The sequence below is a fragment of the Aquarana catesbeiana genome, linkage group LG03 (genome assembly GCF_042186555.1).
Source record: "Aquarana catesbeiana isolate 2022-GZ linkage group LG03, ASM4218655v1, whole genome shotgun sequence".
NCBI lineage: Eukaryota > Metazoa > Chordata > Amphibia > Anura > Ranidae > Aquarana > Aquarana catesbeiana.
In genome coordinates this window covers 132,277,616-132,338,835 of record NC_133326.1, presented here as the reverse complement: position 1 = coordinate 132,338,835, position 61,220 = coordinate 132,277,616, and the positions used below count along the sequence as shown (strand labels likewise).

At 41.3% G+C, this 61,220-nt stretch overlaps 1 long non-coding RNA gene across 1 annotated transcript; it reads left to right on the top strand.

Moving 5' to 3' along the window:
- The first annotated feature begins 3,024 nt into the window (after nt 1–3,024).
- On the top strand, nt 3,025–46,711 carry LOC141131702 (uncharacterized). The gene is made up of 3 exons (XR_012242803.1): nt 3,025–3,133; nt 3,987–4,202; nt 46,575–46,711. It is a non-coding gene; the product is annotated as an uncharacterized lncRNA (long non-coding RNA).
- The last annotated feature ends 14,509 nt before the right edge of the window (nt 46,712–61,220 follow it).

The window sequence follows — 61,220 nt, the reverse complement described above, 5'->3', positions numbered from 1 at the left end:
ACAAAAACAGTGAGTCCTCGTAGGACAGATAAGCATGGGGGCCCCAAGGTCTCTGGCAAAACCAGTAATCCAAAGGAACTTGCATGTCCACTAATAACAGTGGTTATAACTTAAACAAATTGACATGGGTTCCGTACCACCTTATAGGATCCAAGGCCTGCAGTGTAATCAAGGAAGATATCCGCAATCATAAAGCATCTCATCCTGATGTGGAACGTATTAGATTTAGGTCACCGCCATCCTTCTCAGAGTAGGTTCCACATGATCCAACCAGTCAGCAGCAGCATTCGGGTTATCGAAAATCGTCGCAGTCGTTTCTTGACGTCTGTAAACTTAGCCCTGCGGCATTGTAACGCAGCTGAGAAATCAGGATAAAAAGAGATCCGAGTATTATCCATTTTCATTGCTTCTCCTTTAGTTCTAGCCAGGTGCAGGATAGCATCTCTGTCTTTAAAGTTCAGTAATTTAAGCAAGAAGGGTCTTGGTGGTTCACCTGGGCAGGGTGGTCTTGCTGGGACCCTATGGGCCCTCTCCACAGAAAACATCTGCGAGAAAGAATCTCTGGCAAATGTTTCTGTCAGCCAGTGCTCGATAAATGCCACAGGGTTCTTCCCTTCAGCCCGCTCTGGAATTCCCACAGCCCAGATTTTATTCCTTCTCAGTCTTTTTTCCATGTCTTCTAGTTTGGCAGCATGAGCAGAGGTCAGGGATTGCACGTGGCGCACTTCACGCTGTAATGGCGCCATATCAACTTCAATTGTGCTCACGTGACCTTCTAGGGCCGCCGTGCGGTCTCTTGACTTCTGCATGTCTTGCCTGACCAAAGTTATATCAAGTTTCACCCCCTTAATTTCAGATGTCAGGGAGTGCAAGCTGTGAGTTACTTCTGCAAAGATTTCCCAGAGTGTGGGTTCAGGGTCATTCGAGCCCTCCATATCAGGCTCCTGATTAGTAGCTAAAATGGCCTGGGGTACTCACAGTGTCCCACATAGCGGATTCCTCAGGGTCATCTGCCCAGCCCGGGTCTGGGTCCTCCGCATTAGGGATAGCCACCCCCGGTGTGGTGAGCTTGGTAAGTGGTGTAGCAGGAGTAGCAGGATGCTCTTTAAAGTTCACTTTAGCAAACAGCCTCTGTGCAGCTTCCTTAGCCGAGCAGGGCAGCCAGGCGCCATCTTGTCCAGCTTGGTCCGGCGCTGCTGTCTGACCTTTACCCCTTCTGGACATATCACCGGTGGGCGAGACAGGTACCGCAGGAAGGCTATTTGTTTACTGTACCCTTGGAGATGTGTGTGAAGAAGGTACGGCGTTGGGTATGCAGGCAGTCAGGATAGATTGCAGGAGATACAGCAGAGAGATCTGTCAGCGTGTCCTACTCCATGCGCCACAAGTCAAGCCCCTGCCTGTCATTCTTAAAGTGGATCTTCACGCGGTCTGCTTAATTTTCACCCTTGCAACCTTCCCCTGCCGAAATTGTAAAAAGATGATTTTTTGTGTTATTTACCTTTTTTTTTTCTTTTTTATTCCAGCCCACTGCCCTGTTTCTGTTTTCACCAAGGAAAGAATGACGTGCTCCTGCTTCCATTGCCTCCTGGGATATCGCTGTCACATATCCCAGGAGTTTTCAGGTGCAGTGCTTATAGTGGCTGGAGGGTGGACCTGGTGGTGTGTCATTAGGGGCTGGCTAGAAGAACCTGGAAGAGATTGTCAGCTCCCGATGACATAACAAAGGAAGAGAGACACACAGGACCCAGCATGCAGCAGCTGAGCAGTGGATAGCAGCTGAACAAAGCAACAAAGATTCACTGGACGTGTTAATTTGTTTCTTGAGAATAGCCCAACAAAAAAGGTAAGAGGAGATTAAAAAAATAAAGAAAGAAAAAGTTTCTTTAAAGGGTTTGTTACCCTAATGCCCATACACATGATCGGACTTTCTGACAACAAAACCATGGAATTTTGTTTGAAGGTTGTTGGCTCAATCTTATCTTGCATACACACGGTCACAAAAATGTTGGCCAACAATTACGAACGTGGGAACGTGGTGACGTACAAGACGTACCACGAGTCGATAAAAAGGAAGTTCAATAGTCATGTGATATCTCCATTACGAATGCTACTTTTACAAGACCAAGCTTGTACTTGATTCCAAGCATGCGTGAACTTTTGTGTGACGGACTTGTGTACGCACGATCGGAAAGTCAGACAACAAAGTTTTGTTGTCAGAAAGTTTGAGAACCTGCTAGCTAACACTTGTTGGCGGAAAGTCCAATAACAAATGTTCGATGGAGCATACACACGGTTGGACTTTCAGCCAACAAGCTCACATCCAACATTTCCCATCAGAAAGTCTGAACGTGTGTACGTGGCATAACACTTCATATTCCTGATATGTGCCTGTTGTACCATGTACTTGTATGAAAAAGTATCCTGTTCTCTTTGTATTGCTTATGTGTGAAATCCCTGATGTTCCTGCTAGTCCCCCTGCTTTCCTATTAAAAACTGACCACACTAAGCAGGAGAACACACTGTGGTCAGTTCTTTAGCTATGCTGGGAACTCAGTATGCTCTCCTCCAATGATCAGGCTTGTCCTGACATGCCTCCCCTGCACAGACTTTCACTGGGAAGATCAGTGTGCTGTTGCTTCTCCTCCCCCAGCTCTTATACAGCTGAAAACAGAAGGAATGTGATCACTTATAAAAAAGGGGAAAAAAGGTATTTATAATGTTTTTTTTTTGTTTTTTTTATAGCTATACAAAAATGTTTTGCATTTAATTTCTATTTTAAACTGAATAGGTTGTTTTAGAAGGTGATCCTTTACAGTCACTTTAAGTAGACATCTGTCTGACTATGGCCAGCTTGTGTTTAAAAAAATATCACTAATCAATATATGTATATACTTGTAATGTTGCTGAATATACACTGTATATATCCAATGAAAAAAAGAGCTAAGAATTCTGCAACTACACTAGTCCCTTATATCAGGATTACTGGAAATGGTTAAACTTCTGAGCTGAAATCCCCTCCCATTCCAGCATATATAACTCCGCCTAATATTCAGGAACGTGTACCTGTCCACTCTACTATTACACACTACAGGAGAGCCGGCAGAGGGACAAGCTTCATACTCTGACACAGGTTGGGACATCAAATCTGCAGAATTATTTCATCCTAAAAAAAAACATTTGCATGGATTAGATGGTCAGGTTAGCATTCTACATTTAAAGTTGATTTGTTGTTAGGGGACACAGGGAAGCTTTAATCAGCTATGGAGAAAGTTTTAGAATTGGAGGACCAGTAATCTAAGGGAATGAAACATAAAGATAACTTAATAAAAATGAAAAGTGATAGCTTGGTAATATTAGGGGTAGGCTTGATAATATATTTTTTGCCAAAAAATCAAAAATACTTTTTTTTTTTTAATGAATCCTATACAATTACCAGAAAACACATAGAAGGCAGCCTTGAAGAATTACAGGATAACGGAATATTCTGTCCGGTTTATGTACATGAAGGGTAAAAGTTTTGATTTTGTGGGACTGTAGTGAAAGTTCCGTTTCTTGATTCCCGGAGAACAGCTGTATTCTGAATTGTTGCTTCATTCATTCTACTGTTCATAGACTACAATGATGATTTAAGGTAGGGCAGGTTAGAATAAAAGATCAGTCCAGACAATGCTGGCATTTTTTTCTCTTTCATCAGTATTGTATAGATGAACTGCAATAGTGTAACGTCAGATAAGAGGGCATGGAAATTGTTTCTGATTTAGTCCTTAAATCCATATCTGCTTCTTCATTGGCATTTATCTCCACTGAAATATGTAGCACAGATGTTTTGGGTTGATGCTTGCTATTGTATCACATCTGAAAACCCAATAAGCTTGAAAGGACGCTAGAAGGAGGCATAGGGTGGTGCATAAACATGCGCAAAACGCTTGAAAGAATACTAAAAGACAATGATCATAGACTAATATCTTCTTTGTTTCCTTTAGGTCCAAGGCTTGCCCCTCATCTGGCACTTACAATCCCTATAAACGTCCGATAGTAGTTCATGTTCCTGGAGCAACGTCTTGGCTTCAAATAGAAGATCCTGCCATGAGGTCATGGATGGCCATGTCCCTGAGCTGTATCAGCCTCTTGTTTGTGCAGCAGCAGCCAGGAACTTACTCTATGCCCTCGCCTCATCTGCTACTACTGCCCACTCCCAGGTAAGGGCATTTGTATGATGTAATACTTCATACAGTTGCGCATGATGTAATAACAGCCATTCAAATTATTTAAAAAAATATATATTAAGCCTAATTTACACCAATATCTGGAATTTATTTTAATTTTATTTATCTTAGGTACTTATATAGCACCATCAATTTACGCAGTGCTTTACATATACTGTATATTGTACAATCACATCAGTCCTTGCCCTCAAAAAGCTTACAATCTAAGGTCCCTAACTCACATTTATACATACACATATAGGACCAATTTGGACGCTAATTAAAGTGATTATAATCGATCACCTTGTAAAACAACCCATTCGGTTTAAAATAGAAATGAAAGGCAAAACATTTTTGTATAGATAGAAAAAAAAACATTCTAAATACATTTTTCCCTTTTTGGTAAGTGATCATATTCCCTCTGTTCTCATGTATAAGAGCTGGGGGGAAGAGAAGCAGCAGCACACCGAGCTTTACATTGAATGGCTGTGCAGGGGGGACATGCCAGGACAAGTCTGATCATTGGAGGAGAGCAGGCTGAGTTTCCAGCACAGCTAGAGAACTGACCATGATATGCTCTCCTGCTTAGCGTGGTGCGTTTATAATAGGAAAGCTGGCAGGAACACCAGGGATTTCACATAAAGGAAACAATACAAAGAGAACAGGATACTTTCTCATACAATTACATGGTACAGCAGGCAGATATTAGGAATATGAAGTGTTGGGGTAACAAACACTATAAACTTCCTTTGTAGACAGCCAGCAAAACCCTATATGCAGCTTTATTTTTATTTAATTACAACTACTAACAGCGTAATTACATCAAAACTACACCTTATATTAGCTGTTTGCCTCCTCCTTTAATTTTCTCTCTCGGATCACATTGGGAGTGTCCAATGTCTGATGTAAGTTATAACATCATATGTGTAGGCCTTTATATTTGCGGATATTACAGACATTGTATTGTGCAGGTGGGGGGTCTGAATAGCACCAAAATGAGGATGAGTTCCAATGTGCCAGTAGGAAGAATTTAGACTCCAGGAAAAGTGCAGGTTCAAAAAATTGTCATTCAACCTGAGAGGTAAAGCAACCACATTGTATGGGGGGGGGGGGGGGGCAGGGTTGGGACTTTTGTGGAGCTGAATGTTACATCAGTGGTTGTATGGGCCATGGCTGTAGGCATCATTGCGAGACTAATTTCTTAGGAATGCAGTATTTGAATAAAGCTCATGTAAACGCTGATGTCAAAGCCACAGCAAACGTGACCTCCACCCAAAATTGTAACTGGGTGACTCACCAGATAATTAGAACTTGTACGCAAAAGTCTATATGTGCATGATGCAAGGCTAAGGATGACAGAAGAACCCCATAACACCAGAAGATCAGGGGAAATCTTATGCAGACTCCATTAAGTTAAAGTGGTTCTCTCCACTTGCTAATAACATACCTTAATTGACATATTGTGCCAATATGGGCAGACAGACACAGTTGAGGGAAAGCTACAGAATCAGCTCAGGTCACTGACCAGAACTATGCAATAGAAATGGAGAGATAACTCTCCATTTCAATTGCATAGTGCTGATTTCTATGGAAATATTATACAGCCCTTATATATCAGAATTTTATGTACTACTTACTGGTATTGTATTTATTAGCATGGATGTTTGCTTTTGATTTTTGTGAGAGTATTATCTACCTATGCTGTTCTTTTCCTTGATCTCTACGCTGATAGCCAGATAAATTATAATCATATCTGCTTAATTGCCAATCATTGTCTATGGAAATTTAGGATGAGACAAAGTTCACATTTTTGACTCTCTAAAAGGGCAGAACACAACTATTTGGCCAATAGGAGCTGACCATGGGGGGAGTAATTATAATACATCTCTGAATTCTCAGTCGCAGCCTCCCTTTTGTCCTAGATTTAAGAATAGAAAGTTAATTTTTTAAAAGAAGAAGAAAATATGTCCTTAATTCTTTGCAGCAACTTTGGGAGAATTGCATCCTGTCTGGTTGTTGAACATATAGGTGTTATTTCTTGAATGGGCACTAGAGAGGACCAATGGCGTCCTTGGGGGGGGCCAGAGGGGGCCCTGACCCCCCAACATTATGCTGTGCCCCACCATGTGCCCCCCCCCCCCCCAATTAAAAACATTTTTTTTTTTTACAAAATTCAATGTCTAAGAGGGAGAGAGTCCCCAGTCAGCTCCTGCGGGTGATTCCTTCCCCCTCCCTCTGCTTGCTGACACTGCATAATGCGAGTGCTCACACAACCATGGCCGCCCGATCTGCTCCTTCCCCTGCATCCTCATTGGCAGGGAGAAGAGCGAGTTGCAGGAAGGGCTCCACCAGGACTCTCAGTTACTGAAAAAACAGACTGATTTCTTCCATCCTTAGGACAGGAGAACCAGCCTGTAAATTCCAAGAGATGCCAGACCAGAGCAGTCAATAGCGGGGGCAGGACAGCAAGAGGAGGCTGGGAAACCCCACAGTGGCAGAACACCAGGGCCCGGAGGCAAGACAACCTTTGCAACCCTGATGGTTCTCCCACTGCTTTGGATCCTTATATTTTCTTGGTATGCTGGTGACATATATATCTTGTTTTCTGCCACCCTGGGGGACCCCAATACAGTAGGAAGGGAGCTCACTGCAGAACATGTGAAAGGGCCGTTGTGGGGTCATAGTAAAGGGCCCCAGTATATATTTATATATCTATATCTATATCTATATCTATAGATATAGATATCTATATATAGATATATATATATATGCATTTTATAGTTGCCCCCCTACTTTTGTCCCTGTCCCCCCATGTGCCCCCCCTAAATATGAAAGCTGGAGACGCCACTGGAGAGGACACACTCCTACATAATAGAGACGGAGTCCACATTTTGTAAGAGAAAGAAAAAGATAAAAAAAGATATCCTGCTGGCCCCCAGTTTAATTGAATGCACAGTATATACCTCCATTTGCATTTTTTGTGCTTCTCTAAAATGCTTACTAAGGCTCCATTCATACTTGTATAACTCCAAAGTTGCGCGCCTTTGGAGTGGAACTTTTACGCAACTTTGGATGGGTGCGACTTGGATGTGACTTGTTGTCCCTCTGCAAAGTTGGACCCACTGTTGCACCACTGTTGCATGTAAAATATTTAGGTAGAACTTTCAAGCAACTTTTGAGGGTTAACATTGAAGTCAATGGCCCTCAAGTTGCATGAAAGTTGGACCAAAGTAGTGCATGAACTACTTTGAAGTCGCTGTGACATTAGGTCGTGCATACATGAATGGTTATCATTGGAAAACTTTGATGTCCAAAGTCACATGACAAGTCGCACAAGTGTGAATGGGGTGTAAACATATGGACATGGATTGGTGTTTTTAAGGGGAAGTGGCCTTCTCCCACCCACTTAGAACTGAAAGGCATTTGGGGTGGTTATGAGCATGACAGATGCCCCACATTCTTCAGCCATGGGGATACTTAGCCAATTGTCTGGAATGCTGGAGTAGTACAGTTAGGCAGGTAATATTCATAAATCTTTACCAAGTGTTTGGCTAAATCTCCTATTTTGCAAATATTTTCACTCATCTCTAATTATATAGGATATCATTTGTAAATGGATAAGATATGTCCGAAAAATGAAACTCCAGAATTATCTTTATTGTCAACTTACAATGAACCAGCTTGGCATGATGTGATATCCATAAGTTATATATAGAGAGCCATTGCGGATGCCGAAAACCATTGCAGTAGCCCACTCTACATACAGTGATAGCTACAATCTTTTGGATCCTGCGTGAGCGGCTTACCCTCTGTACATTGCAGGGGCTCACTCACTCGGTACCGCCACCATTCAGAGAACATCTTCTATTTATTTCAAAGAAAACAAGGTGCTCTCTGATTGGATGAGATGAAGAGGAGGGATGAATAAAGTTATAATCTACCCTTGCTCAATCATAGAATTCCTTGTATTCATTGAACAAATGCAAGACATTCTCTGAATGGCAGTAGTGCTGAGCTGAAGATTGCAGCTATCGCTGTATATAATGTGGGCTACTCAGTGGCACGCTGAACCAATGTAAGTAATTAATATAAAGTAATTCCTGGTGTTCAGTTTTGTATTTGAATTAAATCTTAGCCTTGGTTCACACCAGTGCGGCTGTAAAGCCCTGCGCAAACTGTTGGCGCTATATAAATCCTGTATAATAATGATAATCTTGTATAGACATTCCTTCGGAGCATCTGAACAAGATCCAGCATATGATATAGCTATGCTAAATAATTACCGCGTCCAGCCCTCTATATTTCTGGCGGTGTGAAGCGTCTGATGCAATTCTGGTGCAATGTTAAATCTTCTTCTTTGAATTAAGTGAAAGCTTTACCCACAAGAGCATGTGACACACTGACACAGCAAACCATCAAGTCAAATTTTCCTTCACATGACTTCACACTGTAACATGATAATGCTGGGGAAAAGAGGGAGGACGTAGACTTCATTCACAAACTTGCTGCTGAATAAGATGCTCAGCGATGTGATGAAATATTATAGACAATGAACCTTGTTCAGCTTGTTAGTGTCATCAAAGGAAACCGCTTTTATCTCCATTTGTCAGCAAACACATTATAAAGTAACCTTCCTTGTACTAGATTAGTGTGTCACACAATGTTACAAATAACTGCATTTTTTTCAGTGAAAAATTTAAGTGTTTTTATGTGACGCAGAAAGATGTCAGGCATTGAGGTTCAGTTCACACGGCCACGACTTGGGGTCCGACTTGTGAGACCCCCAAGTCGCATGACATGTGAAATCCCATGTTAGTCAATGAGAGCTGTTTTAATTAGCGATACTGAAGTCACTACGACTTCAGAAAAGGTTCCTGTACTACTTCAAGGTGACTTCTATCCGACTTCTATTCTATACTTCTATTAAAGTAGTACACAAGTCGCCTGGCAATGTCGCACTGCAAGTCACACGACTTTCAGGTCACGACAGTGTGAACCGAGCCTGGGAAGGAAAGTAGAGCAGCCAGAATCTGAAGCAACTGTGCATGGCAACCAATCAGTCTTTCATTTTCAAAGCTTAGAGAGTAACTTAAAGAAGAACTGCAGTCTGCTCACATAATTTGTAATAAAGACATCTTTGCCATTCTGAAGCTTTCCTCCAACCACTTTGCATATTATTTTATATATACTGTGATTCTGTACTACCAAATATGCTGCAGAAATCTCCCTCCACTAAATCTGGCTGCATCCATTTTAACTGTGGGCAGCTGAGGTTGCTGCCTGGTCTATTCCTGGATTTACACAGACACACACAGAGGCACACCTCCAGATCTGCAGCTCTAATTGGCCCTCTTATGACTCATCCCCCTTCCCTTCCTGGCAAACTCTCAGGAGAGTGAGAGAGCTGTGCATGATGTCATAAGCCTAGGCTTTTTTATCAGACAAGAAACAGGAAGTGGGCTGTATAAGGTATTTACTGGCAGAAAAAAAATGTTTTACTATCCAAAGTTAAAACAACAAGGGCAGAAGGTTTAATAGATGGAAAGTTGAAAAAATGACTGAAGGTCCGCTTTAACTTTTGTTGAGAAAAAAAAGAATCCCCTCTGGGTGATCTATGTACATTGCAAGGATTTTAACAGACTTTGATGCAGATTTCTACCTGTTTCTGCTCTGAAGAAATCACTCTTTGTTCCATTATGTCCTTTGGATATTGATTCTGAATGGGAGTGACTAATTCATTGTAATCAGCACTTTCTATGTTTTGATGATAAAAGTTGCAGTGTTTGCCTCTTTTTTGAAGTGATTAACCCATACATCCTTTCACATGGCGGGTCTGATCAGGTCCGCCTGTCAGTTTTTTAAGCAGGCCTGATCAGATGGTCTATTCACCCCTATGGACAGGTGGGTGAAAACTGCCCCTTTCAGACGGGGCAGACTCTATCCCGATCAGCAGGGGATCAGCTCACAGATCCCCTGCTGATCGGAGCAAAGCAGGTGGATGATACATCCGTGTCCACTCAATTTCTGCAGAGTGGACACGGACAGAGCCCGCTCTGCTCTATGAGAGGCTGTATGTAAGAGGACCCTGCTGTCCATTTACACCTGACTGCCTCAGATCTCATCTGATAGTTGGATAGCTGGGTGTAAATGGACAGTGGAGTCCGTTTACACCTGGCTGCCCATAGAGCAGAGCGGGCTCTGTCCGTGTCCCCTCTGCAGAAAGTGAGCAGCCATGGATGTGTCATCCGCCCGCTCTGTACTGATCAGCAGAGAATCTGTGAGCGGATCCTTTGCTGATCAGGATGGAGTCTGCCCCATCTGAAAGAGGCCTTAGGGCATTTTCACACTCGTTCACTTTAAAACTGCCAGTAAAAAGCCTATGAATGAATGCAGCATTTGTGGTGTATTTTTTAAAGGACATGTGACTCAAAAACTGCACCAAAAACAATTAGCAGGTGTGGAGTGTTTTTGGTGCATTTTTTTAAACTCCCGAAACATGCTCCAAAAATGCTGCAAGCAGGATTCTTTACACCACAACGGAAGCACATCACCCCAGTGTGAACACATTCAAAGATTTTAAAGGGAAGCATTTTTCTTGAGCTTTTCAGACACTTTTTTTTAAACGCAAAAGTGCTTGAAAAACTCCTCAGTGTGAAAGCAGCCTTAGGGAATTTCTCACCAAAAATTACATTTTTTGTTACAGAGGGAGCCTTAAGCCTGACTTGTATCTTAGTGCAGAGCTCTTCACCCAAGCAGGAAACAAGATTTCTGTGGGCGTTCTGTACAGCGACTGTGTACAGCTTGCCTCCAGGTTTCTATAGTGCACTGAATTTTACAGAGAATTACTGCTACAGTTTGAAAAGGAAAAGTTATTTTTAATAACATTAACCACTTCAAAACCGGGCACTTTCACCCCCTTCCTGGCCAGGCCAATTTTCAGCTCTCAGCACTGTCACATTTTGAATGACAATTGCACAGTCATGCCACACTGTACCCATATGAAATTTCAATCATTTTTTTCAGACAGATAGAGCTTTCTTTTGGTGGTATTTAATCCACACTGGGTTTTTTTATTTTTTGCTAAATAAACTAAAAAAAGACCGAAATTTTTGAAAAGAAAAATTTTTCTTTGTTTCTGGTATAAAATATTGCAAATAAGTAATTCATGCTCTTCAATGATGTGCGCTGATGAAGCTGCACTGATGGGCACTGATGTGGTTGCATTGATGGGCACTGATAAGGCTGCACTGATGGGCACTGAGGATATTGCACTGATGAGGCTGCACTGGCGAGCATTGATGAGCCGGCAGTGATAAGTTGCACTGATGGGCACTAATGAGGTGGTCTTGATGGGCACTAATAGGCGGCACTGATGGGCACTGATAACCTGCACTGGTGGGCACTGATCATCAGAGCACTGATGATCAATGCCCTGATTATTAGTATAAACAATGTACTGTTAGCCTTGCCAGTTATCAGGTCTCCTTTCCTCACACGCTGTCTCTGTGCCGATAACCTGCAAGTCTGTTTACATGTGACCAGCTGTGATTGGACACAGCTTATCACATGATAAAGGGCAACTGTGATTGATCCTTTAACACGATCTGTGATTAGCTGTGTCCAAAGGACACACCGGTCACAGCGCGAGCCTGATGCGCGCAGTAGGGGCCATGTGGCACCGTTCTGGGAGGACGTTCATGGACACCCTCCCAGAACTGGAGAGCCACGCTGTAGCCGTCTTTCGGCTATAGGGCGGTCAAGAAGTGGTTAAACTACAATATGGCTTGTGTAGCAATTGCTTATGCTATATACTGTATATATATATTTTTTTATTTGCTCTATTTTTTTTTTTTACCATAAAAGAGTTACCCTTTAACTGAACAAGCTGAAGATAGAAGCTGATTGGTTACTATGCACAGCTGTTCCAGATTCTGGCTGCTCCAGTTTTGATAAAATCCTCCCCACTGTATTTTTATTTTCCTTTTATTAAGCTTTTGAAGGCCACGCAATGTATATGTGTGGTGGCAAGGAGGGTGGGCTTTAATGACGTCACGCCGCACATATGCGTCCATAGGCAGCAGAGGTTTCTGTGCTGAGAGCGTGCTCACTGCACATTCCAAGCACAGAGATCACACTGTCAAAACAGCTCCAAGTCTCTAGTAATGATTGGGAGCTGTCAGGACCTGTTCCTGATCATGTGACCACTGTAATAGCCAACCACATTGGTCATGTATTCAAGCAGACCTTCCTGCCCCCAGACGTAATAGCCCGGTTAAAATGACTCCTGGGTTTGGTGGAAAGGAGTTAAGGTAAAAATTGTGACACTATCCTCCTACCAAGTTTAGAGGATAATGGAGTCAATACTTCAAAACTGGTGGAAAGAAACATCGAAGGTCATGTCAACAATACGCAGTATTATGTTTGCTTTCTTTTCAAAACCTATTGTAAAAAAATGATTGGTTGCTCCAAGGAACCTTTCTGTTTTCCTTCCTTCCCTCATTTGTACATCAGTTCTGTTGTCCCACATGGATTGTTAGATGTTTAATATAAAAAGGCTAAAATAATGAAACCAAACATTTTAATGATTCTGATTTATGATTTAGAAGTAAATCAGCATGCTTCCTGTATGTGAGTTGTTTAGTACCTCTTATGCCCCGTACACACGATCGGACATCCTGACAACAAAACCGTGGATTTTTGTTCGAAGGTTGTTGGCTCCAACTTGTCTTGCATACACACGGTCACACAAATGTTGGCCAACAATTAAGAACGTGGGAACGTGGTGACATACAAGACGTACGACGAGCCAATAAAAAGGAAGTTCAATAGTCATGTGATAACTCCATTAGGAACACTAGTTTTACAAGACCGAGCGCTTCCGGCTCGTACTTGATTCCGAGCATGCTTGAACTTATGTACGACGAACTTGTGTACACATGATCGGGAAAGTCAGACAACAAAATTTTGTTAATGGAAAGTTTGAGAACCTGCTAGCCAACATTTGTTGGCGGAAAGTCCAACAACAAATGTTCGATGGAGCATACACACGGTCGGACCTTCAGCCAACAAGCTCACACCCAACATTTCCTTTCGGAAAATCCGATCGTATGTACGCGGCCTAACGCTGGCCACAATCCAGGAAGTTTTGGAAAGAGATGACCAACAGATAGGCAGCACTCACAACATGAAAGAAGATTTTTTATTTTGGATTGTCAATTACATCATTGTATTGCCTCTTGAATATCCGTCAGCCACTCATGTACCACTCTCTGAAAAGCTATCCATCACAGATCACTTTTTAGAGACTACTACAAGTGTAGCCAAGCCCTTAGAATTAACATTTTAGACCAAAAACATTTATTTGCCAGTCACCTTTATACTTTTATTATGTTTGATATTTAAAAAGCCAAAATCATCAATGAGTAATCTACATAAACCATTAAAAGAAAATACGTCATGAGAGAAATATGTGGGCTGCCATTGTTCATCGCTTTTGTATAACGCTAGTCGCCAGGTGTACATATTTCACTCATGACTGGTTTTATGCTTCCAAATCTTCTAAACTATCATACTTCTCTACAGGATTGTCAAAGTCTCTGAGGTGTCTGGTTACTGGTCAGCCAAGGCAAAGCGAGACATTGATGTGAATTTACTATATAGAGTGAGGCTGTTCACTCAGCAAAGTAAATGTTCAATGAGCTTAGTAAATAAAGCCATATGCTTCATACAAAAATGTTATAGCATGTACAAGTATTTGGGAAAGGAGTATGTAGGCTAAGCACTAATGTATGGAAATCTGTATGACAAGCAGAACTTGGACTTTTGTACATGTGCACAAATATTTAACATTACTATAAAATTAGGAAATTAAACTGCAAATAAGATGCAGGGATTATAATTATAAAGCAGTAAGGTGACATTTACCAAACAATCATTGTAGGTGTATCTTCCTGGTGCACATGCTTTAAGGCCACTTTCACACTGAGGCAGTTTTCTGGCTTTTAGTGCTAGAAATAGCCTCTAAAAAACACCTGAAAACGACCTCCCATTCTGTGCAATGAGTGCTTTCGGTGCGCTTGTGGGACGTTAGGAAAAGTCCAGCAAGCAGCATATTTGGGGCAGCTTGGGAGTGCTATAAATAGCGCTCCCAAAACACCCCTGCCCATTGAAATGAATGGACAATGCTTCCAAAGTGCCTTAAAAGCACTTTGAAAGCACTGCAAAACTGGACTTTTTGCTTTTTTTTCAGCGCCGCAAAAACAACGCTGCAGTGTAAAAGGGGCCTTAAGGATATTGACTGATTCACCTACAGTAAAGTTTGGTGAATGTCACATTCACTGCTTCATAAATATTTCCCTTAGTATAGAACTATAGATAAACGCACATTCACCCTTATTACTAGCTGAACTGCATACATTGAGGCAAAACTGACATCTGAAAAATAGTCTAAATTTTTACTTTAAGACAGTAAGTTAATGACAGTAATCAGCTGCACACAGCTGCATTGGAGTCACACAATATACTGTATAGTTGTGGGCCCTGTCTACAACAAAGATATAGTAGAGCTGGAGAGTGTTCGTGGCAGGCAGCACTTTTAGATACGGGGATGGAAAATGCGTGCTGTGCCAAAAGACTCGGCAAACAGAGTATGTTTACTCTAGCAAAAAAGACATCTTAAATGATATCTGAATACCATATCTCAAATGGAACTCCAAGCAAACAGCTACATACACAGTCTGAAGACATACAGGATTTTTAGCTGTGTTCAGCCAGTCCTGTGCCAGCAGGACAATAAAAACTTAATTTGATACATTTTGTCAAATGAGCAGACAGATGACATGACACCTGGCTATGCAGTGTGGCAGAGGTGTGTGGATCACAAGATTAACAGAACATAATTAAAATTAAAAATCTATTTTATATATACACATACAGTATGTACTATCATATTTATATCATATATATATATATATATATATATATATATATATATATATATAGTATCTCACTTAAGTGAGTACACCCCTCACAGTTTTGTAAATATTTTATTATATCTTTTCATGTGACAACACTGAAGAAATGACACTTTGCTACAAAGTAAAGTAGTGAGTGTACAGCTTGTATAACAGTGTAAATTTGTTGTCCCCCCAAAATAACTCAACACACAGCCATTAACCCCCCTGGCGGTATTCCCGAGTCTGGCTCGGGGTGGATTTTACATACCAAAAGCGGTATCCCCGAGCCAGACTCGGGCTTGCATCGCAGGATCCAGGAAGAGCTTACTTACCTTGTCCCCTGGATCCTGCGATGTCTCCCCGCTGTGATCGGCGAGCCGCTGTGTCTCGCTCGATTCACAGTGCCGAGCTCCGTTCCCTGCGAGCGTGCGACGCACGGGGACGGAGTTCGGCGGTAAATTCAAAAGTGAAACACACAGTATAGATACAGCATACTGTAATCTTACAGATTACAGTACTGTATCAAATAACTACACATCCCCTTTGTCCCTAGTGGTCTGCCCAGTGTCCTTCATGCAGTTGTATATATATAAAACTGTTCTTTCTGCCAGGAAACTGGAGATTGTCCATAGCAACCAAAACTGTCTCTTTACATCAAAAGTGGTTTTAGACCAGCTAGAAAAAAGCGATAATAAATTATAATCACTTGCAGAATTGAGCGATAGTGATTTGTGGGGAGATCCGTCATCAAACACTAAAAGTAATAAAAGCTAAAATTCTGCAACTGAGCAAATTTCAGTGTTTTTGATTTGATTACATTATTATATAATTTTTATTATTATTATATTATTATGTGTTTTAATTATTTATATTTATTTATTATATTATAATTTTTTATTTCGTTTTTCAAACTTTATCATACCCGGGATGTCTACTAGACTCTTGTTTGGACAGATTTAAGTGAACTATTCCTAAGAATTACAGGCCTACAATATAAAACGCCAAATTTCTGTGCAAAATAATTGTACCGCTTTCAGCACCTAAAATCTGAAATAATCATACCGCCAGGGAGGTTAATGCCTAAACCGCTGGCAACAAAAGTGAGTACACCCCTAGGTGAAAATGTCAAAAATGGGCCCAAAGTGTCAATATTTTGTGTGGCCACCATTATTTTCCAGCACTCCCTTACCCCTCTTGGGCATGGAGTTCACCAGAGCTTCACAGGTTGCTCATGGACATCATGGAGCTGGTGGATGTTAGAGACCTTGAACTCCTCCACCTTCTGTTTGAGGATGCCCCACAGATGCTCAATAGGGTTTAGGTCTGGAGACATGCTTGGTCAGTCTATCACCTTTACCCTCAGCTTATTTAGCAAGGCAGTGGTCGTCTTGGAGGTGTGTTTGGGGTCGTTATCATGTTGGAATACTACCCTGTGGCCCAGTCTCTGAAGGGAGGGGATCATGCTGTGCTTCAGTATGTCACAGTACATGTTAGCATTCACGGTTCCCTCAATGAGCTGTAGCTCTCCAGTGCACTCATGCAGCCCCAGACCATGACACTCACACCACCATGCTTGAGTGTAGGCAAGACACACTTGTCTTTGTACTCCTCACCTGGTTGCCGCCACATGCACACCATCTGAACCAAATAAGTTTATCTTGGTTTCGTCAGACCACAGGACATGGTTCCAGTAATCCATGTCCTTAGTCTGCTTGTCTTCAGCAAACTGCGGGCTTTCTTATGCATAATCTTTAGAAGAGGCTTCCTTCTGGGACAACAGCCATGCAGACCAATTTGATGAAGTGTACGGCGTATGGTCTGAGCACTGACAGGCTGACCCCCCACCCCTTCAACCTCTGCAGCAATGCTGGCAGCACTCATACGTCTATTTCCCAAAGACAACCTCTGGATATGACGCTGAGCATGTGCACTCAACTTCTTTGGTCAACCATGGCGAGGCCTGTTCTGAGTGGAACCTGTCCTGTTAAGCCGCTGTATGGTCTTGGCCACTATGCTGCAGCTCCGTTTTAGGGTCTTAACAATCTTCTTATAGCCTAGGCCATCTTTATGTAGAGCAACAAGTCCTTTTTTTTCAGATCCTCAGAGAGTTCTTTGCCATGAGGTGCCATGTTGAACTTCCAGTGACTAGTATGTCAAATTTAACACACCTGCTCCCCATTCACACCCCAGTCACATGACACCGGGAGGGAAAATGGCAATTTGTGCCCAATTTGGATATTTTCATTTAGGGGTGTACTCACTTATGTTGCCAGTGGTTTAGACATTAATGGCTGTGTGTTGAGTTATTTTGAGAGGACAACAAATTTACGCTGTTATACAAGCTGAACACTCACTACTTTACATTGTAGCAAAGTGTCTTTTCTTCAGTGTTGTCACATGAAAAGATATAATAAAATTTTTACAAAAATGTGAGGGTTGTACTCACTTTTCTGAGATACTGTGTATATATATATATATATATATATATATATATATATAGTGACAGTGCAAGGCCCTGCCACTGTGAAAATGTAGAAGGAAGGGACACAGGGCTTGTACATATGCACAGTGCAGGGCTCCAGAATGTCAGTTCTGAGCGGAGAAAGGTGGTTTTTCATCTTTCTCCTGGTTTTGTAAACCCCCGAATCAGGAGCTGGAGCTCGGAGACTGTGCTTTGGGGGGAGGGGGGGGGAGGAGCAGTCTCCAACCCAGTGTCCAGGTTTTGCCAGTAACCAGCAGGCTGATTGGGCAGGTGTTTGCAGCCTTTATATTCTGGGACCTGACAACAGTTCAGGGGCTCCATCCAAGAGACAGGAGGTCTCTGTGTAGGGGACAGGAAGACCCCAATCCTTCCCCAGGAGTCTGCACAGTGCAGCAGCAGATGGTGAGAAAGCAGCAAGCAGCAAGGAGCTGGAAGCGAGCCAAGGTACAGACTTAAGTAATTTATGTTCTGTTGATGGTGGAAACCCCGCATGGGAAACTGATCTTCTATGTGAACTTTTTTTTCATTTTATATATATATATATATATATATATATATATATATACACACATATATATTATATATATACACACATATCTATCTATCTATCTATCTATCTATCTATCTATCTATCTATCTATCTATCTATCTATCTATCTATCTATCTATCTATCTATCTATCTATCTATCTATCTATCTATCTATCTATCTATCTATCTATCTATCTATCTATCTATCTATCTATCTATCTATTTATCTATCTATCTATCTATCTATCTATCTAGATATTTATCTATCTATCTATCTAGATATTTATCTATCTATCTATCTAGATATTTATCTATCTATCTATCTAGATATTTATCTATCTATCTATCTAGATATTTATCTATCTATCTATCTAGATATTTATCTATCTATCTATCTAGATATTTATCTATCTATCTAGATATTTATCTATCTATCTAGATATTTATCTATCTATCTAGATATTTATCTATCTATCTAGATATTTATCTATCTATCTAGATATTTATCTATCTATCTAGATATTTATCTATCTATCTAGATATTTATCTATATATAGTTGTGCTCATAAGTTTACATACCCACGAAGAATTTATGATTTCTTGGCCATTTTTCTGAGAATATGAATGATAACACAAAAACATTTCTTTCACTCATGTTTAGTGTTTGGCTGAAGCCATTTATTATGAATTAACTGTGTTTACTCTTTTTAAATCATAATGGCAACAGAAACTGCCCAAATGACCCCAATCAAAAGTTTATATACGCTGGTGATTTTGGCCTGATAACATGCACACAAGTTGGCACAAAGGGGTTTGAATGGCTATTAAAGGTAACCATCCTCACCTGTGATCTGTTTGCTTGTAATTAGTGTGTGTGTGTGTATAAAAGGTCATTGAGTTTCTTGACTCCTGAAAGACCCTTGCATCTTTCATCCAGTGCTGCACCGACGTTTCTGGATTCCGAGTCATGGGGAAAGCAAAAGAATTGTCAAAGGATCTGCAGGAAAAGGTAGTTGGTAACTGTATAAAACAGGAAAGGAATATAAAAGATATCCAAGAAATTGAGAATGCCAATCAGCAGTGTTCAAACTTTAATCAAGAATTAGAAAATGAGGGGTTCTGTTGAAACCACGGTCAGGTAAACAAACTAAAATTTCAGCCACAACTGCCACAAAAAAAATAAACACAGTGATTGATAATAAATGGCTTCAGCCAAACACTAACTATGAGTGAAAGAAAAGTTTTTGTGTTATCATTCATATTCTCTGAAAAATGGCCAAGAAATCATAAATTCTGCCAGGGTATGTAAACTTATGAGCACTATTGTGTGTGTGTATATATATATATATATATATATATACAATAGTGGTAAATATATATACATATTTATTTATATTCAGCACTTTACCTACTGTGAACTTAAACCTACACTATTTTACACCCCCCTCCCCAAAGAACTATAATGTAAACTGCTAATATAGGGTTTGTTATACTTAGCTGTCAGCAACTCCAGATCGCTTCCAGCTGCTGGCACAGGAACACAGATGTGGCAGTGGGGTCATTTGGGGGCTGTTAAAAACAAAACTTCAGGTAGAGCCAGTTAGTCAGTAGCTCTGCCTGAACACAGTTCTGTGAGCACAAGTCCTCTCCCTTGACAGAGAGCAAGTAACGTGCACGTCAATGGCCACATCACCGCATTCCCTGTTCCTGTGCCAGCAACTGGAGACAGTCTGGAGCATGTCAATGTGCGCATTACTACAATGCATGTTATATGAGTCAACATGTTGAGGTGCCATTCAATTTGTATGGCACTTGAGCACACTAAGGCATTGCAGCTCCAACAACATGCAGTGCAGTGCACCACCATGCATTGTGTATTAAACAATAGAGGCCAATACTTGGTGTTAAACATGTGCAATTAGTTTTGGTCCGAATATAAATTCGTACAAATTTTTGGTTATTCAGAGATTCTGATGTATCCGAATCTCCAAATAAAATAGTAATGAATGTTGTTAAAATTTGTTTAATTTAATTTAGTAGTTTTGTCTTCTAACTGATCCCAAATTTCCAGAACAATTCAAATTCGGATCAGTCGAAAAATATTTGACCAATGCGAATTCTGTGTGAAGGATAGGTGGTTGTGAAGGAGCGAGCCAGGAAACCGACTGCCGAGTCCTTAACAACCGATGACTCATCAGCTGTTAGCGGGCTTCCCCACTGAACAAAAGAATGCAGGCAATGAAAAATGCAGAAAAAAACAGCGTGCCCCCCCCCCCCCCCCCCAATCCATACAAGGCCACATGCCCTCAAAAAGTGTAAAAAGTAAATAAAAACATGCACAAGTTTTTGAAAAGTCTTCTATTAAAAAATCAAATATAAACAAAATGCTCCCTGGTGTCGATCTCTTGCCGTCTGACAGCTGACATTGGACCACTCGATGACATCACTGGGTGACCCATGCCCCCTTATGACTTAGTTGACCCAGCACACCCTGGTTGATGATGTGACAAGGGGCAGAGTCACCCAATGATGTCATCAGGTGGCCCCCGCCCATTTATTATTTTAGAACTGTCAGGCGGTGGAGTGGGCAGACAGCAAGAGCCTTCAACGGGTGCAGAACTGTTTTTTTTTTTCGGGATGGCACTGGCAGCGGGCATCATGATTGACAGTGAATCTACTTCAGGGGACATTTATTTATTTTGCCTTTTCATAAAGGACTTATCAAAAACTGACTCTGTGTTTTTATTTACTTTTTAAAAATTTTTGGTGAATGACTAGGGCCCCAAAGCACCTCCTTCACGTTGATGGCATGTGGCCTGGTATGGTTCAAAAAGGGCTGCATGCTAGGATAAGGGTCTGGTCTAATACGGGGACCCCACCCCCCTACCCCCTTATTTTTTTTCACATTTTGGCATGGGGTTCCCCTTAAAATCCATAACAGACCTGAAGGGCCTGATATGGATTTGGAGGGGGGCCCCATGCTGTTTTTTTTCTGCATTTTTAATTGACGGCATTCTTCTCTTTACATTTCAGCTGTCAGCGGGAAAGCCCGCTGACAGCTGATGAGTCATTGGTTGTTAAGGATGCGGTGGCCGGCTTCCCGACCTGCTCCTTAACAACCAGCTATTCTTTGCACATAATTCGAATCGGTCGCTAATTTTTCTAAGGACCACACGGTACCCTAAAACTAAAGCTTGGCTAAAAAATAAGAATAAAAAAGAAATCTCTACAGCTTTAGTCACATCACTTACAAATAATGAAGTATGTCCTGTGATAGGGGAGAGGATTTTGTGATTGTTGACCATTGCAACACTGGAAGAACAAAGACAGGAAGAGAACAGACATCAGTGAAGATTTCTGCAGGATCCAGCTATTTACACAACGTGGAACAAACTTCATTACAGGTAAATGATATGACTGAAGCTGTAGGATTTTCTTTTTTTTTAACTAAACTCCAGTTTGTTTGTATAATCAAAACATTGAAACATTACTGATAATGTTTCCCATGTTACTCACATCTGACGCATCATATCAATTTCTTCACTTTGATTTCAGGTTCAACAATGCAGAAAATCTTGTTTTATTTATTCTTGAATTATCCAATCCCATATTCCTATGATTTGGTACAAATGTTTCTAAGGGCCATGGATATTCTCAGTTAGGACATATGTCAAATCAAGAACAACATAGATTACTACATTTGCATGATTCATCTCAGTTTAAATTTTTTTATTGTGGTGTGGTGCTTCCAGACGGCTGTACAGTGAAGATTAGTGTGTGTGTGTGTGTGTGTGTGCAGGGCTGGGACAAGGGTTGGAAAAGAGGAGAAGTTGCTCTGGGCGCAGTGACGCAAATGGGCAAAATATGGATGCAGCGTGGTACACCCATTCTGCAGCATTTATTAATAGTGGGGGAAGGGGGGCACAATTCTGCATCCTTGCCCTGGATGCTGGATGACCCTGTCCCGGTACTGTGTGTATAAATGTTTGTGTGGTGGGGTGGGGGGGGGGGGGGGGCGGTCACGACTCATTTTATGACTTCCCCTTACTATTTTTTTTTTTAATGTTATGAGTCATATTTTACATTAATGCTGTAAAGGCATTACTATGCCCATTAGAAACCTGAATTGGTCCTGTGGGCAAGGTATATATACGACATCCTACTCCTATGGGATGGAGATGGTGACAGCCTTGGGGATTTTATGGAATCCCTCAATAATAACAATATGGGTATCATATTGAATTTTGAAGCTAATAGAGAGGAGGTGCATATCTTAGACTTGAAGATAAAAATGGAATCGGATGGGTTAATTACATCAACTTTTTTTAAACCCACCAACAGGAATGCTTACATTCCCCTAGATAGCTGTCACCACAAAACCTGGCTAAAAGCGGTCCCCAAGGGACAGTATACAATTTTGAAATGGAATTGCACTAGAGTAGAGGAATTGAAAGAACAGGCAGGGGTACTTACTAAAAGATTTGTCGATAAAAAGGCTATGAGGTGAACTCTCTTAACAATATAGTTGATCAGATTCAGAAAACCGATAGAAGTCTATTGTTAAAGACACAAGGGTCTAGGGAGGAGGTAGGTGAGAATAAGGAGCCATTCTTACCTTTTATCACAATCTATTCGACACAACATTGGCGGATAAAAAAAAGTATTCAAAAACATTGGCACATTCTGTGCAATGATAAGGTTTTAAGACCCTCTCTACAATCTAGACCTCAAGTAGTCTTCTGAGGGGTCCCTTCACTTAAAGACAAAATTGCTCCCAGTGTTTTAAATCCACCATCAAAACCAACTTCCTTTTTTCAGAATCTTTTCGGATTTTACCAGTGCAGGAAATGTCAAGTGTGTGCTATTAATGGCTGAAGACAGGAATATCAGGGAGTTCACAGCCACTAGTTCCTCTCATACTTTTAAGATCAAACCCTGTATTACCTGCTCCACGACTGGGGCTGTTTATTTACTACAATGTCTGTGTGGACTCCAGTATGTGGGCAGGACCAAGCAGGCCCTACAGGTTAGAGTAAACGAGCATATCAACAATATCCACAAAGGTTTTCCGAAACACTCAGTTTCAAAACATTATTCGCTGGTACATAATAAAGATCCTAAGAATACCATATTTATGAGCATTGACAGATACAGTCCACATTGAAGGGGTGGCTCACTTGTAAGGGGGATCTCACAACTTGAGATGAAATGGATTTTCAAGGTTGGGTGTTTTTCCCCCTTTGGGCCTCAATGTGGACGTAGATATCAATGCCTTCGTAGATAATTCATAGTCGGCAGGTGTTAGGATGGACTACCCTTAGAGTAATATCATGAGTAGAAGAACTGCAATGTATGTTGCCCACCAAATCTGTTGGACTATGTAAATACCTTTTTAGAACCATTTTATGTTTGGATTTAAGAGCAAAGTCAAGCATGTTTGTATAGTATGAGGACCCCAGGAGGGTATTTATCTTACCCCCAAATTATGGATACTTTGCCAAATTAAAAATAATTTTAACGTTTATTCGTATACTTTTGATTGAAGATTCAAATAAATTTTCAATTCATTATTATATAATAGTTAGAGGTTGAATATAGAGTTTTTACTCACTTTTTTATCATTCCTACATTTTTATTTTTTATTTCCAATAATTACACCTCTCAGGATGACTCTGATGAGCATTCTAGTGTAATACGAAGGGATTCCTGGAGAGGGCAGTAAGGACAGAGTGTCCCTCTATGAACTTTTTGCTTACTTCTGAGTCTAACCACGTAAGAATTTTCTGCAGCATTCGGCTTTAGAGGTGGTTACTGGGGATTTATTAAATAGTTAAACTTGATAGTTTAAGGTTCGCTCTTTTATATGCTTTATTTAAATTTTTTCAGAGTGTAAAGGTGGGGATTTGTTAGTTTGTAAGAAATACCATTGATGTCCGGCTTAACCTCAAAATGAGGCTTGATGTCCAACTGAGCCTATCAATGTTAAAATGAGATGATGTTTAACTGAGTCCTCGAGTATCAGAACTAGGCTTGGTTTTGATCTTCTGTATAAAAGGCGATGACGCAGTACGTCGCCCATGCCCCAGGACAACGTCAATCTCTGACAAAACGCATAGGGCGGATGACGTGCTGACATCATAGCGACTTACGAGTCCCGGAAGTGCAGGCACTTGTTGCATGTTTTTTACAGGTCAGTGTTATTATCATTGCTACATGTATGAGAAATGTTTTTAAACCAATAAATTGTTGGATTCACACGATATAGAGTTTTCTTTATTATTTTTGAGTGGAATATCCTAAACATCGGGAGTGAGAGAGATCACCTAAAGGATCACAGATCTTTGATCGGATTGCAACCTAAAGGTCCTGGCGGGGTAATCAGCCACAAGCATTACTGTCCTTTTTTAAGGTCCAGTAGATCTGGTAAGCAGGCATTTTTTATCAGCAAACAGGTTCTCATTGCACAGGGGATTGAAGGGGACTATACTGTGTCTGGAAGTCTGCATATGGACTACAAATCTCAACTTTAAGATTTTTTTGGCACTACTGTCTACTTATCACCCTGATTTTTATATCACTCTTATCTAATAAGGACTGTTCACTAAGAGATGTTTGATGCTCCATATGTCAGTTAAGCGTGACTGTTTTATACCATTACAGTGAAAAATGCTTAGACTTTAGTAATATTCTAAGGCAGCCTTTCCCAAACTTTTTGTCGCAGAGGAAAGGGTCTCAGTGAACCCCTTTTCAGATTAGTCAATTTGGGGTCATTGGGAAAATTATTATTGTTATATTACAGGATTTATATAGCACCAATAGTTTGCGCAGCGCTTTACAATGTAGAGGGGGACAGTACAATTACAATACAGTTCAATACAGAAGGGACGGTAGGGCCCGGCTCATGGAGCTTACAATCTAATGGGAGGGGGGGTGGCACAAAAGGTGATAGCTGCAGGGGGTGATCTGGTGAAGGTGTCTCGGATACGGTTCTTAGGTGGAGGTGGGATAGGCATCCCTGAATAAGTGAGTTTTCAGGGATTGCCTAAAGGTGGACAGGGTAAGGGCTGACTGAACATACTGGGACAGGGAGTTCCAGAGGATGGGAGAGGCTCTGGAGAAGTCCTGGAGGCGAGCATAGGAGGAGGTAACAAGGGAGCTAGAGAGCAGGAGGTCTTGGTAGGAGCGGAAAGGACGATTTGGGTGACATTGGTAGTGGTCAGGGGGAAGAATGGCTCCCCTGCAGTTGTGGTCCGAATGCCACCCTTGCAATCATGCTGCTGGCCCTGCCAAGTGGCATTGGTCCTGAAACTATGCAGGTACCATCAGATGGAAGGGTAAATAATTCTCAGCTCAAAGAACCCATATCCACCTCTTATGGAGAATGGCTGCTTTAGGGTATCAATATAAATTCTTGGAAGGCCATTAAAAGTAAAGCTACATTTTAATCAGCAATTTATAAAAAATTTTTAAAAAATCTGAGTTTTATTTTATGTGGACCCTCCTTATATTGTGTCTGTCTTTTCATTAGCAGTAATACATTTTGAAGTGGGCAGAATAGGAAGAAAGCAAATAGCAAATGAATGACTCATCCAGTAATGTGTGTCAGTATTATTAACACAATAAAATTTGACGTTGCTCTTTTTACCAATGCAGTAATTTGTTTGTTAAGCAAATAACTAAAACTACATTTTTTTTAACACAGTTCCTTTCTGCTCCCTATTCACTGCTGGAATTACAGTCACTATTGCTATCACATGTAATCACTAAGAAAACATTTGCATATTCTGGGGCTGTCCCAGCAATAAATGATGAGGAAGGCATAGGTTACTAAAGTCCAGGGATTCTGTTTATCAATGTGAGAAATTAACCTGCTTAGAGATACAGGAATTTGCAAAGCACTCTGCTCATCTGGTAAATAATTTCCCAACACAGGAATTAGACCTGTGCAGTTTTAGTGGGACATATGTGAATGATGTGCTCATTGAGTCTTTTGGAGATTGAATTAGATGAATTGCTTACTATCATAAATTAGGAATACTAATACAAACACCAGTCTGTTGCAGACTCTTGAACCTCCGTTTGCCCAAGTAAACATAAATGAAGTCAAAGGTAACCTACACAGCTGATAATACAATGTATTTCTTTATCATAACCCATAATAAGTTTATGTATTTATGTAACACAGGGCAAATGTATATATAACGTTCAGTCTTCCAGCTGTTGTGGATCTACCAGTACAGCCATTTAAGCATAATTAATTGCATAAAGACTAAAGCCATTGTTCAAGCAAATGTAACGATTTAAAGTGAAAGAAAAGCCTAACTCTAACTATTCTTAAAAATGTTCCCTCCCCCCTCCTCTTACCTATCCTGCATACCCTGTATCCTATCATGTGATCCTGCAGCTCCCCTGTGTCAGTGTGCAGCTGCTGCAGGGCAAAGGAGGGAGCGCCGACAATGGCTGGGCCATAGAAGCCTATGGGTGATGTCACAGCTCTCGGAATTCAAAGCCGTTGTCAAGCGCTGCCTTAAACATGGGGAGCCAGAGATACAGTATCACATGACCAGACCGGAGTGGATGAAATATATATATTATAGTCCACAGATCTTTTATATACGGGGTATGCAGGATAGGTGGGAGGAGGGGGGGGTGTTTTTAAGAAAAGTTACAGTTAAAACGGTATTAAACCCAAAAGAAAACATTTATTATATTGCATTTATTTATATTGTATTTCTTTTATTTTCATCTGGTGATCTGGCAAGTAAGTCTACTGTTTTTCAACAGAACACGCTGTAGTGAAGATGTAGCAGTTAGAAGGATGAAGCCAACCATTTACCACTGGCAGGGGTGCTTACAATGGTCAACTTTTATTTATTACTGTAACACCTTTATCCAAAAGGGAAAAAAAAACTGTTACTGTAACTAAGTGTGAGCTGTAGTTTGGCTTCAATTTTACTGCATCTAAACCTGCTAGTGCATCTAACACTCCCCTTCTCCCAGAATGACAATGCTTCTGTCCAAAGGTGTCTCACAGGTGTGTGCGGCCTATTGCATTAGGGTGTGCCCCCTAAAGCTCAGACACACACACATTTTATGATATATATATATATATATATCTATAGATATATATGGATATATATATCTATAGATATATATATCTATAGATATATATATATTCCGCACACACTCCCTCTGACTTCTTCTGCTCAGCACACAGGTGACACACCACCAGAAGAAGGTGGCCAAGTGCGATCTCCGAGGCTGGCGGATCCCTATCCCACCCACTGAAACTTAGTTGCAGTACTAGAAGAAAGCCAGAGGGAGGCAGGCTCCACCTTGGGGATGTTCCTGCAGTCCTCCTGTGAGCTGGGAGTGCCTGAAACTTCTGGGGGAGGAGATTCAGCCCAGTAATGTGCATGTCATCCAGGACAGTTGTCAATTATGGGTGATTAGGGTGTGCCCAGGCACCCCTGGCACACCCTGTGTGCACGCCTATGGTGTCTCATTTTCTCTTTCATTCAGTGTAGTGTGTACGCACTCTAATACAGGAGGTGTGTTACTGACTAGATCACCGGGGTAAAACAGAGGGAAATAAGCCTAAAAAAAGAAAACAACTGCAGCCACCACATGGTTTTGGGTTTAATACCGCATTATACTCTGGCATCCCTACAGACGTAGTAGAAAGGACATTGCCAGATACCAGTGTTTAAACTACAAGTGCAGTATTTGAGTATAAAGAGTTTTTAGGAGAAGCCCTATTTAAGAAGAATTAAAAAAAAAAAAAAATTGCATTTAATCACATAGTTAACATCCAAGAAAGCACTTTGTGCTTTTGGCACAGTTTACACTTTTTTCAGAGGGTTGTAACAAAGAATATAATATCGGATGCTTATCTCCATAGGCAGTTACTGTATGGAAGCAGCAATATCAAATAAAAGCCTTAATACCAAAATTCCAAGCCCACAAAATAGCTTGCAGCATCTATTATTTTTTAAGCAAGATATTAATATAGTGATTTCATATTTGCTAGCTGTACATCAAATTAATTAACACTGGACATCATATATATATATATATATATATATATATATATATATATATATATATATATATATATATATCCCTTAGTACACACAGACATTGCAGGCATGACTCACTAGCCAAGCACAAGTGTACGTGTAAAACTGCAGGCAGCCTTCGCTCTCCCCCTCCTCCACATCTTTTCCCTCCCCATTCCTCTTTCATCTTCACATCTTTTTGCCCAGCACATTTATTTGATTTCTCCTCTCCTATTTTTTGGTTGCTAAGTTTGGAAAGTCTGTTTCAATTTGCACAGAATGTTATTATTTAGGGGTCTATTCAGACCTTGGTGTCCTGGTACATTGCGCTCAGGGGCATACATGCACTTTTTTCACACATTAACCACTTGCCTCCTGGGCACCTAAACCCCCCTCCGGCCCAGACCTTTTTAGCGATGTCACTCTTTGAACGACAATTGCGCGGTCATACAACACTGTACCCAAATTAACTTTTTATCATTTTTTTCCCACAAATAGAGCTTTCTTTTGGTTGTATTTGATCACCTCTGGGTTTTTTATTTTTTGTTAAAAAAAAATAAAAAAGACCAAAATTAAAAAAAAAAATACAAAACCATTTTATATTTTGTTAATAAATTTTGCAAACAGGTAAGTTTTCTCCTTCATTGATGTACGCTGATGAGGCTGCACTGATGTGCACTGATAGGCTGCACTGATGGGCACCGATAGGCTGCATTGATGGGCACTGATGGCCACTAATAGGCGGCACTGATGGCCACTAATAGGCGGCACTGGTGGGCACTAATAAGCGGCACTGGTGGGCACTGATGATGTGGCACTGGTGGGCACTAATAGGTGGCCATTGTTGGTCACTGATGGGTGGCACTGATGGGTGGCACTGAAGGGCATTGATAGGTGGCACTGAAGGGCACTAATAGGTGGCACTGATAGCTGGCACTAATGGGCACTGATAGGTGGCAGTGATGGGTGGCAGTGATGGGCACTGATCGGCACTGGTAGGCGACACTGATAGGCAGCACTGCTAGGTGGCACTGATGAGGCACTGATTGGCACCACTGGTGAGCATTGATAGGTGGCACTGATTGCTGGCACTTATGCAGATTCGTGGCACTGTGTAGGCACTGGCAGGTGGCACTGGAAGGCCGTATTGGTGGGCACAGATGAGATGGCTTTGCCGCTTCCTCTTCGGGACCGATATCCCTTGCACTGAAGTGGGTGATTGGCTTTTTTTTCTCCTCACGCTGACGATTACCGATCTTCTGTTTACATCACATGAACAGCTGTCATTGGCTGACAGCTACGCGGTAAGGGGCCTCCGATCTGTGATCATCCGAGCCTCATTGACTCGGTGATCAAAGCATGCGCTGCGCGCCCTGCAGGGGGCACACGGGGAGTGCGCAAAGGGGAGGATGTCTATTGACGTACTCCCGGCAAAGTAGTTCTGCGTTGTAGCCCTCATTCGGCTATAGCGCGGATCTGAAGGAGTTAACATGCAATGCATTAACGCAGTACATTCAATTGAACAAGCTGATAATCCATCAAAACGTCTGAAAAAAAAAATGACCATGCACTTTTTTGGCAATGCAGCCCACTACAACACATGATAATGTATTGTGTGTTGTGGTGCACTGCAACACATGTGCATTGGTGTTGTGTTGGGGTACCATTTAAAATAAATACACTAGCTCGGGTAACATGCAGTATCACCCATTCCAGTAAAATGCGCATTGATGTGTGCGTTATTGCAAATGCACTGCAGCAGAAAAGTGTATTCAAAGGGAGAGATTTACTAAAACTGGAGCACACAGAATCAGCTGTGCATAGTAACCAATCAGCTTCTAGGTTTTATTATCAAAGCTTAATTGACCAAACTGAAGGCCCAGTTCATACTGGTGCTACAATCGCTCCGACTTTGCGAGCACATGTCGCATTACATGTAAAAATCAATGTTTCCCTATGAGAGCCGTCTTAACTGGTCCGACTTTAGAAAAGGTTTCTGCACTACTTTGGTCTGCCTTCTGTCCGTTTTCAGCCCATAGAATTGAATGGAAGTCGCATCCAAGTCCCATCTTAATTGATATGAATTGGATCCGACATTACAGAAAGATTACACAGGCATTCCCTGAAGTTGCTTTGAAATCGCGCCAAAGTCATGCCAAAGTCCCATTGAAGCCATGCTGAAGTTGCCTGGCAAAGTCGCACGACTTTCATGTCGGAACAGTGTGAACCCGGCGGAAGTTAGAAGCTGATTGGTTACTATATACAGCTGCACCAGTGCTCCAGTCTTAGTAAATCCCCCCCCCCCCGAAGTGTTTTCTTTGTTGCATCCAAGGATACTCACTTATATATCAATATGCTACACATCATCTTTGGGCTCAGGGTATATGGTGCAACAGGTAATTTATTAGGCTATTATTAATATTAATATCATACAGGATTTACCGTATATAGCGACAACAGTTTGCGCAGAGCTTAATAAAATAAAGGCAGACATTACAGTTACATTACAATTTGGTACAAGAAGAATCAGAGGGCCATGCTATATGTGGACATTTATGTATTCAGGAAACCTGCACTGGAAAAGATCTTTGGGGCAGTCTTTGTTTCTGATCATTAAAAGTTTTACCAGCCTGGTAGTCTGTGTTTTGAAAATCTAATAGGTTCTATCCTAACATGGTTATCACCTGGTAAACATATTGGCCATAAGCTGGATAGAGCAGAAGAAATCCATAGATTCCCCAGTGCATGCTAAACAGCGTTGATGGACAGATCTTCTGCAGGTGGAATTCTTTTCAGGGGGAATTAGAGAAACAAAACCTTCTGTGTTATGTTATCGACAGACTGCATCAAATATATATCATATCAAATATATGTTTTTTTTAATTATAAATTTTGCCTATATGTCATTTTTTTTTATTTTGCCTATGGCCCATAATACATGGGAACAGCTGTTACATACAAAGTCCAAAGACCTATGACAACCCTACTGGTTACTTTGCTCTTTAGGTAACCTTTATTGTTCCTGGTATTGTCAAATTATGGGAGACTAAAAACACTGTTGGTACAAAGTTCACCAAAAAGCAAAGTACACATTTATTTAGAGCTCAGAGGTAAATGTTGTAAAATCCAAACTTGTTAATTATTCCTAATATTTATTCAAGTCTTGCTCAGTAGTGCCTGTACAGATCTTTTGACAGCACCATTTACATCGGTTGATTTTCTTATACAAAATAAACGTGGGGATCGCAATTATCAGGAGAATTAATAAAGGGCTCCATAGACACCCATTAGAATTCTGTTGGTGCACAGCACTGAAAGTGTTGGTGCTCGTGCCCAATTCATGTACTTTTCAGAGATAAGTATATGAATTTGTTGCCTGATATAGGTATATGAAAATGGTGCAAGTATATGAAAATGGTGCCTGAACTGAGGACAGAGTGTCCACCCTGGATGCTCCACAGGCCACTGTGCCCATCACACTGACAGGCACATGACTGAGAACCTTTGTACTGGAGTGGGAGAGGCCTGATGGGGAACTGACAGACTAGTTCCCAATCAGGTCTGCTTTAATAAAGATTGGCAGCACATGGCAGTGGGCAGATTTGAAAACCACCATTGGATTGAATAGTGGTTATGGATCCACCCACTGCCGTGCCCTCTCAATCAAAAGCAAAGCAGACCTGATGGGGAACTAGTCTTTTTCCTCCCCATCAGGCTCCAACCACCCAGTGACACATAATTACACAAGTATGGACATTGCGATTTTTGGATAATCACCAGTATCCCGCCCCCTTTTTTTTTTTTTTTTTTTTAGCTTTTGGACGGTGAATCCCCTGGCTGACAGTTGAATAGGACCAGGGATAGAGCACTGTTCTGGAAGCCATCACATAGGACAGCTTCCCAGCACAAGCACAGCCCCCTCTGTGTGCTGATGTACCTTCGTACGCCAGCTGTCCTTAATTACCATCAGTTTCCTAACCATAGTACCGGCAGTAATTCTTTTAGATTCTGTCACTGCCATAGCAACAGGTTCTTAAAATGGTGGTAGTTAGAACTACCTGAAATTGCAACTGGTGTTGGAATGTTACCAACGTTGGCAGAAATGCTTGCCTGATTTACGCACAGGTAGCTCTTACAGAAACTACCAACAGGAAACTGTCTTTAGGACTTTATTGAATTCCCCAGTATGTGTTTCTGCTGTATGGTTTTAAACATTTGTGTCACATGCCAAGAAGGCAAGAATTATTAGGTACTCAGCCAAGCCACTGGTTACATTTACCATCGACAGGCCACCTTTTCGATTGGAATACATTGGTAACCATCTTTTGGTAGCCATTGAATTTATCAGTAATAAATAACAAACACTTTTGAACTGGCTGAATATGTCTCAGTAATCTACCAGTATGCTGTAAAATGTCTGTCCCTTAGGAGTCTAAAGGGTTTATTTACTAAAGTTGGAGAGTGCAAAATTAGGCTTACTTCTCAAAATTAGGCTTACTTCTGCATAGAAACCAATCAGCTTCCAGGTTTTATTGCCAAAGATTAATTGAACAAGCTGCACCAGATTCGGAGTGCACCAGTTTTTGTAAATTTACCCCTAGGTCTATTAAAACTGTCCAAGTAATGGGCAGCTTGGCATTTGCTGAAATTATTTGTTCTTTCCAAAGTGTACAAAAAACAAATATATAAAAAGCTTTTTGTAGACACGTACTGTATAACTGGAAGCCCAAAGCATGAATTTGTGGAAATACAAGCCTTTCATAAATAATATTAATAATAAGTGGAATGTGCTCTGCATATGAATACTTAACCTATGACCTTTCCGATGCATGTTATACAATTATATCTGACATGATTGGTTGCGCTGGGCAACAAGTACACATAACGTTTTAATATTGTACCAAATAATACAGAAATGTATTATAGCTGCACATTTTTATTTTTATTTACTTTTGAAATAAAGTAAAGAAGGGTTACAGGTCATCAGTTTTTATGGCTGTCTGGAAATAGGCTGACTTTTAATCAATAAGGACATACTACTGTGAAAGAGAACTTATGCTGAATATAATACATGTTTTCCAAAGGCTACATTTACAGAGCCAGCATTCAGGAAATCCACCAGCAAATAAAAGTTATTCTGTTATTACCTTATTTTAGTGAACCTTTCTAAAAATTCACTTTAATAGTTTACATTTTAATGTTTAATGAATTAATACAAAAACCATGTATGTATATACATGGGTGGAAGGACTGTGTGCAAAAAAATGGACACTATCCCCCAAAAGTATATATTACAGATGAAGAAAGCGCCTTTGAACTTTCCAACAGGAGATTGGAGTAAGATTGATTGATTGATCCACCAGGCTCTACATTTATACATTGGTGATATGTCGTGAATGGCTATAAAAATATAGTCTTTTAATTTTTGTATTGTTTTTACTGTATTGAATAAGTCTGTATTTGGTTTTTAAAAAATGTTTTGATCTGAATGGCACAAACAATATTCCCTTACTCCAATCTCCTGTTGGAAAGTTCGGAGGTGCTTTCTTGGTCTCTAATACAAAAACCATTTTGGTAAAGTCAGGCATATCTGCATTTTCCGAAACCAGTTTGATATACAAGGCTCACATAGCCACGCACCTTTCAAATGCCTTCTCATCCCACTGTAATCCTAGAAAGCACAGTATACATGAGGGTGACAGTACTTCTCTGAATTCAGGAGTATGGCAGCAGTGTTGTCACCCCAATAAAGGAAACTACAAAAGGTGGACTTCACTTGCAGGATCAACAGATATTTGTGAAACTTTGCAAGGAGACTAAGCAAAAACTGTATGTGAAAATGCCCTAAAATTAAAGTAGAAGTTCACTCTAATGCCCCGTACACACGGTCGGACATTGATCAGGCATTCCGACAACAAAATCCTAGGATTTTTTCCGACGGATGTTGGCTCAAACTTGTCTTGCATACACACGGTCACACAAAGTTGTCGGAAAATCTGATCGTTCTGAACGCGGTGACGTAAAACACGTATGTCGGGACTCTAAACGAGGCAGTGGCCAATAGCTTTCATCTTTTTATTTATTCTGAGCATGCGTGGCACTTTGTGCGTCGGATTTGTGTACACACGATCGGAAATTCCGACAACGGATTTTGTTGTCGGAAAATTTTATAGCCTGCTCTCAAACTTTGTGTGTCAGAAAATCCGATGGAAAACGTGTGTTGGAGCCTACACACGATTGGAATTTCCGACAACAAGCTCCTATTACACATTTTCCATCTGAAAATCCGACCGTGTGTACGGGGCATAACACTAAAATCTCTAAATCTACAGGCATCTACAATCTAAGACTAACCTATCTAGTCCTGTAAAGAAGAAATCTCTGTACATACCTTTAATAAAGCTGTCCCGGTCCCACGCTGAGCTGTCAGTGACGGCTTCTCTATGAAGGCATGTGCAGAGGAGGCAGACGACAACGAAAGCCCCATAGTAAGTCTATGGGTCACTTCTCTGGCATTTCACAACTGTTGTTGGCTGTTTCCTGCACAGAGCTACCACTGCTGGAGACAGGACCAGAGTGGCTTCAAAACAGGCATATATAGCGATTTCTTCTTTACAGGGCTAAATAGGTTAGTCTTAGATTGTGGATGTCTGTCGCTTTAGAGATCTTAGTTTTAGGGTGAACTTCTACTTTATGTGCTGCCATCTATTTTTTTTAATAGGAGACTATAGCTCTACTATAACTTATTAGCAAGTGAGTTGGTCTGGGAACTCAGGAGCAGAGATCACATTCGGTAGGGTTACTAAGGGGTTGATTTACTAAAGGCAAATAGGCCGTGCACTCTGCAAAGTGCAGTTACTCCACAGCTTAGTAAATGAGGAAAGTTTCACTTTGAAAAGAATACCCAATCACATGCAAGGAAAATAAAAAAACTGTGTTTAATTGTGTTTAATTGGATAATGGAAGTCAGCAGAGCTTCTGCTCATTTACTAAACTCTGGAGTAACTGCACTTTGCAAAGTGCACAGACTTTTTGCCTTTAATAAATCAACCGCTAAGAGTCCTTCAATATTTCAGCATCATTTTAAAAGAAAATAACATCAGTTTTGGGTGGACTAACTCTTTACAAAATACTATTTTGAATTGATGGTGTTATTAGCCACTTATTCTGTTACTTTGTGTTAATTTTACTCCCAGGATGAGGTGGAGTTCTAAGTGCACAAGCTAGTGTGTGTTCGGGAGAGTGTGGTAGTTATTGAAGTGTGTCCCTGTGGTATTGGGTTTGGCTGTCAGAGTGTGAACGTGTATACTTGCACTCTCTCCTGTGTACTGAAGACTGTAACAGACTTTAGATGTTTAGAAAATGAGCTGTCCAGTCTCTGCACACGTGTCTGTCTCTTCCCACAGTACGTGTCTGTCTTAACCATCCCTACTGTATACGTTGGTTTTTATTCACCTGCATTCTGTCTTTAGCTGATCACATACATTTCTTCCTACTGCTTGGGTGATTTGCAATTTATTGTTAGCTCAGAGGTTTATTTTGAAGCCAAGGGACTCTTAAAATTCCTACCTTGAGAAATATGCATTGAGTGTTGTGCAGTTATGAAATTATTTCTTTTTTTTTTTTTTTTTTTTCTATAGTATGTAATCAGGCTTATTGAGCTTTCTAGTTGAAGCAAAAAGATTACTTTTGCAGAAAAGATACATTTTCTAGCCAAATTATATATTTTTTTTATTGTGGATCTCCACTGGACTTTTAAGCAATATTCACCTTCAATCCCAGGATTTCCTCCTCAATACCGTTCTTCTCCCAATAGATGTTCTCAGTCTGATGGCCATGAGTATCATGACTGCTACTGCTTGCCCAAGAAAGGCTTGTAGACTTGCATTGAAACATGAATGTTTTTAAAAAGTGAAAAAAATATGCACTGTCCCTTCCTAATTTGCAACTTAAAGTATAACTCAAGGCATTTTTTTTAATTTTGGATAGAAAGGAGAGGGATTAGAACACCTGTTGGTTTTTATTGCTGTCTGTGTCCCCGCTAATTTGTCCTGTGTACCATTATAATTGAAAGTAAGTGTAATAAAAATCCAAAATTTTGGGATGTCCCCAGAAATGTAATAGAGGGGAAATCTTCCAATGGGGACACTAGTTCTGGTTACCTGGGGGTCCCCAAGGAATTCCCTTAATATGTAGGGATTTCCTTTCACTTCCTGTTTGGCTTTGGGACAAGAAGTAAAGTGAAATCTTCGCATTGGGGCAAAAATGCCGAAAAAAAATCTGACAGGGGTTATGTTAAATATAGCCCTTTCTTACTCTATCCAAAATGAAAAAAAAGTTTTCCCTTTAACTTAATCTGAATATCTATTCCTGTCATAAAAAATGTAAATGATGCCTTGATGAGCACGCTGCTCCTTCTACACCATTGCTTACTGCACTGGTCTAGCTACTTCTATTGTGTGAGGCAAAAAAATCTGCCCCCTTGCATTTTAGGCTACCTCACCTTGCTTACTGCAAACTCTGTAGTTCCATCTGTCAAGCTCTTATCATACTATTTGTTATGCTAATACAGGTGCTAGAATTCTCAAAAGTGGATTCAATGGCTTTATATTGATTCACTGTCTATTTTGTGATTTATAATCATACTCTTTTGTCCTCATTTAAGGCTGGGTTCACACCTATGCAAATTGGATGCGGGTTTCCCCGCACCCAGTTTGGGTGGTAGGAGATTGTAACGGCTCTCTATGGAGCCAGTTCACATATCTCTGCTGCGGCTCTGGTGCAAATATGCACAGGAGTCCTGTGCGCCTTTTGGTCCATTTTAGGTTCCGAATTCAAGCTGAAATCAGACCTAAAACAGTGAACGGGGATGCACCAGACCCCTGCTGTGAGCCACATGCGACAATAGTGTGAACCCAGCCTTAAGGAGATCTGTACTTCAAAGAAATATGCTATCCTCTTTTTAAATATTCTTGTCAGTCAGGAAACTACCATTTTTAGATCAGCAATGGCAGTCAAAGCATTTTTTTCCCCAGCATGGGTATCTTGTTATTTATTCGGAATGCTTCAGAATATTCTGAATTCTTATTCTGAATGCTTCAGTTAATAAGCCAGTTTGTTTTAGTTAATAATAATAAAAAAAAGAAAAGACCTTCACCCAAAATGATGCATTTGCTTTGGGTTGAAAGGTAAGGAATGAAAAACCAGTTCAACTGATCAAACCCAATGAGAACAGTTTTAGGATCAACAAAACTTTTGAACGCTGGGAAGAGAAAGAATCCGAATATTGGTGTGTAACTGTACAATGTATTAGTGATAAAAGGAATGATTAATGCGCTGCCCAAAAGAACAAAAACCAGCTGCTACAAACCATATGACTAAAAGGTAACAAATATAGAATAAATTGTAGCGCTAAAACACACATATATTAATAGTGAATAAAGTTCAAAGTGCATGTAGACGTAATGTCCCCCCAAAAAAAAAGGAAATATATAATCCAAAAGGAACAACAGTCCGCAGTGAGAAAAAATAATCTGTGTATCGATCCTGTCTGCTTCCCAACCATCAACTTGTATATCATCAACTTAAGCGAATAGATGGAATACGCTTACCAGAAAGGTTGGATTCTACTGCCATGAGCATAGAATCAATGGAGCTTAATGCCACTCTGGGCAAAGTAGTGAAGTGTTGGAGGCAAGGGTAGAGCCTCTACAGGGCCGGGACGTCCCCTCTTTATCCACCGAAGCAGAGCCAGAATGGGTTCCAAAAAGCAAAGTGGTTTCTTAGTTCTCCAGGATATGTGGAAAAAGGAAGGAATGCTTCCACATAGTGTAACTCTGGGTGTTTTTATTCATAAAAAGCCACAATACATATAAAAAGTGATCACAAAGTAAAAGCAGTGTATAGGGTCTATAAAAGCCGCCCTACGCATTTCGGTCCAATGACCTTCAACAGGGGAATTCTATATTTGTACAATGTATTACCCTGCACACTTTGTCAAAAACATGCAATTAAACAATTTTAACTTAGAACTAGGGTTGCACCGTTACTGGTATCGATGCCGATACTATGCAATGGCTAACTGAAACCTTTGCAGTGCGATTTGAGCCCATACAAAATGAAAGGGCTAAAATCACCCTGCAAAGAATCGCATGCTATTTGAACAGGGATGCGGTGTGATTCCTGTCCGAATCACATGTGGTTACCCCCACCACTCCTGTGTAAACCCAGGCCTGTCATATTGGCTTCAGCCTAGGTTCACACAGGAGCGGTGCTGGAAACCACACGTGATTCGGACATCAAACTACATTCCTGTTCAAATCGCATGTTACTCTTTGCAGTGGGATTTGAGCCCATTCATTTTGTATGGGCTCAAATCGCACTGCAAAGGTATCGGTACTCAGTATAGGTGAGTACTTGACCGAAAGTATCAGTATTGTACTCGCTGGTAAAAAAACGATATCAGTGCAACCCTACTTATTATTATTATTATCCTTGATTGATAAAGTTCCATTACCTCATCAATACCTTATACATTGCTATACATGAAATAATAAGCAGGAGCACATTCCAAACTCCATACAAAATGTGCAAACGAGACACAGGGAGATTTTAGTATATCACTAGATAGTTTATTATATTACCATATCAATAGGACAATGTAATGCTGACCGGGGAAAGAATTTGGTGTCATACAAGTTTACTGCCAAAGGCATAAATAGGTGACAGATCTTTGCCCTCCTTACATATTCAACTTATTATAGATGCTGGTAATACAAGCCAACAGGGGTCTTTATCTCAGGTCATGATTTACTCGGACGACTGCTAGACCATAAGCATGCAGTCTAGCACAGCATTATCACAACTGTAATTGAGCAGCCTTCTGTGTGCCATCAGGCATCCACCAACCATCCAAGCCTTTAAATATATATTGAAAAAACATCTTTTCAGAAAGCCTATATATCATGAACTTGCCTGCTTCACTAGCTTGGTTGTGTGATCAGATGGTGGTTGGCCAGCTGTGATATGTTCCTCACTCCATCAGCCCTGGTAGCTTATCTGAACCCCCTGTCCTGTTCTTTCCCTGGGTCTCTTATGCCTTGTACACACGACCGGTTTTGCCATTGGAATAAACTCTGAAGGTTTCTCCGACGGAACTCCGACCGAATTCCATTGCAGCGGTCTTGCCTACACACGGTCAAACCAAAGTCTGACCAAAGTCCGACCATCCTGAATGAGGTGACATACAGCATGTACGACGGGACTAGAAAGAGGAAGTTCAATAGCCAGTAGCCAATAGCTTCCGTCTCGTACTTGCTTCAGAGCATGCGTCGTTTTTGGTCCGTCGGAACAGCATACAGACGAGCGGTTTTCACGATAGGAATTGGCTCCGTCAGAAATATTTAGAACATGTTCCATTTCTAGGTCCGTCAGAATTTTCGAAAAAAAAAGTCCGATGAGGCCTACACACGATCGGAACAGACGATGAAAAGCTTCCGTCTGACTTTTTCTGTCGGACATTCCGCTCGTGTGTACGTGGCTTAAGGGTTTCTGATCAGCTTCTGGCTTCTTAGAGGGCAACAGACCTTAAATTCTTTTAGCTACTGTAAAGAATGTTTGGCACTTGGATTTGTTCAGGGTATTTTGTAACCCCTGACTTCTTTTTGTAAAGGTTCCTTACTAGGTTGGCATCTATTTCCCCATAATTGTGATAAAAGACACATAGCAAAAAGTAAGAGGGTTAACTTATGTAATTAAAAATATTAATGAGGCTTCCACGCGCTGCGTCTATCATAAAGTCAGCTGAGGCCAGAGTTAAGGCAACCTTCATACAGGATCTGCAAAATTATTGGTTGCAGCCAGATGACCTATTCCCAAGACAAAATATAGTCAGCACAATACACCTGTAATATAGCTGCTAGCAAAAAAGGCAATATATTTAATCCTTCTATAATAAACAAAAACATTTTAAAAATGCAGCGCTATAAATCTAAATAGCATAAATAATGCTTTAATAAAGTGCTAAAAAAATAAATAGTGGTAAAAGTTCATAAATTTTACAAGGTGAAGTGTGAGAATGAATGATCTTCCAATTTTTCGATCAGCTGGATTGCTAACTCACCAGAATTCCAGGCTGCCCAATCAAGTGCAGCAAAAAAGCATGTAGAACACATATCCTGGAAACAGCTTTTGTTTCCTCCAGTCACAAAATTCAAACGTCAACTTTTAAACTGGAACTCGGGATATATCCAAAAAAAGGAAGAAAACCATAAAGTGTAATATTGCTACAAACTGACAATAAGGAAATTACACCCGTGAATTCAGTGCCACTCTGTATGAAAAAAGTGTCAAACGATCACCGGCCTTCACCCACATGCAATGCCACTCACCGCCGATGCTGCTGCCAGGTGATTGTGCAGCAATAAAGGTAATGTTGATAATAACTGCAGAGATCAATCTGAGGTAACCGAATCTGAATCAACAGGATAAAAACAAGCTGCACTTACATCAATTGCCGCCACCCAGACCTCCACTGTGGCCACGTGACGTCGCGCTAAAAGCTCCACTCAACGCGTTTCACACGATAGTGCGCCCTCAGGGGCCATCACTTTTCATTTGATGTAATTGCTTCCATAACATTCCTTACAGTTTACTAACTAGGTGAATGCTAAATGAGAAGGCTCCAATACCAGTTCTTCTAAGGGCTCATTCACACATGCTGCCAGGGGGCAGTAAAACCAGGCGGTTAAGCTGTGATTTTACTGCCCCTCAAATGCCCACCTGAACACTAAACATATTGCCTCTCATGGCTGTACACATGCTGTGGCCATGATGCTGCAACAGTGGCAAAACTAAAACAAGCCTAATAGTTTTTTTATTAGCCAACATGATAAATACATGATGCATAAATCCGCATAAAAATGCGCAACAACGCCTGAGTGAAACCTGCATCACTGCGCATTGGAAAGCACATTAAAAACTGAATTAAAGAGGAAAGGAAAAGGAGTAAACCTAGCCTAATATCACACTCTATTACTTTAATGTAATCCATTTGTGGTGTTGTGCAGTGTGATGTGCTGGCAGTCCGTTGGCAGAGAATAGAACTTGCCTGGATTCAAACCTTTGCGGCACTGTGAGATGTGTTTTGCGTAGGCACAGCAGCCCAGCCATTTAAATGGGTTGCCATGCCTCCAGAAACTTAGTGTCTCTGGACCATTTCTGACATCACAACTCGCATGGGAATTGCAAATGCAGTGCGGGTACGATTTCCAGTGTGTACGGCGTGCCATTAAGGATTATTGCCACCCAAAATAATCCAACGCATTTTTCTGTGCGGGTGGTGGCGGCTGCGGGTACAGGTGTGGACCTGCAGCAATGTTCCTATTGACTTCCACTCCCCCTGAAATGCAGCTGCGGTTGAGCGCCACCTGCAGTGGAGAAAGTAGACTGCACCTGACTACAAATTTATGCTGACAGAGGTATTACAAATACATTTCTATAAAATTGTAAATTGTAGATCGAAGTTCATGGGGCTGATTTACTAAAAAAGTAGATGATACTTTACTTTGGTTATTGAATATGATGAGCTATATTCACTTTGATTACCCAGTCATGTGCAGAGGAATGTAAAACAGGTTTTTACCTTGTACTTGATTGGATAATTGATATCCATTTATTCAGTTAGCTAAGTGAACAATCTCATTGTTAAGAGAGTATTTTCCACTGCTTTATTAAATCAACCTCTTTGCAAATAGCGCTATAGCAAATGGGCTACACTATCCGTTATTAAAAGGAACATATCAGAGAACAGCTTTATACACTGCATACACTTTATGGAAATGCTGCCAAAACGCCTGAGTACTAGAAGTATAAAAGCACAATATCAGTAGCAAGAGGCCTGTCAATTTAGCCAATGCCTGCCTAATGTGGTGAACACAAAATGACAACACTACAGATTCATCTGGACATGAACAGAGTGTACTATACCTTTCATTTGTGGGGCAACAGTGTCAATATCACTTATTTCATCACCGGGCAAAAATGACATGCACAAGAAAAACATGTTTATGATAAGCTTGTTTTGCTGACCTAATCGTCTCTGTACTAGATATACGATTAATGATTTTCCCAAAAAAAAAAAAAAAAAAAAAAGGGAAGGAAATTGCCATGTAGTAATTAGCTGTATTTCATTTTTGTAATAATCAAGTCACTTTCTTTACACAATATAATGGTTCCACTATTACAGATATACTGTATATGGTCTTTATTAGTGGAGATTTTTGCATTTGCAGCTGTACAGGCAGTTATAACTATAGGAATCTCCAGACTGATGATGGCTAGATAACAATTCTTCCGTTCACAAGAAAGTTTCCAAAAATGTAGGGAAAGTTTTTTGAACAAGAAAACAATCAAATCTTGCTTTCTTGAAGCCAGTGTATCTTTTAATATAACTACAATGAATAAAGGAAAAGGCATACATATAATTATTTTATATCATGTCAATTAAAACCAATATTAAATTTATTAGGAAGTCAGATTTACACGCAACAGTGGTGGTGGGGTTCAGACAGAGGCGGCGGCGGCGGTGGTGGTGGTGAGGGGAGGGGGTATTTTAGACATAGGCAGAGGTGGTGGGGAGGATAGACACAGGCAGGAGCGGTAGGGAGGGGGTTAGCACAGGCAGGGGTGGTGGAGATGGGATTAGTGGCGCTGACACTTACTTTCTCTCAGTGTCAGTCACGCCTATAGCGATCCCTCTTTCAACATGGGGTCTCTGCTCAGCAGAAAGGTCCTTCCCAAACGCTGTTGGCCGTCAGCCTGTCAGCTGACTTTTTCTTGTCAGTAGCAATGGGGGGAGACACGGAGAGGATGGGTGGGCAGCCAGCTGTGTGGATATGGCAGCGAGTGCTCTGCCATTACCTCTAATAGCAGCGGCGCCGGGCCATCCACACAGTGGGGTAAGGAGAGGAGCAGAGCAGGTGGGCAGAGCGGAGCAGGTGGGCAGAGACTGCTGTGAGTAGTTCATGTTCTCTGTAAAGTTTGTGGAATTTGCTGAGGCAATATAAAATGATAACCGTCGCCCCCCCTTACCTTTTGAACACATACACTATGTCTTCGCGATCCCCTGATTGTAGTTTCCTCGTTCTGCAGTAATCATCCTTACTGCGCAGTGGTTTATGCATTGGGCCAAGTGTAAGTAACTATCCATGTTGTGTGGTGGTTGATGTTTTGGACCCCCATGATATTTTATGTGCATTTTTGACCTTTGATTATGAGGTCCTAAGCTTCTGGGAAGAGGCTTTTGTCTCTGGTGGTGGAAGCACTAAAGTGACCACAAATAAATACTTTTCACCTTTATCTTATTTGAACTTTCTTGCTATTTGCCATTTTCATATATTGTGCAATAACTCAGTATTGATCTTTGATTCAATTGTTTGGCACTGACTGCGGATTGTTGTTTATTGTTGTTGGAAAGGGCATATTTATGTTTATATTTTGTGTGTTTTGTATTCAGACATTTTTGTGAGTGCAGCTTTTTTTCCCATATTCACATTATATTTATATGTTAGCATGTTGGCAATACCTAGCACAAAGTCATTTATACACTAAAGTAGACATGTTGCATCTTCTCTGAAGGTTCATATGATGGGGAAAGAGGGGTGGCCACTGAAGTTGTAAGAAAACTTTCTAAAGCCATGATTTGGTTTTCAAAATAAAATCTTCATCCTCAGTAGCAGGGCTCACAACCCCGTTGCCATCCGCCTGCCAGTACAGAGATCTTCCCCAACCCCTTCGCTAAGTACAGAGCTTTCCCACCACTTCCATCTCCTGCCCTCCACCCATAACGGAGCTCTATCCCCCCCCAAAACCCCCCCATTACAAAATGGCTCAGAGAGAGGCTGCTATTAAAGAGCAGCTAGAAGCTACTGACCAGGTCCTCAGTGGTCCTTAGTTCAAGAGGAGACCTTGCAATAAGGTGGGTGTGGCAAACCTCCTCCCCTGCAGTCATAGGGATGGTGCAGGGCAAGGAGGGTTCTGTATGAGCAGAGGTACGCTGCCACTTGTTGTAAACACAGAAGATGACAGAGTAAGCAAGTAGTGTAGAAGACTTCCTCAACTGGCTTCTGTGTTTACAACAGGTGACATTGGTCTGTGGTGGTGAGCACAAAGCCAGTGCCAAAGGTAGTGGTATGGAGTACGGCCACGCTGTGGATGAAAAAAATATCACCAGAAGAAAAGAAAAGAACCATGTTTGTTTTTTCACCTTCTCTATTTATTTATTTCTTTTTTAAACAAGATGAAAACTGCAGCACAATCCAGGCTTTAATTTAAGTATTTAAATCATCAACATTATGCATAAACCAGTGATTGGGGTTGATTAACTAACACAATAGAGCATATTCACTTTGTAAAACAAATTCACTTAGTTTGGTAAATAAACTATGTTCAAATTAAATACTCCATCACGTGCAAGGAAAAATGTAAAAAGCAGGACTTTAGCTTGCACATGGTTGGATAATTATTGGAACTCAGTCTTTTGAAAACATTCAATATTCGCTTTTAAAAAGTGAACATCCACTTTGCTTTTAGTTAAATAATAGAAAAAATACCGCGCTGTATGAAATTATTGAAAATAAAAAATTAAGTGCAACTTATGATACAGGAATTTACCATCATTAATTATTGAAAATATGCGAAAAAATATAAATATATAAAAAAAACAGAAAATCAAAGCAGCCGCTATAAGTGGGATACACACAAAAACATATGGAATAAGGAATAGCAGCGCTAACAGCAGTGATGTCAAATAGTGAGTTGTAATATAACATAATTTAATATAACAAAAAATAAGAAAAAATGTCCATCTATAAAAAATGTGCAAAGCCTTAAGCCGATAAAAAAATCTTCATTGTGATGATTAGATACGATGATTAGATAGACAAATCCTCCACCGCACCGCAGTGATGACACCATATAAAATGCACTATGTCGATTCCTTTCCTTTTCCTGGGGAACCCTTGAGTGTCATCTATCTTGGTACCTTGGATTTGTATATTTGACGAGATTTGTATGAGATTTGTGCTGGCACTGACCCCTTCCGTGAGGCTTGTTGGAATATTACCCCCCTGATTTCCTCTTGGATAAAGGCCCTAACCGGGTAAAAGGTTGCAAGCTTTCATAGCTTGCCTTGGGGTAAGCGTGCATTTTATATGGTGTCATCACTGCGGTGCGGTGGAGGATTTGTCTATCTAATCATCGTATCTAATCATCACAATGAAGATTTTTTTATGGGCTTAAGGCTTTGCACATTTTTTATAGATGGACATTTTTTCTTATTTTTTGTTGTATTAAATTAGGTTATATTACAACTTACTATTTGACATCACTGCTGTTAGCGCTGCTATTCCTTATTACACTTTGCTTTTAGTAAATCAACTCCAGTAACTGGTGAAAGCAAAATAAATACAGAATGAAAACATGGCAAAATTCCCCATAGGGGCTTTTTAGCAGCAAAAATAGACAAATATCTATTGTAAAAAAAGAATTATTTTATTTTGTGAAAAAGAAATATAAAAATAAACAAGATATATAAAAATAAATTGTACAAAGAACTTTAAAATATAAGCTCTGGTCAATAAACATAAGGCGGGGTAACCAAGATTGATGGTGACATTATACATCATAGGAACAATGTGTTACAAGTTAAGTTACACCATGGGATGCATGAGAATACCCCGATCCACTTTGCTTTTAGTAAATCAACTCCAGTAACTGGTAAAGCAAAATAAATACAGAATGAAACTGTCTGTTTGAAAGATGATCAAATATAGAACAAAGAAGGAAAAATACTACATTAAATGGCCTGCATTTTCATCCTTTATCAACGTTTTATTAATTAATGAAATAGAAATTTATATCTCTGTAATTGATATAAATAAGCTAAATAAATAATGTTTTGTTAGACACTGTTTGCCAAGAAGTGTTTGTCGGTGTATTTCAAGAACCCCTTAATTGTTTTTGCAGCTTACCAGTACTCTCTATATCAGAATAAGTGATTTTTTGAGCATTACTTTCTAAACTGTTCTATATATGATTTATCACCTGCATACATGTTTAACTATTGCTCTAAATTTGCTTTAAAAGCCATGCGTACTATGTGAAGTACCCTCAGTTTGAGAAGCTCTGAAAGCGATGCCCTGTAAATAGTTGATAAAGCGAGCAGACCACATTCGAATACTGGGTTTTGGAGTTAAGGTCATCGGGGTACTTGAGTTTAATGAAATAAACTATTTATTCATTGATGATGGATTTTGTTTCCTTTCTATCTTTTGTCCTTTCAGAGAGCCTCACGAGAGGGAAAAGCACCTGGCTGAAGCACTTGCAACAACTCAACCTCTATTCTTTCCAGCAGTCACTGATTTGAAGATACACCATCAATCCCTGCGGAGGAAGCGGAGGCGTGCTCGCCGCTTACATCATCCGAAGTTAATGCGTGTTGGCTGCTCTTTGGGAACTTGCCAAGTGCAGAACCTGAATCATCGCTTTTGGCAACTGATGGGACAAATGGGAAAGGAGGAGTCCCCAATTCAGCTAAGCAACCCCCATAGCTTTGGGTGAAACTTCTGGACCAAGGAAGCAAAAGACCTCATATAACTCCTCAAAGGCCTTGGTTGTCGGTTTACCAAATAGTGTCAAATATGCTGCTTAGTAAATAGACTGCATACGATTCATAGTGTGTCTGGGTCATTTGTACTGGGAGATGAGCATTCCACACGTAGGTCACATAGCATTTCTAAATTCATTAGGAAAGCCAAATATGGGTAGAGAGAGTATAACAAGCTTACAAGCAATGCTTAACAGGTAGAAACACATCTATTAAACTGACCTAAGGCAAGTTATAACTTTCATAGTGTCACATGCTGGATACATCAGATTACTAAGAACAGTTTTTAATTAGGGCATGTTCATATTAAAAAAAAAATCTGGGGAAAAATGTACTTAAAATAAACCTAACATCTTACTTTATGGTTGGTCCTGAGAGACAAATTTTTTGATTTGTATCACATATGCACCTATAATACACTGTTATGCTACACATATGTAAGTTAAAATGCCCATAATTGTACAAACAATGATATACAGTAATTGACATTATGTATTGTTTATATTATTAATAAAGCTAAGTGCAGCTTATTATTATGTTATGATCAATTTTAGGTAAAAGAAGGCATACCAGATAAAAGGATATCATGTGACACGTGAAACTTGTGTCTAAAAATGCCTGGAGCTGAAGTTTGTATTCATTCAAAATGAGTTTACAGCTCTTTGAATGGATGCTGGATGGGCACATTGTATGACTGTTATTATGTGGACAAGCTGCTTCCTCAATGGCCATTTTCTGGGAATTTCAGCCACTATCACCCAGCTTTTTATAATAAAATACCTCCCAACAGAATCAATCAACCTACTACCAATGGTTTATATATTTATATTTTTATGGCAGGAATGGAAGTAGCAGGTTGCATTGATCTATTCAGTTGTTTGGGTGGTTATATGCTGGATGAAATTGTTTGGAATTGTCAAAACAGTGTACTGTGTATGACAAGCATTGGAGTGGATGTGTGCATCTACTGATACTTGTAGTGTAAATAGTAACTTATGAGTAATGAAACCTAAAACTATTTAACTTAAACGTTAGTTTAGATTATTTATTGTCATTGTCTGCTGTAATTCATTATAATAAAGAAATATTGCACATACTGCATCTCCTACGTATCAAAGTACCTTTTGTTATTTAAAAATAAAGGAAAAAAGTTGGCATTTACAGTTGAATCTTACTCACAAGATGCAGATTCAGACTTATTAAAAGAGTCAGTACAAAGACCAATGATGACTTGCAAAGTGCAGTAATTCACAGCAGCCAAGCAGGTTGAAGTTCACGGCAGTTAGGTCAAAGATTAAAATCTGCGCAGGAGATTTTGGTTACTGTTTATTATTTATTATCTCTTTAATGTATTGAATATGGTTGGCCATAGATGCAGATATTGTCCAAGGAATAAAGGGTAGAGACATATCTGGCCATCAATTATTTCTATACTTTTCTAGGAGAGAACAAGTTGGGAAATCTCCATGTCAATTCATGATGCCTCCAACTGCCTGAGGAGCTTGTTTTTGCCCTTTGGCAGATGAGAGCTTTGGCCCTACTTTTCTTTTAATGGAATCTACATTCCTGTCTGGATATTACAGAGCAAAATGTACACATACTTCATAAATCCTGATCTGATAAAACTACATGAAAAATGAGAATATATACGAGTTTAGACCCATTACATCTCCTACGATGAAGACACATAAGAATAAATACCAGGTTTGCTTTTATTCAACTTATGAGAGCACATGGCTTGATAAAATATAGGTTACTAGGTTGTGGCATGCAATAAAACTGAAATATAACCACATGCAGAAAACTGACTGAATGTATTAGAAAATATTTCAGCACCCCTTGCCATTCCTTAAACCATCAATTTTATACTTCATTGACCGAACTCAGCTGGAACTCAAAGAACCAAGGACTTTGTTAAGTATTTTTTATTAATAATCCATTTTGTTTTGCTGTTCTGCTATTGTCTCTTTTTTGTTATAATATCTTTTTTTGTAAACTTTTTTTTCTTTTTCTTCTATTAAATAATATTTTTACATTTCAAAGCTTATCTCAAGTGCACTAAACCAAAACTTAAAGAAAGATTGGAGGGTTATTAGATCTCATCACAGGATGGACTGTGGAGGTCTCATATGTAGAGCAGTGCCAACGTCCTATTTTAAGTCTTAGAAAAAAGGAAGGGGGGGGGGGGTAAAAATACCAAGGAGAACGAAACAGATGGACTTTGTAGGCACCAATCATAAAAATCAATGTAAACTTTTATTTATACACAAATTTAAAAAAGAATCACATAAACGTAAACATTTTTTAAAAAACGCAGTACATTGCGGAAATTGGTATTATATGTCACTACATAAATGTATGAGAACGGATCGGGGAATAGCCCCTATACCAGAGGAAGGGATAAACCCCTTCTGTTCCCATTAAATAACCTCAAACTGATATAGCTCTGTATGGCTCTACATGTTTCGCAAATTTGAATGCTTCTTCAGGAGCTTGTTTGAGTTACCTGTAATGGGAAATAATAGAGAAGGACATACACCAAAAAACAAAAAACAAACATACAGTAGCATATTAGTATTATTTTTGCATAAAGACTTTTCAATAGTGCGTCTCAATCAGAACCACTGAGTACCGTGAGGAAGCGATCCCAAAGGCCCAAGATTCAACACGCATATGGTGACCTGTGATAACATGCGGGGACGTGTCTGGTAAAGAGATTTATATCACCAGTAGACTCAAGGGGGGTAGTGAGCTAGAGAATCCCAACTGTCCAAAAAAAAGGGGGGGTAATAATAACCAATGTACATCTGTGGTAAAACCTTAAAAACTTAAAGAATTTCAGTCTCTATAGTGTAAGAGCAGGGCCAGCGCCACCATAAGGCAGCCCAGGCAGCCGCCTGAGGGCGCCAGCATGGGGGGTAGGGTGGAAAAACCTCCGGTACTAGCCGGGACCATACCTGCTGAATCCTGCTGGAGCAGCGGCTTGCCGGCAGGGGCGCTAGTGTGGGCACACCTGCCCCGCAGCTTGTGCAGGGTGTTTGGTGTCCCACACGCTACAATATTAGCTCTGTATGGCAGCTGGCATCTCTCCCCGCCAGCTGCCTTTCACACTGGGGGGGACTGAAGCCACAGCCTGTTCCTTGGCTCTGATGACTTCCTCTACACAGACAGGGGAGTTGCCGGGGAGGAGAAGAGACACAGATTTACAGCTGCGGCTCTGATATGAGGTCTGGGATCATTACACACTGACACTTGTGCGTGCGGGGGGGGGGGGGGTGTAAGCTGACAAAAAGGAGTACTTGACTAGCAGTGACACCCCTGAAGCTGAAAAATAGGAATACTTGCAATGATTTGGGGGAGGGAGGCAAACTGCCAAAAAGGAGCACTTGCAGCGATTTGGGGGTAGGGGAGGGTTGGTAAGAGTATACTGTATGTGCTAGGCAGGGGGAACTTTGGGAGGAGAAGGGACTTGTGCTAGGTTGGATATGAAATATGACCCCCCCAACCCTAAGTCCTTTTTTTCCCCACAAATAGAGCTTTCTTTTGGTGGTATTTGATTGCTTCTGCAATTTTTATTTTTTGCGATGTAAACGGAAAAAGACAGAAATTTTTTTTTTTTTTAATTCTATTTTCTACTTTTTTGTTATAAAAAAATCCAAAAAACTAAATTTTAGTCATACATTTAGGCCAAACTGTATTCAGCCACATGTCTTTGGTAAAATAAATGTCAATAAGCATATATTTATTGGTTTGCGCAAAAGTTATAGCGTCTACAAACTAGGGTACATTTTCTGGAATTTACGCAGCTTTTAGTTTATGACTGCCTATCTCATTACTTGAGGTGCTAAAATGGCAGGGCAGTACTACCCCCCCCCCCCCCCCAAATGACTGCATCTTTGAAAGTAGACATCCCAAGGAAATTGCTGAGAGGCATGTTGAGCCCATTGAATATTTTATTTTTTTGTCAAGTGATTGAAAAATGACAAACAAAAAAAAATTACACAAAGTCTCACACATGTGGCATCCCCGTACTCAGGAGAGGCAGCAGAATGTATTTTGGGGTGTAATTCCACATATGCCCATGGCATGTTTGAGCAATATATAATTTAGTGACAACTTTGTGCAAAAAAAAAAAAAGTTTGTAATTTTCCCGAAACTTGTGGCAAAATATAAAATATTTCATGGACTCAACATGCCTATCAGCAAATAGCTTGGGGTGTCTACTTTCAAAAAAAGGGTCATTTGGGGGGGGTTGAACTGTCCTAGAATTTTATGTACAACATTATAAGCTTATGTCACACATCACCCACTCTTCTAATCCCTTGAAGACAAAGCCAGTTCTGATACTTTTTGTTTACATGAAAAAATTACTTTGAACCCCCAAACATTATATATTATGTTAAAGCACAGGCCCTACAGATTAAAATGGTGGGTGTTGTAATTTTTTTTTCACACAGTATTTGCGCAGTGATTTTTCAAACACAATTATTTGGGGAAAAAAACACTTTTTTTAATTTTAATGCACTAAAAGACACTATATTGCCCAAATGTTTGATGAAATAAAAAAGATGATCTTATGCCAAATACATCGATACCAAACACAACATGCTTTAAAACTGCACACAAACGTTTCGGCAGTGACAAACTACATACATTTTTAAAAGCTTTTAAAATCCTTTACGGGTTACCTCTTTAGATTTACAGAGGAGGTCTACTACTAAAATTACTGCCCTCGATCTGACTTTTGTGGTAATACCTCACATGCATGGTGCAATTGCTGTTTACATATGACACCAGACCGACGCTTACATTCACCTTTGCGGTTGTGCATGGGGGGGACAGGGGTGCTTTTTTTTTTAATTATTAAATTTTTTTAATAGGTAGTGACAGGTACTCCTTTTTGAAAAAATTGGGGTTTATTAGACCCTAGATCTGTCCTCTGCCCTCAAAGCATCTGACCACACCAAGATCGGTGTGATAAAGGGCTTTCCCAATTTCCCAATGGCGTTGTTTATATCCGGCGAAACCTAAGTTATGAAATGCTCGTAGCTTCCAGTTTCTTAGGCCATAGAAATGATTGGAGCCATTCTGGTCTCCAATTAGCTCTATGGTCAGCTGGCGGAACCACTGGCTGCATTCTCGGGTTCCCTGTTGGGACAAAAGAGCCAGAGAAAACCATGGAAGACGGTGGGAGGGGGGGTGTTCCCTCCCACTGCTTGTAAAAGCAGTCTAGAGACTAATTAGCCGCTAGGATTGCTTTTACATGAAAGCCGACCGCTGGCTGAAAAGAATGATACCAAGATGATACCTAAACCTGCAGGCATCATTCTGGTATAACCACTCAAAGTCCAGCAACATACCAGTTGTTGGTCCTTGTTGGGCATATATTGCAATGTTCTTTTTTTCATGCAGCCTGTTGGCTGAACGAAAAAAAGAGATTGATCGGTGGGTATGCCAACCATTAGAATACCGTCCTTCATCCACCGACTTCTAATAATGGGCATACATGCACCATTTTTTTTAACTGTCTTGGTGAAATCACCACCTACAGCGCTGGAGACGCTGATTTACGTATCGTGAGAGCAAACACTGTTGCTGTCAAGATAAATAAATCAGTGCTGCAGCTGAATGGCGTACCTTCTAAGCAAATGATGGTTAACAATAAAACAAAGTAACATTACAGTATAACAGTAAGACATACCATACCTGCAAAGCAAATACAATAAAACATAGTAAAAACAAAACATTTTTTAACGCAATCTGTGCCTAAAAAATATATGCCGAAGCATGGGGGCAATCCGCCCCTAATGTTAGGAGCAAATCGCTCCTCCACACACAAGTGGTATCCCTTTCCGAATAAGGGTGATGCCATGTCCCACACAATCTTACCAGTGCTCCCTTTGTAGTTTGGGCAGTTCTCCGGCTCCACGTGACTATTTCTTCCCTCGTAAACCATAAAACTATATGTATAGCCTGTTGCCCTGTCACAGAGCTTATACATCTTGACCCCATATCTGGCACGCTTGCTGGGAAGATACTGTTTGATAAACAAGCATCCAGAAAACATAACCAGGGACTCATCAACGCAGACAACTTGATCTGGTGTAAACAAGGCTGCAAACTGCTGGTTGAAGTGGTTTACGAGGGGACGAATTTTGTGGAGCCGATGGTATACAGGGTCACCCCGGGGACAACAGAGTTCACTGTCATTGAAATGCATGAACCGCAAGATCTGCTCATATCGTGCCCTGGTCATGGAGGCAAAGGACATGGGCATATGGTGAATTGGATCAGTGGACCAATATGACCACAACTCACTCTTTTCAGTTATGCCCATGAGGAGGGATAGGCAAGGCAAGGGCCAGCTGGGTATTAGCGGTGATGAATTGACCAGCATACAAATTGCTTTGGTCCACAATAGATCTATAGAGATCTTCCGTGAAAAACAGCGAATAAAAATCAAGTGACGTAAAATCAACTGTTTCCACCTGAATTCTGGGTTGGCCAGTGAATGGGGGAAGTACGGGTGCTGCAGAAGTGGTGGGCTTCCAATTCGGATTGGCAAATGCAACAGGAAGGGCACTATGGGCTCGACGGGCTGTGGGACACTAGCCACCTCAACAGCTTAAACTGCACTTATGGGCCTTGCCATGTCACCAAGTGTTACTGCAGTGCTGGATGTACGACCAGGATGTACTAGGCTTCTGCTGCTTGCCAGTTCACCAGAAGGATGAGCGGCACTAGTACTGGCGCCTCAACAACAGCACCTCAACAACAGCAGAAGAACAGGGTTGGGTATGCCCGACCCTGGCAGGGACCACTACTCCGTCATCGGAGCTATATGTCAGGGTGCCGCTGCTGTCTACTGGTTTGTATTCTGAGCCAAAATCGGACAGATGGGTGACTTCCTCCTAATTCTCATCTGTGTAGGCCTCTTCACTAGTGTACCTTCGATTGGACATTTTGGCCTCTAAATTTACTGGTACACTAGTGAGACTCAAAGGAAAAAAGAGCACCTGACTGTCAGTGACTGCTTCAAACGCCACCAAAAAAACTGTTAGCGTTCGCAGGGTTCTAGCCTGACTCTGCGAATGCTGCAGTTATGTGTTTTGTGTTTTGTAAGTGACAGTGATCGATTGATACTGCACTTGGGTAGGCTGGGCTGGGCGGAGGGGCTAAACGCAGGTATCTGGGCTGATCCCGCTAATGCTGCGTTTTTGGGAACCCTAAACTACTGGGGACGCTAGTATAGATCTGATCAGATATTGATCCATTCAGACACTATACTACTAAGGGAGGTGTATGGTGCATGCGTGGGTGTTAGCGCTACTGGCACTAATCTGATGCTGCCTGGTGTTACGCAGACTCTGACTGACACTAAAACCTAACTGATATCACCTGCCGAGTGATCAGGGGGGGTTATACCTTTATTTAGGTAATATATGGTGGGTGCTGCAATGCTATAAAAAAATAACTAGCTAGCCCATGACACTAATACGGTGATCACTTGTGACAGGGGGTGATCAAGGGGATAAACCTTTATTAGGGGGGGTCCCTAGACCTATCTGGGCCTACCACTAAGTACCCTAACACTGATTATTGTCACAAATGACACCAGTACAGTGATCAAAAAAAAAATTTGAACACTGCACTGGGTGACACAGTGACAGGGAGTGAAGAGGTTAACTGGGGGGGGCAATCGGGGGGTGATTTGGGGGGTGACAAGTGTGCCTATGTGTACTGTGTCAGTGTAGTGTTGGTGCAACCTACAAGCAAGTAAAGGCGCAAAAACTGGAAGCCTTATATTACCATTATGTTAGTGGCAAACTAGAATTATAGCTGATATAGTCCATAAAAGTCTATATAGAAAAAAGCGAACTGATATTAGAAGATCCACACAGAGGGCTGCCTTCCAGGAAGAGCTGAAACCAAGCTCCAAAATCTGCAGGAAAAAACACAAGTGGGGGAGGCGCCTCTAAATGTAGTATGTAAGCCAATTTATTAAAAACACTATACAAGCAACTCACATTTAGAAGAATAAAATACAGCATGTAGTGCGGTTATGATCCAAAGAGGGAGTCCATCAGATCGATCACAGGTATCACTGCTGCCTGCCGTGCGTGGGGCTTTACTGAACACCGCTCGAGCCGGCCGCGGTGGTGATGTACTTCAAAGCGAGGCCTGGAACGCTGGTGGAAGGCAGGCGCGGAGCTGTGATGTCACTGGAATGCTGGTGCAACCTACTCTGGGATGTCTTCTCTCCTCTCTCTGGAAAGGAAAAGAGTTCCACGAGGGGAGATGACATCACTTCCCCTGCCTGTGTTTACACTTACACAGGTAGGGGAGGATTTCATTCGCTAGAACCGAGCGCTAGGTCCAGGCCAGAAATCATTGGGCTGGGCCTGGAGACTGATCGGTTCTGAAGTGAATCCAATCGTTGCGGCTGTCGTACAGCTACGATGCTTCGCCCAGCCGCACCAACTGTCCGGAACTGGTTAAAGAACTTAAAAAATACTGAGAAAAGTCTAATTTTAAGATCAACTCAATCAAGACAGAGGTATTGAATATACACATAGATAAGAAGGAAGAACAAGCTTTACAGGGAGAATTCCCTTTAACATAGGGGAAAACAGATATAACATACCTCAGAATAAAACTAACTCCATCCGTTGGAAAATTATACCAAGCAAATTATATCCCTCTATTAGATGAGATTAAAACGGAACTTAAAAAAAATAGTTATGAAACCTCTTTCCTGGATAGGACGAATAAATATAATAAAGATGGTAATTCTCCCGAAAATTTTGTATACATTTCAGATGTTACCAATAGCTCTACTTCAGATATACTGTAAGATATTAAGAGGAATGATACTGGAATGTATCTGGCAGGGAAAGAAACAGAGAATACAATTTGCACTACTGAGTAAGGATAAAGCACATGGGGGATTAGCTGCACCAGATATCGGAAGATATTATGAGGCAGTAGTACTATCACAAATGGTTGAATGGGGGTAATATAAAAAAATGATAAAAGATGGGTAAAATTAGAAATTACACTAAGTAAAACACAATTATCGTATTTATCGGCGTATAACATGCACTTTTTTCCCCTTAAAATCAGGGGATTTTATACGCCGATCCCCGCTGTCTGGAGGAGCGAGTGTCGCCGATATTCACATAGCTGAGTGTACTGTGTACTCAGCTAGGCTCGATTCCGCTCACAGTCACGCCTAAATTAAATTTATTTTTTTTTCCTTAAATTTCCCTCCTAAAAGTTTTTTTCCTTAAAATTCCCTCCTAAACTTGGTGTGCGTGTTATACGCCGGCGCGTGTTATACGCCGGTGCGTGTTATACGCCGATAAATCCGGTAGATAGAAATATCTGGGTAGCACATAAAGATAGAATATTAAATAAAACAGCACCTGAATTAACTAAAAATGTGTTCAGCATTTGGAATAGAATGTCGCGGTTAGCAAAATGGGAATATAACTCACCGTTAATATCACTATCGGGCACGAATATTTTCATCTCAGGGAAGAAAATACAATTTGGGTATTGGGTAAAAGACACTCAGTTAAAAGATATCACAAAAAATAGATTTGAAACACAGGGGAGACTTGATAAAATTGAATGAATGGAGATATTAACAGTTAAAACACTTTATAGGCGGCCTCCCACAACCGATAAGATCGGAGGAAAAAAAAAAATGCAATGGAAAAACTATGTAATGGTACAGATACCGATTAAAAATTGTATTGCACAGATATATAAAATAATTACAGGGGGGGGCGTGTCTGGACGGGATCCGAGGGGGACGTGTTTGAGCTGAGCTCCACCAAACCAAGGAGAATCTAGCGCCATCCTTGCTGGATTCACCTTTCCGAGGCACCGTTTTGGCTGCAATAACGCCTAAATCCCCTCTGTTGCAGCCTTGGCGAGGTTTCAGTGCAAGTTGGTGGACCAGCCCTGTCTTAGGCCTGCTGTTCGGGCCGAACCACGGACACCCGTTGCCATCTTGCGGCCTTCAGCTTACACAGGGACCTTATCTTCTTACCTCCGGAGTCAGAGCATCCTACACCAGCTTGTCGGGGGCGAGGATCCCGGGGGAGGGGGACCACGTCTGTGACGGTGGAGAGTCGTCCGGAGCTCTGTAATACCGGCCTCATTCCCCCGCGGCCTGACGCCACATTGCAGCCTGCGGATCCGGCCTGTCTAATCCTCTGGACGCAGTGAGTAGCTGGGCAGCTGCCTGCCTCTCCCATCCTGACTACCCCCTAGCTGTGACTGTACCTCGCTATACCGCCGGGGGCCGTTTCCTGCATCACAGAACCTTTCTAGGCCTACACAGTGAGGTGATCACACGGCCGGCTAGCTCAGGAAAGTCCGCGGCTTCGGCCTACAGTGGAGGCCAGCGGCCATCTTGCTGCTCCCAGTACACCCTATCTGGCTCTATCCAGCTCCACTTGTCACACAGCTGGCCTACTCCTGCAGGACGGCGGCCATCTTGGTACTCCAAGTACTCCCTATACCAATCTGCTTCACACTGATCACACAGCCCCTGTTCCTCTAAGCCTGGTGCAAACTGAGTCTTCTATTTCTTTGTCACAACTGCTAATGAAACCTCCTTTATAATTGCATAAGATTCTTAATGATTAATAACTGTGATATGAGGGGCGTGGCCTAGTGATGGCTACATGAAGATGCATTTATAAGGAGCTCCTGGCTTCCCCCCCTATTCCTCACGACCAGAAGACACTTACTCATTAATACAAATGCGGCATGAACAACCCAAATCGCTATAGAACCAGATAGATGACCAGTGGGAACCCCTCTCGCACCTTACAAACTGATATCCAGAGCTTTCTCAGAAGCCCGATACAGGCCCCAACGGGGGCCATTACAGGATCCCCACGTGTACCTCCTATGGCGGTCAGTGTGCCTGCACAGCTTCCCTCCCATGTCTCACTCATAGAATCAGAGACTCCAGCAGCCTTTAGATCGGACATGGCTGGCCCCTCACAAATCCCGGGGCGCTTGGAGGAAGACCTTCGCAACATGCTACAGGCTCTCCCCACGAAGGCTGACATTGAAGCCCTGATTCTCCGCATCGAGGAGGCACACAGCAGGGATATCACTGAGGTGAGGTCAGACCTGAATTCCCTTACAGAACGGGTGGACACGGAAGAGGCTGCAATCTCCGCTTTGGAACTCAGAGTGTCAGCTCTGGAACACTCACAGACCTCACAAGCTACCTTGGCCGGGGAGATGCAGCTACACCTGGAGGAAATGGAGGACCGCAGTCGTCGAAACAACCTACGGTTGCGGGGACTTCCAGAAGCGACAGGGACGGAGGATTTGGCGGCCACGGTTACTGCTATATTTCACATCATTCTGGAGGCCCCCCCACCGACGTTTGAAATAGATCGGGTGCACAGAGCACTGGGACCCAAGTCTACAGATCCTGACAAGCCCCGAGACGTGCTATGCAGACTGCACAGATACTCACAAAAGGACATTATCCTTCGCAAATCCTGGGATCATGGCCCGATTGAATTCGACGGTGCTTCTATACAAATCCTCCCTGATATGTCGAGAGCGACACTGCAGAGAAAACCCCCTTTGAAGCCTGTATTGGAAACAGCGAGAAGAAACGGCTTCACCTACAGATGGGGGTATCCCCTGGCAGTAACTTTCCGAAAGGCACAGACGTCGTTCACACTCCGCTCTCCTGCTGATCTGTCGGCACTCTTCACATTTATGAATGCTGAACCTGTCCGGGTACAAAATTGGCTGCAGACCTTGCATCGATCAGCTGGCCGAACGGGTCCTCCGTCAACAAACCGCCAATCGCAGCCTGCCCGCTCTCAGGGATACAGGAGGCATTCGCGAGACCCGTCGAGAGAACAAGCACATGAGTCTTAATCATCCCTCATCCACTGAGCACAGACTTCCAACCCTCTGTTGATTGGTGCCTACCTCCCTGCTTCTTTCTCTCTCACACAACACCGTTTATTATACTACACCCAATGCCCGCTTGCTGACATCCGCCGCAGTACTTATGACTATCCAGACACTCTGATGCCAACGCCGAATCCAAAAGGTGCCTATACCCCCCTGATTAGAGAAGTGACTTTCTCCATCCCTCTGGGGGTGTTGCCCCCCCCCCCCAGTTTGTATTGGAAGGAACTTTGACACTTGCAGAACAACATCGAGGGTTCAGATAATGTCAGGAACTTCAGTGACCCTTCCTCCTTGGGAACAGGACTAGAAAAAGCTTATCCCATGAAGACATAACGGACATAAGGGAAAACGGAGACTATACCTCTGAGACAGGCAGAATGGGTGACGCTGCATATAAACATTAGATGCATAATACATTCAATGTTCTCTAACTAATGCTGCATTCCTTTTCAGATTAGCGTTGATACGGATAATATCCCCTTATTGACAACATATCAAGGTGTCTTAGTGCCCTCATTTTTTCTCTCTCTGTGCTGGCATATCCCGGGGGAGGGGGTATATTGCCCTTTAAGTTTAGGGGGGGGAAATCCAGCGGTTGCAGTTAGGGGGGCTGATGACCCCAGTCCCCCTCCAGGAGGGAGTGGATCTTGGGAAACCCATCTATACGCACATCTTCTCCAGCAGATGAATGTGGAGCTTTAAAGCCTCTATGGGTCTGCTGTGGATTGATACGGGGAGTGACGGTGGGCTGGTGGGCATTGTCCCCCCCCCCCCCCAGAGACTAGTCTCTCCCGGGGTGGGGGAAAAACAGAAGCGGAAGTAACAAATGTTTGCGGTAATGAGACAACAGGGACCGGTAATATACATTCCTTCGGAGGGGGAAGTAACTGGTGAGAGGGTGATTGGGTTAAGGACTTCGCATTGATTTTTCCTTCCAATCAATATGTATGGTTTAGGTACTCAGGGAAATATTTGCATCCTATGATCGCATGCCACTGATTATTAATTAATGTATAGATGTTAACATTGTTTGTTCATTTACGCATGTACCATCGGAAGATGTGCAGTCTAACATTGCTAGCTTAAGTTCACATGCTCTGGATAAATATATGAAGGCTAGCCTAATATGCTCAGGTTTACATGTTCTAGATTGGTATTTGCAGGTTAGCAAGGATTGATTAAGCTTAGATGATATAGACGAAACAGATAGGGGGCAAAGGTTGTTCATATACTCCTATGGTAGATGATTTCATAAAGGTTAGCATTGTTTGCTCATGATTAGATAAATACGTGAGACTTGGCACTGTTTGCCCACATTTATTTTGTTCATGCCCGCAAGAGATTTACCTATTTTGGTTAGGGGGGTCGGGGGGGGGGGGCGGCTAGCTGCCTTCCGGCTCCCCCTAAACACACTCCCAAATAGGTTAACGCTTTCCCCCAGTTTGTAACTGGGAAGCGTTTAAGCAGTTTTTTTTTTGCTGCATCTAGTTTTACCTTTTTTTTTTTTTTTTTTTTCCAGAGGCAGGGGTGCCTAGTTTTTAAGGCAACTGTCGCCTTTCAGCACTCTCTACACCGAGGTGCTTTTTTTTTTTTTTTTTTTTTCTGAGTTTAGTATTTTATCCTTTCTCTTTTCTCCTACTTACTTCCTTCCCCTCCCCATTTCCCCTACTTTCCTCCACCCCCCCCACCCCATCCTCTCCCATGGAGGTCCTGAATGTGACCTCGCTTAACGCCAGGGGCCTTAACACACCCGAGAAAAGACGGATGCTTTTACATGATTTGTATCGTCTTAAATCCGATGTGGCCTTTATACAAGAGACACACTTTAGGGATGACAAATTACCCATCCTTAAAAACAAGTCATTCCCTCTGGTATATCATTCTACCAACCAGACAGCTAAATCAAGGGGGGTTTCTACTCTCCTCTCCGGAAGAGTGCCATGGTTGCTTATAGATTCCATTACGGATCCAGGAGGTCGCTTCCTGTTTGTGAAGGGCTTGATCGGAAATATCAAAGTCACATTTGCAAATTTATACGCCCCAAATGAACAACAAGAAACTTTTCTAGGTAGGACTCTAGCGAAGCTGACCAATTTCTCGGAGGGCCAGCTGATTGTAGGAGGTGACCTAAACGTCCCACTAATTCCAACAGAAGACACATCCTCGGGTCTCTCATCTATCTCCCAAGGTTCTCGTAAACGTATTGCCCATACACTTCATAGTAGCCAACTAATTGATGTATGGCGTCTCCTACACCCCACAGAGAGGGATTTCACCTTCTATTCCTCCCCTCACAAGACGTATTCACGCATTGACTATTTCCTCATCCCCCATGCTCAGCTACACGCAGTTCGCACCT